Source organism: Theropithecus gelada, chromosome 6, assembly GCF_003255815.1.
Source record: "Theropithecus gelada isolate Dixy chromosome 6, Tgel_1.0, whole genome shotgun sequence".
Lineage (NCBI taxonomy): Eukaryota > Metazoa > Chordata > Mammalia > Primates > Cercopithecidae > Theropithecus > Theropithecus gelada.
Genome location: NC_037673.1, coordinates 158,324,187 through 158,396,275, shown reverse-complemented (window position 1 = coordinate 158,396,275; position 72,089 = coordinate 158,324,187).

Below are 72,089 nucleotides of genomic sequence, written 5' to 3'. Positions count from 1 at the left end.
CAGGAGATCGAGAGCATCCTGGCTAACATGGTGAAACCCCGTGTCTACTAAGAAAAAAAAAAAAAAAAAAAAATTAGCCGGGCATGGAAAAGAAAAGAAAAAGAGAAAGAAAGAAAGAAAGAAAGAAAGAAAAGAAAGAAAAGAAAGAAAAGAAAGAAAAGAAAGAAAAGAAAGAAAAGAAAGGAAGAAAGGAAGAAAGAGAGAGAGAAAGAGAGAGAGAAAGAGAGAGAGAAAGAGAGAGAGAAAGAAAGAAAGAAAGGAAGGAAGGAGAGAAGGAAGGAAAGGAAGGAAGAAAGAGAGAAAGAAAGAAGCAAGCAACAGTTCTTGCTGGAAAATAAACAGTTGTTGCTGGAAAAGAAAGAAAGAAAGAGAGAGAGAGAAAGGAAGGAAGGAAGAAAGAAAGAAGGAAAGAAAGGAAGGAAGGAGGGAGGGAGGGAGGGAGGAAGGAAGGAAGGTAGAAAGGAAGGAAGGAAAGGAAGTTTTAAAATTCAAATCAAATAAAATGGAATGCAAAACCAATTGAATGAAAAACAATGACTAAGAAACTAAAGGAGACTAACCTATGTTTGTCATGTTTTACATGTTTATTAACAACTGGAATAGGTATTGCTGAAGCAAAAAACAATTTACAAAACATCAGAAAGGAATACTGAAAAAGAAGTCATGTAGTTTGGATTCAGTAAATTCTGAAATGAAAAGCAACTTTTACTAGACAAAGAAAGAATCAGGGAATGCTATCACAGAGGCTCATTTTTATACCATATTTTTTGTTTTATTTATTTTTTAGAATATTCTAGCAGGCAAGTTCACTCTATTATGTATCAAGTGAATCATATCAATGTTCTTAAATTCAGATTAAACACAAAAATCAACTATGATTGCAGTGAAAACAAAATGTCTATATAGACCAATTTTAGTTAAAAGTTTGTTTATACTTTTTCTAAACTATCAAAGTGAAATAAAGTCAAAACTTAGAAACAGTGACTGAAAATTAAGAACTAGAATGATGTTCTGTTCTTTTCCTTCATTATTACCTCTGTGAACTATGTTAAAACACTATAGTTACTTTTTGTATGACCTTGGGAGACTTGATACCTCTAGGAAAACTAGCTATTTCACAGATTGAACAGTCCTAAGTCAGTCTGACAGCCATATGTTTAAATTATGATTTCAGTGCCTGGAGAAATTTTTGTCAGGCTCCCAAACAAGTCAATGAATTCAGTAAAATTGCCCTGTGGCTTTGGAGGAACATGGTTGGGGAAGGTTAGTCAAGGTTCAGAAAGCCTTTGTCAAAGTCTTAAAGAGGGCTCAAATACAAGCCCTGTTTTCAGATAGAAGGGCATCTGCTTCCCACATATATGCTCATGGAAGGCCCCATTAATTCCAAAAACAAACAAACAAACATTACAAGATGGGACCGTTTCTTATGTTTCCTAAAATCAACGTGTAATTTGCTCTGAAAAGTATATAAAAACAAAAGAAAATTAAAAAAAAAAAAGGATGAACTAATATCTCCCTTGATAAGAGCTTGTGAAGTACCAGGAAAATGTAGAGGGAAAAAGAGAACATTTTAGTTTAAAATTTTTATAACCTTTACAGTAACTCCTCTACAACAACAATTCATGAGTACAGACAGAGAATGTGGTTGTAAAATTTGAAATTGTAGTCACAAATTCTGTTCTCATTAGTCCCTTTTGAAAGATAATTTTTAGTCTAAGGTTGCTCTTCTATTAAAGTATGTTAATGCAGACATAAAAAATAAATATAGTTCTCAGAGTTCAGCATGTCAGATGTCAAGGAAAACTAAAATTTTACATAACAGTTTAATAAACATGACTCCTAGAAAATATAAGTAGTTATTTCTTAATCACAGTTTTATTTGAAGACCCCTCAGTAACTGTCGTTTGTACTCATCATTGTTTTTATCTAGTTTCCAAATCTAAATCCAAATTTGAGATTTCTTCATTGAGCGGCACACTATATTAAAAGGACATGCCAATTCAGGTAAACTTTTTCCTGCCCATCTGAAGAATTCATACCTATATACATGTGTACACGACCTTGGAGTTTCCAAGATTTATTGTATACAAAATCTTTAAAAAGACACTAAATAATCTAATCAGATTATTTTTAGAACTAGTTAAATCAATCCAGAAGTTCTCTGAAGGAGTTAATGTGAGCAAAACCATCAAATCAAGGCATAGAAATTTTACCGGATATAAAAATATACATGAAGCTATAGTAAATAAAACTCAATAATTCTGGCACAGAAAGACTTGTACAGCTATAATTACAATGAAGAACTCAGGAAAAGACCCATACATAATCAAGAAATTGTATATGAAAAGGAAGTTTTCCAAAGCAGTGTAATTTTTTATTTAATGCATGGAACAGGATTATAGACATTATAATAAAATAAAACAAAAATACAAGTAAACAAACACATTAAAATTAAATTCACACCCCCAACTAGAAATAAAAATGATTTACTGGTGAAAGAAGGAACCTACAAATATCCTATGCATTAATGAAATCAATTTGAAAAAATCAAGCAATGTGCACAAAAATGAGAACACAGGACAAAATAATAGGCCAACAAGGAAATTTCACCAGTGGCCAATAAACATGAGAGGAGATACTCAATTGCAATTGCGATCATAGAAACGCAAACTAAAACAACTTGATGTCACAGTTATCAGACTAATGAAAACTTTTAAAAAAGTGATACTATTCAGTATTTATTTGAGTTGTTGGTAATAAAAACGGCAATCTGTTAGTGGCTATCAAATTATCAATATATTGTATACAAATTTTAAATCAGTATCCTAGTTCTAGAAATCCATTCTACAGATATTTGAATGCAAGTGTGCAGGGTATAAGCATATGGAAGTTTAGTGTAGGACTAATGCAAGTGCCTTTAAAATTAGAGATATAATAAATGAGAATAGGAAAATAGTTGAATAAATTTTGGTATGTTCACATCATGAAATTATATGAACATTTAAATAATGAGGTATATCTTTATCCACTGACACAAAAAGATATTATCATTGTATAGCTGATTCAATGAGCAAAGATCTAAATAGTATTATTCCTATTTTACAAAATATATAGAATATACAAGATAAAGTATAGGTCTAAAATGCATATGCAATGATATGCATTTCATATACATAAAACTATTGACAGGAAGTATCTCTTTTCATTTTATGCTTTACATATGGTATGATTTTTTGTGAGTGTGTGTGTGTGTGTGTGTGTGTGTATATATATATATATATATAGTGAAAATTTTTCAGGAAATAGTAGCAAAAGAAAAAGAAAATAATGACATTTAGATTTCTAGATATAGAAGACATAAATCAATGCCACCTAGAGTTCGCTTAAAATTCCAAAGTCTGAACTCTAGGTTTACAAAGACAGGTTTGTTATAATTATCACCCAAGAAGAGCTGAGTTCTCAAAATTGTTGCGATTTCATTCACTTCTAGAAGTTGAGAAGGAAGTGAAAGCACAGTGCTAGAAACTCATACTCACTTTCTTTGTCTTCCTAATTATATAGTCACCCAAGAGTAACACTTCTCTTCAGAAATAAGATAGTTCAGAATCTTAGACATTTTTCCAAATAATATGCTTAGAGGTCTACTGCCAATTCAACAACAAATGATTGGAGATGGAAACTGTCAGTCAACTAAAGAGATATGTTTAAGTAAGAAAAAGTGTCTAATGCACATCATAAATACCAATTCACTTTTGCAATGTTACCTGTATGGAGACTTACTCCTCCTCCTCCTCCTTCTTCTTCTTCTTTCATCTTCATCTTTGTCTTCTCCTGCTTCTGCTTCTTTTCTTGTTGTTGTTTCAGGGAGAAATCGTTTTGTGTTTCTACATACCATACAGAACATATGTTTGAGTACGTTAGTAGCATATTTATGGAAACCAGAGTACTTTTTCTACTTCTCTGTCTCTACATTTTGGAACTCTTCACTAGTTGTGTAATTCTCATAGCCTCATTGTTAAGTGAACCCCTCTTATCACCTGTGTCGAAGGATGTTTACATTTGGCTCTATAGTTTTGTACAACAGTTATGTAAGTAAACAGCTCCAAAATTCCATCAAGGATGCTCTTTCTCTCATTTGCAAATACTTTGTCTCACATAGCCTCAGCAAGGAGAGTAACTTTTAAACTGGAGAATACATTTAAATGTCTCAAGTTCCTTTGTTCTCACCCTTACATAATGTAACACATCCATTCACTGTTTCTGGAGACATAAATGGTTAACTTCATGGTCAAGAAAAAAGTATCTCTTCTTTATATCATTCTAAAAAGAAATACAATAATTTTTCTGTATATGAATATACATTTTGGACATCCATTAATATATTCTATGAGTTGAGAGCATAGGTTTCTGTCTAATGAACAAAAAATCAAGTCGTCAATAATGTTTTTTCAAGATTTTATTGAAATGCTTCTAAGTTTAGAACTTTGATCATTTCATTTTCCTGTTGAACCCCAGTGGATAAAGTTAGCATATCTTGTTTCTCACTCAGCTTAAATATGCTTGCCTTTCAGAAGAGTAGGTAGTGAAGATTAACTTGATAGCCCTGTAGTATGGTACAGTAAAGTGGACACTTTTTCTACATCTCTTGAGACCAAACGAGGGCAGAGGATGGAGATAGGGGCTAAACTAAATTTCCAGGCTTGGGTGGGCAGAAAGATGGCAGAGAGATTTTCATTCAACACAAACACAATGAAGGAAAAGTCCGGGTGGAGTTATAACAGCCCAGTTTCAGGCAGACGTGGCTCAGCTAAGTATTGAGCTGAGACAAGCTACTTAACCAACTAATATCTGATGTTTCACCTGAAAAGCAGGTATAATAGCCATCTCAAATGTTTTCTTATGAGGTCTAAATTATATAACTTAACTAAAGTGCTTAGCACAGTTTCTGGCACACGATAAATATTCCATAAAACATTTTAGACCTTAACTGATAATGTATATTCTTTTAAATTATAATTAAAAACCTCTCTGAGACTCAGTTTCTAAATGTATAGATTGAAGTTAATACTTTGTATTTGTCTTAAGGTTAGAAATCAGTAATTCGAGGAAAGCATCACTGTAGGTGCCATTACTGCAGACGCAGTTAGAATGCACGATTACTCCCAGGCTACCTGAATCTCTATGTACATAAACATAATATGCTAATGTTGCAGTTTGTGAATTATGTGTAACTCTCTTTCTTTCTCTATTTCTTCTTTCAATACCAATGATTAGGTCTATTATTGCAGAAATTAAACAAGAACATATTTCCCTATATATCAGTTCATACCTTTATTATGGATAAAGTAAAAAGTTTTTACTGAACAATTTCAAATACTTGATAGCTCAAGTAGTGGTGCTTAGGTATCTAGTGAAATACAACTTCCCGTCTCGAGTCCTGACTCTAACTATAAATTGTGACTGCATTCCAAACTAAGAGAAGCACATTTCTAGCTCCAAAGTATTGAAGCCATGCTGATTAGGAGCATTTTGATTATTATTATTATTTTTTTATTATTATACTTTAAGTTCTAGGGTACATGTGCACAACGCGAAAGTTTGTTACATATGTATACATGTGTCATGTTGTTGTGCTGCACCCATTAACTCGTCATTTACATTAGGTATATCTCCTAATGCTATACCTCCCCTCTCCCCGCTCCCCACAACAGGCCCTGGTGTGTGATTCTCCCCTTCCTGTGTCCAAGTGATCTCATTGTTCAATTCCCACCTATGAGTGAGAACATGCGGTGTTTGGTTTTCTGTTCTTGCGACAGTTTGCTGAGAATGATGGTTTCCAGCTGCATCCATGTCCCTGCAGAGGACACGAACTCATCCTTTTTTATGGCTGCACAGTATTCCGTACCATTAATAATTATTCACATGAGAGGATTTTTCTGACTGCAATCATGTTTTAATTTCTCCTGCTGGGTTTAATATTTGTAAATGCTTCAAAGGTTAACCAGGCTTCCTTTCTCATCGGGAAGTATTACTTGACTATCTCCTGTCTGCTTTACTTAGGATATCAGCCTGAGAAACAGTGGCAGCACTTAAACTATTTATGAGGCTGTGATCACTAGGATGGGGTGGGGCTGGGAATATGTTTTTGGAGATGCAGAATCTGGGTTTTCTTAGTAGTACAAGACTGTTAGTTCCATGAGGGCCAGGAGTATTCAGAGAAAACAGATGGTTTTTAAAAGTCATACAGAAGATTGAATCTTGAAGTGCAAAATAGATTCTGGGCTGAAGTGTAAAAATTAGACGGACTTATTGGGAGACAATTCTCTGTGTGTATCTTGCATTTCTGCACATCCTCTGAACATAGACTTTGCCTACCTTTCTTCCAGATTACCTTTTCAAGTCTTTCTCTGTAATAAACAGCCTTGGAAGATAGAGGTAGTGTCTCTCTCCTGAAGAAAGACCAGATTTGCTCTTTCCATAGCCATGGAAGACAGAGACAGTGTTTCTCTCTGCAAGGGGCAGGTATGCTCACTTCTCATAGTAAAAGAAGTGGGTTTCCTAAATTGAGGATTTTTCTCCTGTAATGCACCCAATTTCTTCTGTAGATGTCATTTGACCCTCTTCACGTTGCCCTGTGGGAATTGGGGTAAAGGTCACTGATATAAACATGATGTCATGCTGTTTGCTGTCCCATGAATAATAAAGCCCTTTGTCTCTGATCCAGAAGTCTTACATCTTCTTCCAGCAGTTACGAAACTGCAGGAAGAGAAAGTGTTAGCTTGCAAGTGGGGTAAAGTATTAGACATTGCATAGTTCTTGATACAATGTAGGAAGATAAAGTGATAAGAAGATAAAATAACTCAATAAGGGAAAAGTAAAAAATAGCCTGAGAATTCCTTTCTTCCTGTTTAACAAAGACACACTTAGCGTTACCTCATTTATTCATATAGTGAGCACCCTCTCTGTGACAGATATTATTGCAGTTACCAGGAATACAGTTCTGACTATGACTGACAATTTCCATCTTCTCTTGGTACTGAGCAGAAACAGGAACAAATATGTGAATGTGTGTGTGTGTGTGTGTGTTTGTATAAATTCCAGATGGTTATATATACTATGAAGCTAAATAAAAAGGGTAGTGAAATAAGCTAACACTTCTTTAATTATAATAGTCAGGGAAAGGCTTTATGAAGTGATAACATTTGGTATAAGGTCTTCAATGTAGAATTTTTGGGAAATGACATGTCAGATGACAAGGAAAAGGAGAGAGAGTGAAAAGGAGGGAGAGGGAGGGGAAAAGAAGAAAGAGGGAGAAGAGGAAAGGAAAGAGAGCAAAAGACAAAACAGCAATAGAAAAGACCTTAGGATTGAATACGTTTGGTTTTCTTTTCCAGAAAGAGAAAGAAAAGCAGTATGGCTGGGACATAATGGTTGAGAAAAAATGGATACTTAATGAATTTATCCATTTGTACTGGCACAAAATCATACTGAAAATTATAGACCACAGTAAGGTAATCAAATGGGGTAGCTGCTTTCTCTTTAACTTTACGAATTGGTTCACTTTCCTCATTATTTTTAAAAGTCTTAAAGTTTATTGATGCCATGAGTATTCTGAAAGTAAGGAATACATTTGCACTGGCAAATACAGGTGTATGGATTTCTAGAACAGAATGAGAAAAAAATACCTGTACTTAGAAACTTCCGAAATAGATCTAAATATTATTATAACTAATTACACTGTTCTTATTACTACTAAAACATAGATACTTCTGATACTAATAAAATAAAATAGAAATATAAGGAAAAACAGAAGGAGAAGGCAGAAGACAAGAAAAACAAACAAACAAAAAAACCCAACAAATTATTGAGAGACTCATCCTCCAAGAACTAAGCTCAACGCTTTACATACTTTTTCTAAACTTCAAAGGTGCTCAGTAAAATGCTGTGATGCTCCTTTCAGAGACAGAAATGCATGCTCACAGAAGAGAAATCCTTTGCTTGGGATTTCCCAGCTAGCCAATGCCTGGGCCAGGAGTTGAACCTTGGAATTACCCAGCTTCTGAGCCAGGGTATTTGTGCAATATGCAGCCCATATTGTAATGAAGCATCATTATGCTGCAGATGTTCCTTCACTTATGAAGCAGACGGCTTTGTCATCAGTTGATAGAGAATTGTAGTATTTCAAAGATTGTTAGGTTCAGTCACGGGACAAAATGATTGATGGTTTTTATCTGCATTGTTTGAAAAGTGTCGCTCCATACATTGGCTGAAATACAGCACATAACATTTCTTTTTTCTTTTAGTGGGTGCTGTCAGACAACAGATGTATCATGTCTACACAATACGATGGGTAGAAGTGCCTAAATCAATCATGTAGCATGAGGATATAGCTGACCCACGCTTTATTCCAGGTGCTTCTAGACTTTGGTCTTTTGGAAGGAAAAGGATGAGTGTCTGGAAAATATCTCCAAAGAAAAAAGGATTGTTATTATTATCCCAAAGGAAATGTTTCATAAATGCACAAAATCAAACGGAACACATAAAATTATCTGAAAAAGTAGGCTTTGATCTAATAGAATATCAAATACATAGGGATCTGAAATTTACTTCTTGGGAAATTGGAAACCAATTTGTTGTTGGTTTGCCAACCAACATGTTGACATGTTGTTACACTGGGAAAATATAACTAAAAGAGATCAGCTAAACAAGTGTTTCCATAACTGTGTTATAAAGAATGCACGTTTCTAGAGATAGTAACATTTTATGAAAATCAGTTGTCATAGTTTGAAAACCATCTAGCAAAATTTGTTTGTTTATTATAAGAATTGATATTCTTTCTTAGTAATAGAACCCCATTTAGTTAGTTGGGGAAGGATTATAATCTTATGCTATTCCTCAGCCTATACTGTATTTCTCAGTCTATACTTCACGGGGGAAGCCAATGAAATGTAAGTCTAATTTTGGATTCTACTATGAGAAAAGTCCTGTAAAGCGTTCTAAGTGAGCTTGGAGGGGCATCCATTTTGCCATTTCCCTGTTTTATTTTTCTGCTTGGAAATTCTGTGTAACGATGGAACTCCATCAGCCCACAGTTTTGTGACATTGGGTTGCTTTCAGGATAAAATCCACAAATTAGCATAACAAAACTTATAAATGAAGCTTCATTTTACTTTGTGATGCTACCATATGAGCCCTGGTGTACTGACATCGTCATTAGATGTTTGGTAGGAAAATAAAACAGTAATGGTTTAAGCCATTGTAGCCAGGTCTCTGCTACTTAACAGTAACTGGACATAATTCCAGATACATTTGCATATTCCACATTTTTCTTAAAGGTTTTGCAGTTACATTTGATGATTAAAAATCCTGAAAAGTGTGGTCATAAATAACACCTACATAAATAAAATAACTATTAAGAAGTTGTCATGTTCTAGAGATTGCCCTAGATGCTGAGGATGTGGGAAGATGAAGAGTGATTGATTCTGACTATGTTATGGAAGGCTTTTCAGAAGATGCTCAATTAAGTTTTGAGGGGTGAACAGAAGTTTCTTAAATAGAGGGAAAAATGGAAATATAATACAGGTTGAAAGTGTAATAAAGGAAAAGAGATATAAATATCATGTTTCCCAAGAACTTCTGCATGTTTCATACATTTGAACAGAAGTGAATTTGTCTCAGCGGGTGGATATGTTGTCCTGGGACAGAGTTACATATTTAGAGAGGTAGACAAAGGCCAAATTGTGAAAGGCTTTTTTTGGCAATCTAAGGAACACAGGCACTGTATGCTAGGCAACATGGTATTATTAAGCAGTTGTAGGCAAAGATAAACAGGATTATATTTGTGTTCTTGAATGACCTCCCGGCATCAACATGGAGGATGGATAAGGGACGTTGTTTGTGGGATTCAATAAACAAATATAAGAAATCCCAAACTACTACAGCAGTAACTTCTCTGACTGATTAATAAAAAGTTTCTGGTGTTTATTCATGCAACAATGCCCATTCCATGAACATATCCAATATCAAAGGAAATTAAGAACATTCACTGTTATACCAAAAGAAAGCCCATTATTTTAGGAAATAATTTCCATGAATTAAAAATTTTAAGATACCCTCCCATTTTCCAATTTTATTTAAGAACAACCCTTACATACCTGCACAAAGATGCAGACACTTCTTTCATTTAATCGGATCTTCCCACTAACAGCAGCTTCCATGCTGAAGATGGTTTTTGTTTCTCTGCCACTTTGCAGACCTCTTAGTACCTCAGAATAAGAGCATAGTCTATTCCTTTTTTTTTTTTCTTTTTCTTTTTAGATGAGATCTTACTCTGTCACACAGGTTGGAGTGCAATGGCACGATCTCGGCTCATTGCAACATCCGCCTCCCAGGTTCAAGCCATTCTCCTGCCTCAGCCTCCTGAGTAGCTGGGCATATAGGCTCTCGCCACCATGCCTGGCTCATGTTTGTATTTTTAGTAGAGACAGGGTTTCACCATGTTGACCAGGATGGTCTCAATCTCGTGACCTTGTGATCCACCCGCCTTGGCCTCCCAAAGTGCTGGAATTACAGGCATGAGCCACCGCACCCGGCCAAGATCATAGTCTATTCTAGGTAGTCAAGAAGTTGGCATTTTCCCAGGGCCCACCCTTCCTAGCATTTAGAAGCTGGTTAGGGACAGCACACAGTGACATTTATCACTATGGCTACTCAGGCATTGGGACTGAAGCCAAGGTCACTTCCATCAAAGTCGTACCATTTACACTAAAGTGCCAGTGGTTATGCATCAGTGAAAATCTGCACAGCCTTGATTTCAAAGGAAGTAATCATTTTTGGGGAAACAATAACAGCCTTAGGATCCTTTAGCATGTCTAATTTTTTTTTAATAGTCCATATCTCTCTTCATTAGCTCCTGGCCCAACTTCCTACCACACTAAATTCCGAGGAGACTGTGAGCTTTTGAACAATCCCCCATCTTCACTGTGGAACATTTACTTTGCAATCTTTTAAGAAGCGCCGTAAAATACTTCTGAGTGTGGTTCCAAGCTGAGGAATTAGATTTTATCAGGGTCTTCCTGTTGGGATGGTTGGAGGTAAACTGTCTTTTTCATTGTAATGGTGGTTGTTGCTATCATTTATATCCTGGCCACAATTCTCATCACCTCTATTCTGCCAAGTAAATTTCTGAGAGAAATCAGTCAGCGTAGAAGGAATTAGTATTCAAGCACATCCATGTGGTTTTGACCACCATCTATATTTTTTTAGAAAGACCCTTGTCTCTGAAATTATTTCTCTAGGAATATTGTTTTCTTTCAAGCCCATGAAATGCCTCATTTCATGCTAAATAATATATCCAAGAACCACCACTCACAAGAATTTTTGGCAGAAAGCATCACCGTCTTCATCCGACCATGGCAGACACTGAGTACACAGACTGGAGGGAAAAATCGAGTGATGGTTTTGCTTACCCGGTGAGCTTAATAAATACATATTTTAATTAGAAAATAACAAATGGGTATTTAGAAATATATTACTCTAAAATAGGCTGCTTATAGAAAAATATTTTTTTCTTATTTTTATTTGTACTTCAACTTGTTTCCAAAGAGAATTTGTAGTGGCTAGTGGTGCATATTACTACTACTATTATTCTATGAAAAGTTCTGATGGTCTCTTAGTACTGAATATAAACTTAACTTTACTCCAATTAAATTCAACTTGTTATTTTCCAAACAGCAATAGGATCAGTAAGAAAAGAGGCAGAAATAGATAGCTTATTAGTTAGGAAGATGGGTCAGGAAGCTCAGTCATTGTTTTGCACATATGGAGATAAAAACACTGGAATAAAAATCATGGAACTGAATCATTAAAACATTACCAAACAAAACTTTTTGAGAATTAAAGGCATTCCCTCATGTCTAGGAAACATACTGACTACCAGTTTGTAAAAGTAATGCAAATTATAAAAATACCACAGATTCTGAAATAAATCAGTGTATGGAATGATGATTTTTAGAGAGCATTTAATGTAATGCCTATGCTTCACAGATGAGGAAACAAAAATACCAGAGAAGTCAAGTAACATTTTCAGTGTCACACAGTAAGAGAAGATAAGTAGGGCTTTCTGAACCCTACTTCAAAATGTACTAGGTGATGTACTCTAAGGCAACTTATTCTAGGAGAAAGACCCATTTTAGGATTCCATTTTTCTCCCTTCTGCAAAGTCAAGAGGTGACCATGTGAACCAGGACACACTTTCTGATTTTTTTTTTTTTTTGTAGAAAGTAAAATTATGATTTAAAAAAATTGTTTAGTTATTTTTTATTGTCAGAATAGGTTTTGGGGGAGCAAGTAGTGCTTGGTTACATGAATAAGTTCTTTAGTGGTGATTTCTGAGATTTTGGTGCATTCATCACTCAAGCAGTGTACGTGATACCCAATGTGTAGTCTTTTATATCTGGCCATGATTTTGAAAAAAAGAGTTCTAACAAAAAAACAGCAAAAGAAACATTTGAACCAGTGTCCAAGATCAAAGAATAAAAAGTTCTCTGTTTAGTAACTAAATGTAACATAATTCAAACCAGAATTTTTAAACCAGATAGAAGAATTTAGGTAGTTACTTCTCTTAAGGAAGAGAGACATGAGCACACATTTTTTTTTCAAGTAGTAAAAAAGGCCTTTATTATATTCTGCTAAGACTTTACTGGTTAAAAGATTAAAGAATCTTCTTTAGGTTTCTAGAAATACTTAGTAACCCAGTTCCGTAAGATCCCATTATATCACAGCAGGGTATGTGTTTCAGAACTCTTGGATATAAAAGTTTAGCTTAGAGAAAAAGAAAAGCCAATCTACTGGAGGGAAAGTATTGACTTTTTAAGAAAAAGAAGTTTCACCTTTAGTGATTAAATTAATCAAATGGATATTTTTCACTTTCCTTCCATAAAACACATTTTTAGAGACCATTCAAACATAAGTTGCTCTCAGAATCATACTAATTGGCTCTCTGGTAATTCAAGAGATGACTTCTTGATGAAGAAGATAATGATAAGCTCACAAGGGAATATAAAAAGAAGCAGTCCTACTCATATTTTTTAAAGATATAAATAAGAAGTAGCACTTTAGAACAGAAGCTTGAGAAAGGTTCCTTAAAGAGATAGTAACGCTAATATACAATGTCACTTGTCTTTAGGGTAAAAATGAGGGAAACATCTAGAATTAAAACCTTGTAAACGGAGGAAGAATCTTAAATGATTAGACCCTAGAATGAGGCTGCATGCTCCATCTAGCTCCCTAGTTATGGTTTGCCCAAAATATAACGTTTCTGTAATTGCTTATATTCCATCCATCTATGTGGAAAAGAAAGGCCATTTTTGACTGCTATGCTGCAAAAGACATTTTTTAAATTTATAGAGCATAGAAGTAGCAACATTTCTGGAATCCATGAGCCTAAAAACCTCAGTTGGTTGCCTTGTCTGCCTACTTTTTTTTTTTTTTTTTTTTTTTTTTCCATAGGACCTCAATTTATTTGGATATTGACCTGCAAATGGCTCAGAAAAGAAAATGGAGGCTGACAATTGTGATCGGTCTCACACCCTTTGGTAGCTGGGGATTAGGAATGAATGTATGACTCAATACTGAAGAGAGACATGCAGGAAAATCTATCTATGTGGCTTTACCCACAAGAAACATGCAATAGTAGGAACATCCTTCTTTTTCACTTACAATGGGCATATGCCAATATGATACCAAGAAACTGATGAACACATCTTGCAAACATAAGTAACAACTGCCAATATCCTAAAGGAGAACAGAGGACAAAAGGACTCAGCATCTGGGTTCATGATAATATTGCTGATTTGCTATATGAACTCTAAAATCAAGCTGAAGCTTGTGTCCAAATTTCTGTAGGTATCTTGAATATCTTTGCATCTTACAGGCAAAGCACTTACTGCTTTTGATTCTGATCTTTTTTTTTTTTTCAAGGATGTTTGGATAGCAAAAGAGTTTGAAAGATACAGATAGTGTCTCATTCTGGAACCAACGGCTGCATTGTTTACTGTTCAGTGTGGTAAAGATAATGTTTACTTCCCAAAAAAAACTTTAGGCAAGATTACCTTCCATTGAAGAAGACTTGTTTTCTAAGCTTCGAGTTTCTCTCCTATAATGCAACCAACTTCATGTAAGGGCATTGTCTGAATCAGTGTTCAGTTAAAATCAACAAAAAAACTGATCTAGCAGAGTAAAAACTTAGTGTCTTCACCATTATTGGCACTGGGTTTCCTGTTGTATGTGGTAATACATTTCCTCAGACCCTCTTTGAATGGCATGTTCTATTATTTATGGATAAAAACATTTTATCTGAATATCATCACAATACTATTTATTTTTTGAAGAAAAGAGAAGATAATCTCTAGGTATATATTTCATGTTAAGAGTCAGAAGCAGTATGTACTGAAACTGTAAGAGGTGGACACTTCTGAGATTTTAGAAAACTATTTTATACATTTGTCTCAATGTTCTCTTGTTGAAGGGGGGCAGTAAATCTGCCCTAAGTAAGGACTATGCCTTGCATATAATACATGTGGTCACTTGGTATTTTATTTCTTTAAAACTCATAAAATTTTATATGAATACTCTCAAAAAAGCAGCTTACAAGTGCTTATATAACTAACATTTATATCACAACATTTTAACTCTAATACCAGGTATTACAATTGACAGATTTCTTGAATACTACAATAAACACTTTTTAAATTTAATTAGTATTCTGAGGCTAGAACTGCAAAGAGATGAAGTCTTAGGCACAGCTGTAGAATTTTTTTTTTTTAGATGACTCAAATAATGTGACCCAAAAATAAAAAAGAAAGAGCTAGAATTTTTCCTTCTTCTTTTCTTCTTTATTTTTTGGTTGGTATTCTAAGAAGGCACAGTATGGACTATCTTTAATGAATCTTTTGTGAAGTAATCATCAATAAACAAAAATACTGTTAAAACATGTTTACCAGTTTTTGTTTTTTTGTTTGTTTTAATCTTTAGCATGTGGAGGAAAACACATGGAAACTAGAATGTGAGGTGGTGACAGGGAGGAAGGTGGGAGAGCTACGTGAGGTGTGGGCTGGTGGGATTGATGGTGACCAGGGATGCAGGGCAATTAGGGAGGGTTAGAGATCCATATAGATAAGCTGACCAGAAGCTGAGTGACCAACAGTGGGAGTGCTGGGAGGAGATGGGCAAAGACAGAAAGGAGGCCTTCACAGTTATATTTTGGTTATACTGAGCAAGTAAGTAACTGCATTTAGAATAAAATGGAACCTCTCAAAGCAAGAGAAGTTATTAATAGACAAAGAAAATATAATAATGAAAATAAGCATGAGGTATTGGATTGAAATTGGAGGTTTCACTATGGGCTCATGATTTTATAATATACATATTCAACAAACATTTATAGTTGTATATGCATTCATATACATATATATCCAAGCTCTGTCCACTGAAAGGGCCTAGAAGCAAAGATACCCCTATAACAATGAGCATGTAAAGGGTCATAATCTTAGTTTCTAAATGCTGTCCTCACTAAAAGGAGCCGGAGCTTCTTGGAGAAATGACTGATTCCAGGACAACGGCAGGAAAAGCATGATTGCACAATCTATTGCACCTGACATTAAGGCAATGTTCAATGAATGTTGGGGACATGTCAAAAGTATATAGAAGCCAGTTTGAATGGGATGATTTGGGCATTAAAATAAATAATGGCAACAATGTATTGCAACCCTAATGAATAAAATAGAAGCTCATCATTTTATACTGCCATCATAAATGAGTTATTAGAATCATTACATATTATATTTAGTCTATTATATATATGAAAATAAACAAATGTAGAGATATAATTTCTATTTACAATGGAATGCCAATGGATTTTAAAGGAATAATGGGAATAAGAGAATTGCTACTTGGCAGCCATCAGAGATAATGGTTGGTTAAAGCAGGTACTGTCAGCGGATATGAAAGCCATTTAGTGGTGGTTTGCTGAGGAATAAATTTATGGCATGATTGTGAAATACTGCCCTACAATATACTAATAATTCAAATGGAAAAATGGTGATTGTAAGGTGTAAGAACTCAGTAGACCCTGTGTCTCCAAATGGTTAAAGCTAAAATCGCCAGGGGAAGCATTGGTCTATATCATGTGTCTTCTGAGATGATGCACCAAGAAATATGCCACATCATTTCCGTGGAACTCACTCCTGCCAAAAATGCATGACCTTACTCAGGACATGAAGAAGCATTAGATGGATCCATGTTGAGGGTCATCCTCCAGAATGTAGGGCGTGTCCCCTTTAAACTTGTCAATGACACGTAAGATAGAAAGACACTGAGGAGCTCATTCAGGATGAAAGAATCTGTTGCAACAATTAATTAATGTAACTTGCTTTTCTGGATAGAGCCAAAACCAGCAAGATAAAGCTCTCATTATTAAATCTGTTGACAAAATTTGAATGGGAACTTAGGTTCAAATGGTAATACTGTACCAATTTTTATTTTCTGATCTGGAGGGTTATAAAATAGTTATTGAAGAAAGTGTTATTTGTGGAACATACATACTGTACCGTTTGGGGTGAGGGAACAATGTGTCTACATTTTATTCATGAAAAGTTCACAAAAAATGAAATATATGTCTATATATTTTCAGAGAAAAAAACAGATTGGAAAATGCAGCAAATGTAGTAACCATTGAAAGTAATACTATCATTTTCATTTAAATTTAAGTTGCATACTCAATGCATCATTCATTAGTCCAACAAATGCTGAGATTCTCCCTGGCTTGCTCCACTGTTTCAGATGCAGTGTTTACAGAGGAGAACAAGTCAAACAAGGACACTTCCCACAAATATCTGCTCTCTAGTGGAATTCACATAACTATGCTGAAGTCTGTGATCCTTTTCCTGAAGTAATTAATTCATTAGAACACTATTTTCATGTATGTTATTTGCAGATATTCCAGTGTCCTTGTGAAAGAAAGCAAAGGATTCTGAGAAAGAAATGATAATATTCAGCAACAACAACAACAAAAACATATTCACTGAGGCCTCTTCTTTATTGCATGCATATTCTATTTCCACATTTCTGTGGTCCTGAGTTCAGGAAGTATTGCATATTACCAAAATCATGAATAGAGACTTTAAAAAACCTATTCCATATACCTTCACAAGTGTGATCTCATTTGCCAGAACTGACAGCAGTCTTATAGTTACTGCTTTCTCAGATAATAAATAGTGCATTGTTTTGTTCCATCTCACAGTTTTTTTAAATTTCAAAGTTCAGTAGCGTATTGAATAAATGGATAAAGACCAAAACCCTTATAAATTGTGATGGTGGCCCCCAATGGAAACATCATTTTTGAAGTGCTTAAATGAGAACAATAAAGAGGGTGGTATCCACAATACATTAACACGTTCTTTATAAGTTTTATTTTTTTAATAATAAAGCTTTTTAGTTGACTTCATTTTATTTTTTGCATTATAATATATATGCCAGATATGTAGATTTCCAAAACCACAAACACAAATATTAGAACTTCTAAGAATATTTTCAGTTCCACTGAGGACTTATATTTTCTTTTGTTTTATGAAGTTGCAATACATTTTGGTAACTGGGAATTGACAAAGGGCTAATAATAGTTATCTTGGTTCTACTGTTTATACATAATCTGCTTTATTTCTGCATGCATTTTAGATATTTGGAATATCTGTATATATGAAAGGTATAATTTAACCTGGAATATATTTGTTGAATGACTAAACAATCTTGAGTGCAATGACATTATACCCATTAAACATAAAACAAATGAAATGCAGTCCCTCAACAGAAAACTAATTCTAGTAATAAATAAATAATAATTCAATAAATAATAAATTGATATATCCATGCACAGGGAGTATAGAACTTTTTAAAAGTATATCTGCCTCCCATTAAGGAAGTACCATGGATAGCTTTCTGAGGAAGACTTTGAAGGTTGAAAAGAAGCTTGTCAGAACAAATATTTTAAAAATGAAAATTCTCAAAAGATACTACACCATGGTAAAAATAATAGAATGTGATAATATATTCACTACTGCCTCAGTACAGTGTGTGTGTGTGTGTGTGCGCGCGCGCACGCTTGCACACGAGAGAGAGAGAGAAAGAGAAAGAGAAAAGAAAGAAAGAGAGATAAGTAGGGATTGCTGATAAAGTCAAGAATGGAGAAGGTTATGGGGATCAGATCAAGAGGAACTTCAAATGTTTGAATTTCATTCTAGAAAATAGCAGAAAATGGAGAGCTGGTGAGGAGTTTTGGATGGAAGAATCATATGGTCATAAAAAAGAAAATGAAAGAAAGTATTAGCAACTGGATACTATAGAGAATAAAATGTTTTTGGATAATAGGAAATTTATAGGTTGTTGTTATACAATGACTATTTTGCACATAAAATTATATTTGGTTTATAGTTGCTATCAATAGGTTAGGATCCCATTTTTTGTGAGATCATTTTTGCTACTTCAGAGGGCAGGCACCTGAACAGTGATGGGGGGAGACAATATATTCTACTGTTCATAGGTTTGGGATGCTATCATCTGGATAGAAACTTCACTGTCACCATGTTTCTGGACCTGTGCAAAATAATCTCTTCCCGCATTTGACACATTCCTCAAAGGCAGCATATAGGGTGTGAAGGTGTATGTGTGTATGTATTTATTGTACTTAGATTTTGTCCATTCCTAGTCCATTCTCTGCATGGTGGCCAAAGTGACTTTGCAAAAACTCAAATCAGATTATATAGTTCTTCTACTTAGCAATCTCCAGTAAATCTCTATTGCATGTAGAATAAAATTTGAATTTATTTGCATGACCTACAGGGCTATATACAATCTATACATTGCTTACTTCTCCAATCTCATTTCAAACCCTCCCCATGTCACTCACTAATTTCCAAACATTTTGGCCTTTTGTCAGTTTCTAGAATAACCTGTGCTCTCCACTGACATATGGGCCTTTGAACTTACTGATTCTTCTATAACAAAATATCCTTCCCGTTAGCAGGGTAGCTCTTTTGTATACTTCACACAATAGACTTACTGTCACTGAATTCAGGAAAGCATTCCATATGGTTTAACCTAATACCACATTGTTCTGCTCTCCATGGCCACAGTGAGACTAACTGCTGAAGCAAGGTAGAAACAGTTGGCACAATGGGATGCCCACCGGGTTTGGACTCAAATCTGTAGTGCAAATTCCAGTTGTACAACACACAAGCTGTGAATGCTTGGATAAATTTCTTTAATCTCTTAGCCTCATTCATTCTATTTTACATTCCCAGATGAATTCATTTATTCAGGCACTACCCTAGACACTGGGGATTAAGCGGTGAACAAGACAGACAATTCCCCTGCATTTATGATGCTTTGATTAATGTTGATGGATGCAGATTATCGATGTACATTACAATTTCAAGAAGTGATGAGTGATATGACTAGCATGAAGCTTCTTTTCCATAGTTTGATCAAGAGAGATCTTTCTTAGAAAATGGGACATTAGCAAAGTGGAAAATAGTATTTTCCACTTTATGCTATTGTGCAAGCTGAAATTAGTGACAGAAAGAACATCAAAAAGTATCAGCCTAGGAATAATATTGCCATGATCCAGGATAACACTTCTAGACCCTGAAACCTATTTTATGTGGTTGCTGTTCTGGGAAGTAAGTGAGGTGTAGGGTGTGGTGCAGCATAGTGCAAGACGCCTAATAAGTATTCGATAAATGTTTCCTTCCCTACTGTTCATATCTCCTATTCTACTCTGGGACATTAATGAGAACTGGGAAATACATAAAATCACAATGGTGGTGACCAGTATTGTTACTTTTTGCCATCTCATATTCTCTCACATTCTGTCTCTGTGCGTATAAATGTGTCAAGTTCTATGTCTCACCGAAATATAACACGCTAGGAAAAAGTTATTTCTTTACAAATTCTTGATCACATTTCTCAATAGCACTATCATAGGTATTTATAACAATTAGAATTTCCCAGTAATTAATGGAAAGCAAAACAGTACAAAGGGGATTTAATTTAGTTCAACCTGACTGAGAGTTTCTGATTCATCATTTGATTTGATAGCTGGGTTACCTTTGTTTAAATCACCTCATCGTTTGAGAATTGGTTTCCTTGCTTTTAAGATAGAAAAATAATTTAAATCATAAAGTTAACATGTAGAGTATGCTTACCATCTCCCAGTTATTGTGTTTAGCATATTGCATTTGCTAATACATCTATTCCTCACAGCTACCCTCTGGTACATTGGTACTATTATTGTTCTCATTGTACGGATGTGGACCCTGATGTGCAGAAACTTAAGTCAATTGCCCAAGGTCACATTGATGGTAAGTGTCAGAACCAATATTTGAAATCATCCTACGTAATACATGAGTAAAAATTAATGTTTGTTGTTGTAAGCTGTTGATATTTTGGAGTTGTTTGTTACCAAGACATATCTTCGTTTATTTTTGACTGGAGCTTTTAATACATTTATGCATTATGACCTTAAAGAGGAAGCTACAATGCAAACATTTTCCCAGTGTATTTTATTTAACATATTTAATGTAATAATTTCTATGTATAGATAGTATTTTAGAAACTTTATAAGTAGTAACTTTAATTCTTATATCATTACTCTGAGGTAAGTACTATTAATGTTTCCACGTAACAGCTAAGGAAATGGAGGCACAGTGGATAAGCAACTTGTCCAAGATCAAATAGTTATTATGTGGCAGAACAAGGACTTTAAACTGAGGAACTTGAGTATGTGCTCTTGACCCTCATGTTATAATGCCTTCCTTGTACTTGATAACATATTCCATAAGTCGTGGATCAATTACTTTTGGGATTCATGCAGCAATCTCTGAATGTTAGAAATATGGATCTCTTCAGTCGAAGAGGATCTCAGACAAAGTGAGTCTCTGGAACACTATTGTGAGTTATATAGATATCCTTTGGACTCTATTTATTCTTTCCTTGAGTGAGGAGGATACTGTATGCATCTTATTCTTCAAAATGAATCTTGATTATGATTTGCAGTCTGTCCAATGTATTGGGTGTTGTGTAGTCAAAACATTTAGATGACTTAAATTTTGAATGAAAGCTATTGATATTTTGTTGGAATACAGGTACAGCTTTTAACTCTTGTTTCTGAAACTATTCCATTAACATTCAATAAATTTGTATGGCATTAAGATACAGAAATCAAATTTACTTTTCCTAAGCTTACTTACTTTGAAAGTTTACCATTATTGGTTTGTTTTTAGAACACAATCTATTGGCAAATTGTGTGTATTAGCAGTTTTACTATGACACACTGAATAGGGAAACTTTACATTTTTGCGATTCTGAACAAATAATTCGAAACTTTATGCAATTTATGAAAGGTAAAGGAAAGCACTGTGCTTTAGCAAGACAAGACATGCATTTTAAAAATAGTCTTAATTCTGATTTTTATCCCACAGGGTCGTTCTATAGTTTTCATATACTTGATGGGAAATTGAGTTAGTATCATAGGATTGATGATGAAAAAGAAGCATTATTGGGATCCTGTCCCATATTGCACTCTACACCAAAGCAAGTATATAAGAAAAGGGAAACATGTTTGCCCTCCATGAAACACCTTTCAACATCATTTCACATGGCTTTTCCTTAACGAGTATTTGTCAAATATCTCAGGAGAAAGAAGACTAAGTGTGACTCTGAAAGTATGAACATATTTTTAAAAGTTTTAAACCACAAGTTTCTCCAAAAATAATAATTACTGACTTTGCAGAAAAGCCAATGATAGTGGTATGGAACACTCTTAGACTCAGAATTACTTAACAGATTTAACCGTATTGGTTCTTTACTGAGAATCATATGAGCTTGCTCATCCCACTCTACCACCCCACTGCAAATACACCTGCTGCCCATTCTGCTATTATGATAAATAGTTTCTACAGATATCTAAGTGCTATTTCTATACTTAGGTGTGAAACCAACATCTTTAGATTGGGTTTGATTCTAGACCTAAGGGCATCAGTGCCATCTGCTGAATTATTGCTTATGCTTCCTGTATCTCTCCTAGATTAAAATTTAGGAACTTTGAAACCTGGAATAAGATCATGGGGTACTTCAGTGTTCCATAAAACTCAAAGGTATGATAAATCACTGACATCTTTTCAGTTGTACTCTTAAGCTATTAAAAGTCTTATTTAACAGTCATTTCATTGAATTTTGCATTTTGTATGGTATTTTTACATGGTATTCTCAGACTATTTATAAATAACTCTAAGTTATATGTAAGTAAACAATATGCCAAGGAATCTTGTAAGAAATCACTTATTTTTATTTTGTTGTTATTTTGCCTGTTTTTAAGTCACGGTTGCTTTTTCGAATAATAGATACAACATATACTCAAAACCTCAAATAGTGAAAAGTTTACAATCCTAAAATATGGGAGGAAAATGTAATGATAATCTCACTTTTCAACTACGTCTGACATTAATATTTTCTGACTGTCTTTAGTTTTGTTGTCAATAGGAAAATAAATAACTATTCACACAAATAATCTCTTTTCCTTTTCATAAATGCCTTAAAATAATGAGTCCTTTTGGAAATATAGAAATGATTTAGTAAACAAGGTGCTAATCTGGCTCTAAAGTTAATCCGATATCTCATAAACTAGATGAAATTAGATTTGGGGTTTGTAGCAATTTGACAATATATTTTATTTATTTAATATTTTTATAATGTCTCTGACTTTTCAGCACACTATTAGAACTGCAGTCTTTCAAACATGTTAGTGACTATCATTTGAATGACAGATTGATAATTTTTCAAGTATATGAATTTATTTGATTAAGAAGTGTTTCCATTTAACTTTTCTTTCAAATGGTATTTTCAATTCAGTTTCACAGATAAAGTCCAACTGCATGCCAGGGCAGATACAAATTATTGGGTATAAAACATTGTCTTCTTTTCTATAAGCCTGTAATATTGTAGATGGGGCAAGATATATGTAGACAAAGCGGTAAAATAATATGAAATTGCTTAGATTCAGTGAAAAATAAATAAGCAAAACACAAACCTGGTTGCTCCCTTTATCTACAGCATTGCCTGCTGTGTATTGCTGAGATTAGGAATGAAAATTTTCTTGTTTGGAGTCAGTGATAATCTCAAAAGAAGAGCCATTATTCACATAATTTGTAATTCTATAGCTCCGTATGTCACACTTGATTCCTACGTGGGGAAAAAAAAATAGGAAAAGAAAATATAATTTTGCAATACAGATGTTGGTTACTATTAAAGGTCTGAAGCTGAATTTAAGACAAGTGGATGAAAATGAAGGAAAGATGCAGGTACATTACAGTTAAGAACCCACCTACATGTACACCACTGCATATTCTGGGCTTATTGTCAGTATAGGTGCTCAAAAATGTCTGCTGAATGAGTTAATGAGTGAGGTTTGTAATTTATTTGAACACTTAAAAAAAAATGGATATACAACATTCATGTATATTATTTGTATTGAGCTGATGAAATTTTACCCTAAAGTGTGTGTTCCTAAAGAATATGAGTGTTCTCCATGCCTACAGACATAGCTAAAGGTCAACCCAAGAGTCAATGACTATTTACCTGAAGGTTTCAGAACTTGCATTTTTTTTAAGTGAAAAGATGACTTAAATGCTGTTTCGTATTATGGATATATATTTTTTTCCAGTTTTAACTAAATAGTTTTAAACAAAATAATTTTTCCCAAGAAAGTCACCATGTGGGGAGGAAGCGGGTGGGATGAATTCAGCAACTCAACCAAATTGAGGCCTCCTAAAATATGTGCTAATATTTCTTGAGGACAACTTTTCCAGCTCTAATTCTTTTTGTCACAGCAGACTTAAAGGATTTTTAAAATTTTAAAATGTATTATTACAATCTCTAAATAACTCGAATAATCCCCTTTGTTATTGCTATCACATGCTATTTCTGCTATGGTTAAATTAATTTTTAAGCATGAGAAGAAAAAATACAAAATTATAATGTTAAGTTCATATAGTTAAGAAAATCTGCATAAAATTTTCTTTTTAATAATTTTTCCCTGAAGTGGATTTTTAAATATCATTTTATCTAAAAGTTTTTTCATACTACATACACTTCACCTTACAATTTCCTTATGTTTGACCAAGACCATGTTAGTAATCAAGAGATTCTTTTAAAAAAGATGAGTTTTGTTGAAAAAAAGGAAAGCTAAATTCTGAATTGAAAATAATATCGAATAGTAAACAGTTGCTAGTAAATGATGTCAGAATTCTGTACTGCATTTAACTGTTCCTATAACTTAGGGAATGGCACTTCCTCCCTCTGAACTTCAGTTTCCTGATCAATAATTTTATTGAACTAGAAATGATCTATAAATATTTTCTATCTTTTACGTCCAATAGCCCTAACAGTTCACTTAAACCAAATAACTTTCCTGACTTTAAATCGCATTACATCAATTTTAGCTCTTGCCACCCTTTCCCACCCTCCAAACTTTAAGTCAGAATTAATTACTCCCACAGCACACTGATAATACCTCTGTAATAGCACGTATGGTCGCCTGCCTTGTTTAGCAAGTTGTTTGCATCACAGCAGCTACTTAGGACCACAGAGACTGTGTACTGTAGGCACAGTTTCATGAATTACCATGGAGAGAGCAACACTATGAAAGATCCCTGTGGGAAGCTGGCTAAGTACAGTCACACACAGCCTGAATTTTCAAGTAGTTTTCTACCGTAGAGCGTAAGTTGCTGGAGGATAAAAAGATTCTTCTATTTATCTTGAAGATAACACAAAGACTAGAAAAATGTTTTCTGCATAGTGGGCTTTCACTCAATAAGTACATATGTACATGATGAATAAATAAATGAGTGATAAGTGAAATGCATAATCTTTTATTTGACAATTAATTCCTACTCAAATTTAAAGTGGCTAACAAACTCATGCATCAGGTTTGATTGCTGAAATAGATAATGTGTTTTTGAAAACAAGTTTTATGAATTTGTGCCCTCTTCCAGTAAATGTATGCAGTTAAACACAGATGGGAGGGTGAGAAAGAAAAGAAAAAAGAAAAGAAAAGAAAAAGAAAAAGAAAAGAAAGGAGAGAAAGGGAAAGAAAGAAAGAAAGGAAGGAAGGGAGGGAGGGAGGGAAGGAAAGAAAGAGAAAGAAAGAAAGAGAAAGAAAGAAAGAAGGAAGGAAAGAAAGAAAAAGAAAGAAAGAGAGAGAGAAAGAAAGAAGGAAAGAAAGAAAAAGAAAGAGAGAAAGAAAGAAAGAGAAAGAAAAGAAAGTCATGAAATCTGAAACAGCAATGCTGTTGTTTTTCTCAGAATGTCATTTACTGTTGTTTGATTTTCTCTTTCCTGTTTTGGATGTTTTTGGTGAAAGACTGATTGAAACTGGGTAATACTCTATTGTAATTTCCTTTGTAGTCTTTCAAAGTGTAAAAAAAATTCCTGTTACTGAGAAAATATTTTGAAAGGAAGAATATCCTTTAAGCTAAAACACATCTTGCAAAAATGAAATTTTGAGACTTTGGGAGCTGATACCCAAATCAATGATAAATTATTCAGTTTAAAATTAATGCAGCCAACTTAATTTTAAAATAATTGCCTAAATCTGGAAATAGAATATTATAAGTATTCAGACAGGTATTCTGGGTTGTTGCTGCTATTAGAGTCCTTGATCATGGTAATTTTCTAAAATAAATCTAAGCTGTATATAGCTGAATTTATCTATTGATAAAAAAAATCTTGCACTAATAGCGTTCACTCAACATATGTCTATGTATTCCTACTCTGTATAAGGCAGTGCTCTAGGTGCTAGTTAGTACCAGTGAAACAGTAGCCCCAAATCTCTGCCCTCACGCAGCTTTCATCCTAGTAGAAGGCAATCAAACAAATGATATAAAAATTATATTCCACGTTGTAAAGTGTTAAGTGCTAGAAAGAAAAATAAAGCCAGATGTGGGGATAGAAACTGCAGATAATGAGGTGAGATTTTAAATAAAGTGATCACATCTAAGTCCTTCCCGAGAAGATGACATTCCTGAGAAGATGACATCTGAGCAACATCTTGGGGTAAGTGAGGAAGTCCTGTGGGAGGCTTGGCGTGGTGGCTCACGCCTGCAGTTCCAGCACTTTGGGAGGCAGAGGCAGGCAGATAACTTGAAGTCCGTAGTTCAAGATCAACCTGGCCAACATGTCGAAACACTGTCTGTACCAAAAATGCAAAAAATTAGCCAGTCGTGGTGACAGGCGCCTGTAATCCCTACTTGGGAAGCTGAGGCACAGAATTTCTTGAACCCGGGAGGCAGAGGTTCCAGTGAGCCAAAATTGCCAGTGTATCGTATCAGCCTGAGTGACAGAGCAAGACTGTCAAAAAAAAAAAAAAAAGAAAGAAAGAAAGAAAGAGGAAGGAAGGGAGGGAGGGAGGGAGGGAGAGAGAGAGAGAGAGAGAGAGAGAGACAAAGAAAGAAGGAAAGAAAGAAAGAAAGAAAGAAAGAAAGAAAGAAAGAAGGAAGGAAGGAAGGAAGGAAGGAAGGAAGGAAGGAAGGAAGGAAGGAAGGAAGGAAGGAAGGAAGGAAGGAAGGAAAGAAAGAAAGAAAGAAAGAAAGAAAGAAAGAAAGAAAGAAAGAAAGAAAGAGAAAGAAAGAAAGAAAGATTGATTTCTGTTGAGGTTTGAGGGGTGTTCCAGGTAGAGGAACAGCATGGGCAATGTTCTAATACACATTGAGGAATGAGAGACTCAGATGTTTTCAAATAAGGAATTTAAAAATATTTCTCAAGATTCTCACACATTACATAAATATGAATGACGTATATATCCTTATGTCTCCAAATGTTGTATTGGAATGCCACAGGAACACAGAACATTTACTTTCTAATTACACCCATCAATTAAGCAACAAAGCTGGAATTCAGCCCACAGACCCTAGGTTGGAGACAAAGTCTTATAAATTTGAATAGGACCAACAAGTTTTTGCTTTTAAAACTCCCTCCATTCATATGCATAAAATAAAATCTCACGGTATTTGACCTACATAGAATCCAACCACAGACATCAGATTTGATTCTGTATTTTTTCTTGACGCTGTTCCAAATGTAGTATCTCTGCTTGAAAAACAAGGCAGACTGTCGTGATGTTATCCCTATAATACAAGCAAACAAAAAATCCATTAAGTCTGAGTTGTCAAGATAACTTAGCCAAGTCCTTGCCTTGGCAGTTGTTATGCTCTCTATAAAATGAACAAACCTAGGTTTTTGTTCACTCCTGTCTCTTTTCATTATAACATCTGGTAAAGAATGAACTATATATGTCTAATCCAAGTTAGTAAATATCCCTAAAGAGGCTCCAGGTTCCCAGATCACCCTGTTCTGTTATGACGAGATTTAGAGCCTCCTTACACCCTCTCAGGGAAACCCCCTTTCTTGGTAATTTTGGACTGCATCCCCCTCTTACTTTTCCCTTAGTCCCTTCAGACTCTGATTCTTCAGGTAAGCATTGAAATCTACCCTTTGAAAAGTCATTCACAATGAAATGATGAAGAAGTGCTTCAAATAGTATCTCTTCTAAGGACTTACATGGTTTAAAGAGGTCAAAACTCAAAGTTGGAATTAAAATTTCTTGGATATTAGGGAACAGTTTCAGGAGAAGTTTGCAGCGTAGAAGGTTTATTCTAGCCAGCTATGAGGCAAGCTAGCTTCACCACCTGTTATATTTTCTACCCTAGACTCTTAACAAAAGCCAACTCTCTGGACAAAAGCAACACAAATTCACATATTTACAGTTAGACAGGAGGAAAAAGTTTAAGAAGTCTATTGTATGGCATGGTGACTATAGTTAATACCAATATATTGTATTATTGAAAAATGTTAGCAGAATAGATGTGAAGTGTTCTCACCATAAAAGTGATTAACTGTGTGAAATACATATGCTAATTAGCTAGATTTCATCATTCCACACTGTATATATACTTCAAAACATCATGCTGTTCATGTAACTACATAAAATTTTATATGTCAATTTTAAAAATAAACAAATTTGAGGGGAAAAAAGCAACACAATTTATTTCTCAATCGCATGCTGTTTCGTATGCTTTATATCATAGACAGATAAAAAAAGGAATGAGGATATTAGAATCTCTTAGGAAAGACATGGATAAATATATTTGGACCAGCCATATGATATAATATTTTAAAAACATTTAAAATTAAACTTTACAATAACTTATGTTAACAAGAGAAAATGTCCAACATATAAGGATAAGTGAAGAACCGTGATATAATGTGGTATGTCTTTGTAAATACTTATGTATCTGGATAGGAACAAATACATGGGAATGTACCAACAGATACAAACAGATACATAAAGGAAATAAAACAAAATGTTAACCCCAGCAGTGGAATTATGGGTAACTTTTTGAGGTAATTCTTTATACTCTTCTTTATTTTCCAAAATTAGGTAGTTCACAATTTTAATTTTCCAATTAAAGACAAAGATCTTTTGAAATGACATGTTGTGTTATCCACATCATTGCTTTGCTTTTGCCCTCAACAGAGAACAAAATGTGTGGGTTAAATAGGAGCATCTCTTAAATGCATAAATCCCTCAAAGGGGAACAGGAAAATTTTACTATTACATAGTTTCTTTCCAGCCTCTATGACATCAATCAGAGAGATACACGAGGAGTTGAAGTCAAGAAGCAGGGGCTACTGTGCATACACTCATCACCAAGGGCATAATTCAAAGGACACTCAGCCTGGTGAACATGGCACACAGATGTCCTGTTTTCTTAGACTGTTTGCAACATTTAAATGCACTTGGCAGTCTAAGCACATAGTTTCTTTCTGAAGGAGATTTTCTGCTGAAGGTTATGTCGTGTTTTCCACTAAAACATAAATCCGTTGGCTGTTTGTTAAGCCTCCTGTACAATGAAATCAAAGCAATCGTCAATGGATATGGTTCACTGGAAAATGTAACCTGGCTTCCCCACCCCAAGAGAAATAGATTAAGTAATGCCAGAGGTTTTGCACGTGCTCTCTACAGACAACATCTCCCTTTGTAGAGAAAAATTTTACTGCAATGCTTCCCATTGCACCTGCCAACTCCCTCTCTTATCCTGAAAACATAAATTCCCATTACACATAGAAGAATGAGTAATGTCTCTAAAGTGCCCAGAATATGTTTGTAATAATTGATATTTCACCCTCCGGTGCCAGGGCTGCATGGATGGAGTGCTTTATGTTGAAGGCTCAGGAATGTGCTTTTGTCCCTTTGGTATTCTGCCCAGACGAAGTATGCCCACAATCAGCACAGTCTAATGCAATCCAAACACTTTAGAGGAGGCATCCTACAAAACACAGGAGTGCCAGAGGCTTGCATAATGTATCCAAGATATCAAAGTTTTCTTTAGAGAGATGACAATGTAATACAGCAAACACCTATTTAGGGGGAGAACAAAACCCTCAGTTTTTCTATGGACGTCAAGTATGTATTAATAGGTGTTGCCTGGCATCGAATTTAGATTCTTAAGCTTATCACACCTCTAAACTTCCTTTGTTTAAATCAATTATTAACATTTATTATTATAAAACGCTTCTGCTTTTTACCCAAGCTATCTCCATGACTGTATTTTAAAACAGAAATAAGTTTGATTACTAATTTTTTAAACAAAATACTTCCATATAGCCTTTCCATTATCTTTGGCAAAACAATTGTAAAATAGACATATTTTCATTTAGGTAGTTTTACCCTGATTAATCATATCACCTTCGTGACAAAAGAGAACGAAGGAGAGATATGAAAGTAAAAATGAAAGAATAATTCTTAAATAATATGAAGGCTGGTATGTTAAAAAATTGAATCTTGGCCGGGCATGGTGGCTCCCGCCTGTAATCCCAACACTTTGGGAGGCCGAGGTGGGTGGATCATGAGGTCAGGAGATGAAGTGCATCCTGGCAAACATGGTGAAACCCTATCTCTACTGAAAATACAAAAAAATAGCTGGGTGAGGTGGCATGTGCCTGTAATCCCAGCTACTAGGGAGGCTGACGCAGGAGAATCACTCGAACCTGGGAGGTGGAGGTTGTAGTGAGCCGAGATCGCGCCACTGCACTACTCAGCCTGGCAACAGAGCAAGACTCTGTTTCAAAAAAAAAAAAAGAAATTCAAGTGCCTTTCAAGTACTGGGAGTTTATTAGGGAGTAATATTTTTATAATCACATGACTTTCTTCTATTATTGTATGAATCTAATTTTATTATTGTGAATAATTTTATTTAGTGATTTAACCTTTTCTTGGATATTCTTGACTTCAAAAAATAAATTATATGCATTTAAGAACATAAACTAATATCTACTTTTGGGTAACTATAAAAATGCACAGTTGGTGACCAACTAGTTATTGTACATTATTGTTTAATTAATTATTTGAAAAATTACCAGCATTTTTCTACTACCTATGCTTCTTATTTTACCCATTCCTTCCTATCCTCACACCTTCACACTAGAATAGTTTTGCCAAATCCAGAAAGAATAATCGATGGAAGCCATACTCTAATATAGCATCAATTGAAAATTAAAGTGCCTGTATTTCATCATTTATAGATATCTCCAATTGCTACGCTTGGAAAGTGAGAAAGCATTCAGCTGGCAAAGAAAGTGAATAAAAACAAGATCAAGAATAAACATGACTTAATTAAAATCATAATGAGATATCATCTTACCCCAGTCAGAATGTCCCTTATTAAAGAAAAAAATGAAAACAAAAACAGATGTGGGCGAGGATGCAGAGAATGGAGAACTCTTACACACCATTGTTTGGAGTGTAAAGTAGTACAACATTTAAGGAAAACAGTATGAAGATTTCTCAAAGAACTAAAAGAACTACCCTTTGATCCAACAATCTACTAATGGGTATTTACCCAAAGGAAAATAAATCATTGTATCAAAAATATACCTTTACGCATTTGTGTATTTCAGACTATTCACAATAGAAAAGTAATGCAATTAGCCTAAGTTTCCATAAACAAGAGATTGGATAAAAAAAATGTGATATATATATGTATACACACACACACACACACACACACACACAATGAAATACGGTTCAGCCTTAAAACAATAAAATCATATCTTCTACAGCAACATGAATGGAACTGGAAGTCATTATCTTAAGTGAAACAAATCATACACAGAAAGAGAAATACTGCAATTTCTTACATAGATGGGAATTAAATATTGTGTACACATGAACATAGAGAGTGGAATGTCAGGCAATGGATACTTGAAAGGATGGGGGGTGGGAGGGGGGTAGATGATGAGAAATTATGTTATTTGTACAATGTATGTTATTTGAGTGTTGAATACCCTAAAGGTCGAGATATTATCACTTTGTATCTATGCATTCAACAAAATTACACTTGTCCCTCATAAATGTATACAATATTTTTAAAAAGAAAAAAATACATATGACTTTTTATGTGTTTATTATGGTTATTTGTCTCATAATGAAACATGATATACTTTATTTCTACCACTGAGACTCTTCCCAGTTTTCTAATTTCAAGAACCTGCCTCTTTGCAAGTGTTTCCAAATAGTGCCATGTAGAAGTAAAACCATTTGGGAATGTAGGTGATTTATCTGAACATAGTTGAAACCACTTTCTTGAGTCCTACTTTCAACATCAATCCCTACCCCGGTTCTAGTATTAATGTTGTCTCTGGTGAATGTTAGTATAGTATATCACTCATGTCCCTCAACACCAAGATGTCTCTGCTGCCAGCTCTAATCTCATCTAATGCTTGTGCCATTCTCAGTGAGTCTTCCCAGGTTACTTGTCTCTGCCTGAGGACATGCTCAACTAATTTACCAGTCCAGACATGTATGCTATGCTATGCAATCTAATTCTTGAATTTCTAGCCTCTGAGAGAGGGCGTTGCCCATTACACGATGCTAAACTGGGAAGCACAACAGCTAGATAAATAGAGATGTGTTATCAGAGATAGGATGGGCATTGATTTGTAATCATGGAATATGATTTGAAACACTATGGCTTATATTTTATACCAAAAAAAAAGTCCTCTGTGAGAGACTGACTATTGCAATGGGAGAATTCGAGAACAAGTGTTATATGATATTAGGATTGGTTTTTATCCACCATGAATTTCAAGAATTAGATGTTTAATTATTAATATTTTCAAAACCACTATGAGATACCATCTCACACTAGTCAAAATGGCTATGACTAAAAAGTCAAAGAACAGCAGATACTGGGGAGGCTGTGGAGAAAAGGGACATATTTGTTGGTAGGAATGTAAGTTAGTTCAGCCACTGTGGAAAGCAATGTGGAGATTTTTCAAAGAACTAAGAACAGAGCTATCATCCCACCAGCAATCCTGCTACTGGGTATATATTCAAAGCAAAATAGATTATTATATCAAAGAGACATGTGCATTCATTTGTTCATTGCCATGCTATTCACAATGGCAAACACATGGAATCAACCTAGGGGCCCATCAGTGATGGATTGGATAAAGAAAATGTGATGCATATACTCCATGGAATACTATGCATCCATAAAAAGAGAATGAAATCATGTCTTCTGCAGCAACATGAATGGAGCTGGAGGCCATAATCCTAAGAGAATTACCACAGGAACAGAAAAACAACCGCTACATGTTCTAACTTACAGTAGCACAACATTGAGCATGCACAGACATAAACATGAGAAAAATAGACACTGTGGTCTATTAGAGGCAGGAAGGGAGAGGGGCAAGGGTGAAAAAAAGACCTATTAGGTACTATGCTCACTACCTGAGTGCAATATACCCAGGTTAAAAAACAAAAAACAAAAAACACCTGTATCCCTTTTATCTTAAATAAAAGTTGATAATAAAATGATTTCGAGAAGGATATAAAATATCTTGACAAATGATTACCTTTTTGCATTTGCACCATTGACCCTTGTGAAATAGCAATGCTATTGACACTAGGCCAGCGGTGCAAACCACTATAGGAACTTGCATTCTGTAGAGTTCAACCAGAAGTCTGGTTTTTACTTAAGTCTATATTTTATAAAATTTGATGCATAAAGCTAGTATTACCTGAAATATTACTCCTCTTATAAGTAATTTAAAATTTTAATAGTATTTATTTTGAGTTACTCTAACTACCATAACTGATGATAGCTTTGGGCTTTTACCTTCTTTTATTTACTCTTTCAATCATTTTCTTTATTCACTGTACAAATGACAAAGTAAGTGAAGTTTCCACTCTGAGAATCCTACCAGTCTCGTGGCAGAAACAGACATTAATCAAATAATCATAGAAAATATATGGTTGAAAATTTTGATGAGTCGTATGAATACTAATAATTAACATTTACTGAGGACTTGTTCTGTGCCAGAAACTGGTATAAATACTTGAACAGTATTAACTCCTTTAACCCTTACCATCACCCTATGAAAGTATTCTATATTATTATACCAATCTTACAAGTAAAGTAATTGAGGCTATGGGAGATTGAATAATGTGGTCTAAGAACGCAAAGTCCCAAGTGGCAGAGCAGACATTGACTATAGGAACTTGAACTTTAGAGCTATCTAATAGTATCATGTCATCTTTCCTTGCATGTCAAAAAAAAAAAAAAAAAAGCATGCTATGACACTGCATTAGTCAGCTTTTACTACAGTATGCTGAATTAACAAACATATGCAATATTTTAGTGGCTTATAATAATAAAGGCTTATTTATTTATTGCTCATGTTAACATCCTATGTGGGTCCAGCTGCAATTCTGCAATTTTTCTTCCTGGATCCAGGCTAAAAGAGCATCTCCTACCTTAGCTATCCCACCCTTAAAGGTTTGTGTATATGACATCATCACTTCCACTAGCATTTTATTGTACAAAGCAAGGCTAAAGGTAAAATTGGCCAACAATGGAGTAGGAAATACATTCCATCTATAGGAAAAGACACCAGAGAGTTCTCCTACCTGAATGAGCTCAAGAAACAGGTCATATTTTAAGCAAATAAAACGGTATGCTCCATAATAGACATATGAAAGGGGTCCCTGGCCTGACCAGGGAGTCAAGGAAAGCCTGAGGTAGCACTAGCTCAGTAGGGTTTTCAGAGATGGTATTTAGTTAACTAAAAACTGTGGTCCAAGGAAAACATAGCATGTAGTAGGAACAGCAGGTACAAACGTCATGTGATACAAGTGAGCCTGGTCTTGGAGAATTGAAAGGAACCACCTGAAATAAAGACAGAGAAAGGGAGACTGTCCTGAGACAAATCTACAGGAGTCAGCAGGGGTGAGATTATTCAGACCCCTGTAGGCCTCTTCAAGAATTTGGATATTTTTCCTAATGGGGAGCCACTAAATTAATTTAAGCAAAGGGAGTATGATCATCACACCTTGGTAATTTTGGCTGTTTTACCAAAAAAAAAAAAAAAAAAAAATCATTCTAAATAAGATTCTCTAACTTAGATATCTCCCCAACACCCAGATCCACTTAATAGTATTGTTTTAACTGTTTTAGAAGAGACAATTTAGTTACATTTTCTATTGCAGAGTTCACTATCAGAACCACCCAAATATAGCGATTCAGAGCAGAGGCAGTAACTTCCTCCTTCTCTCTCACAAGGAATACTTTCTACCCTTCCTCTTTAGTTAAGGCTCAGGTCACAGCAATCCTGTACTCCCCTCTTACCTTCCTGATGGGATGAAAAGAGAGCCAACAGTGACATGGCGAGTCTATGCTGAGACCCTTTTCCCTAAATAGTAAGGAATGAAGCTCAGCAAGGTAAGGAATTGTAGTAAGGAATTGCAGCAATTTGGGATTGGATATATGTGCAAATTACTCTAAGTGGAGCATTCCATTTGGAAAAGGTGCAGCAGGCACTTCAGATATTTTTAGCAGAAATAAATTCCACCACCTTTTTGTCGTAGCTACCATCATTATACTCTGATGTAAACTCAGGTCTTCCTTTGACATCCTATGTAGAATTGTGCCAACTCCAAAACGGTGGACACCATATACTAGCTAGGATTTCTGCCACTGGTAACGTAGAGCAGTCTTCCCAATTGTTGCCATCAACTTCCAGATGTTGGTCATTAAGAGAAAACCAATGAAAGGAAAAGCACCCACCATATGTTTCACTAGTCCAATACCTGGAAAAGCTATTAATTTATACTTACATCTGCTGCAGAAAGTTGTATTTGTTAGGATAATGCCGTTTCCGTAACTGGTAAGCATCCAGGGGGGGATTGCAAATTTCACTCCATACTAAGTGATCAAAAGTGGTTCAGTGTGGCAGATCACCATCCAAATGGTCATTCAGGAAACCATCATCATTTCAGCTTTTGTGTCTGTTATTCTCTGGAGTCCTCTCAGTCAACCACTAGATGAGGAAAAGGCATGGAAGAATTCACAATGCAAGGATTTTATGGAGCAGGTATGGAAGGGGTGCATATCAGCTTTGGCTCACAATCCACATCCAAGGAGCTACAACCCAGCCATATGGTCAAATCAAAATAACAGAACCACTGAGAAACAGAGTATAACAGTGACTACAGTAAATAGAAGAAACAGACTTGGAGAACAAAACCTAACCAGTGTTTACCATTACTTTGTCTCTATTAAATCTTAAAATTGAGGGATAAAATAGTAAATTTTATGTTGTATACACACTATCAAAATAAAAAAAATGTGGTGGAATAACATCTTTAGAAACAATGAATTTCTGGATCATTAAAATGTATTAAAAAGTTTAGGTAGTAACTAAAATTCTTAGTTACTAAGAATTTTAGGTAGTTAGGATTCAGTTAATCAAAAGTTCAACTTTTCCACTTTCTCACCACAATATTGACAATCAACCTTACACTGAATTTTCTCTGAACTATGATCCCAAATACCTTTCCTTGAGACTCACTTAAGGTTATACTAATTGTTAGTGGCTCATGGTTTTTCCCCAACATCTATGTATGTATGAATAGATGTGTGTATGAATGTATATATGTACGAATGTATGTAAGTATGCATCTATCTATCTATCTATCTATCTATCTATCTATCTATCTATCTATCTATCTATCTATCTATCTATCTATCATCTGTCTATCGAGACAGGTCTCACTCTGCTGCCCAGGTTGCAGTGCAGAGGCCCAATCTTGGCTCACTGCAGCCTTGACTTCCTGGGTTCGGGTGATCCTCCCACGTCAGCCTCCTGAGTAACTGGAACTACAGGCACGCGCCACCACGCCAGACTAATTTTTTGTATTTTTTTATAGGGACGGGGTTTCACCATGTTGCCCAGGTGCATTCAAACTCCTGGGCTCAAGCAGTCTACCCACCTTTACCTTCCAAAGCACTGGGATTACAGGTATGAGCCACCACACCCAGCCCATTTATTTATTTTTCCAACAACTATTTATTAAGTGCCCATTATGTTTGGGCACTATATCAGACAATGAGAAAATAGAGATAAACAAATCAGCAAATCCTTGACATTGTGAAGTTTATATTCTATAGGAGCAAATGATATTACACAAGAAAAAACAGACAGTTAATTAACAAATGTATAATAAGATTTGTTACGAAGAGCACAGCCTGGAGTGAAGTTTTACAATTAGGGAAACAACCATGGTCTACATGGTCGGTAGCAGTTAATTGTAAGAAAGAAAGTGGATTGAACAAAGCATTTCAGGCATGGCTGGTACAAAGACTCTAATAAGGAAAAGGAGAACAATTGAAAAACATGATAAGGAAGAGAGAAAAGAGACATAGACTAATACTGGGGAAATAGATATGGCCAATTAAGCATGGGCTTAAGAAATTAAAGGATTTTAGACTTGTTCCTGAAAACAGTGTGGAGCAGGACATAAGTTATAATTTGGAAAAAATGACACCGGTTGTTCTTTATCTAACACACAGAAGAATATCAGCCAGCAGGCTGTTACTTTACGAAATTAAATGCTAAAATTTCACTAGCAAAGACGGAAAGAAGAAAAGTAGGGGGAGAAAAAGAAAGGGGTAATAGACTTATGATTAGAGAAAATTGGCTGGGCGCGGTGGCTCAAGCCTGTAATCCCAGCACTTTGGGAGGCCGAGACGGGCGGATCACGAGGTCAGGAGATCAAGACCATCCTGGCTAACACGGTGAAACCCCGTCTCTATTAAGAAATACAAAAAAAAAAAACTAGCCGGGCGAGGTGGCGGGCGCCTGTAGTCCCAGCTACTCGGGAGGCTGAGGCCGGAGAATGGCATGAACCCGGGAGGCGGAGCTTGCAGTGAGCTGAGATCCGGCCACTGCACTCCAGCCTGGGCGACAGAGCGAGACTCCGTCTCAAAAAAAAAAAAAAAAAAGAGAAAATTACATAGGAAGCAGACATCGAAAAGCAGAAGAAACAGGTGAATCATTACAATATAAAGGCCTCCATGCCTGCTTCACCTCTCCTCTCTTTAACGCTTGGGATCTTTTCTCCAGTGCTAATTTGCTTTTAGAGACCAACTATTAGACTTTTATCTTTTCATTTCTTCTTCTGTTCCCCATTACAATATGCAAATGAATAACTCCGTTTTCTATGGATCTAAGGTCTCCAATCTAGTGCTCCCAAAAGTCACTTACTCAATCCACTTTATTATGTCCAGCATGTACCAGAAATTGTGCTAGGTCCTGGAGACAAGTATTGAAGAAGACAGACAGAATTTCTCCACTCACAGATTGTATGTTCTAATAGGTCTCCAGGAGGCATGATGTACTAGGATAATTTTTTTATCCAGCGGAATGTTATGCTTTTCTACATTTTATTCTTGGCCACGCTCATGGCATTTGAAATGTACAAAGTATACATGGATAAGATTCAACAAATGGGGCAGGCCACAGTGGCTCACACCTGTAATCCCAGCACTTGGGGAGGCTGAGATGGGCAGATCACGACGTCAGGAGTTCAAGATTAGCCTGGCCAATATGGTGAAACCCTATCTCTAATAAAAATATAAAAATTGGCTAGGCATGGTGGCATGTGCCTGTAGTCCCAGCTACTCAGGAGGCTGAGGCAGGAGAATTGCTTGAACCTGGGAGGTGGAGGCTGAGGCAGGAGAATTGCTTGACCCTGGGAGGTGGAAGTTGCAGTGAGCCGAGATCACGCCAGTGCACTCCAACTTGGGCAATAGAGCAAGACTCTGTCTCAGAAAAAAAAAAAAAAAAAAAAAAAAAAAAAAAAAAATCACCAAATGCTTTGGGCATGTTGACTATGGTGGCAAGTTGCAGGGGTTTGTATGCTTGAACTGGTCAGAAAGAAAATTCATTCTGTCGACCAGAAATACCATACAAAACTACTAAATCTTAACTCTATGGAATTTTAAAAACACAACTGCCATTTTGAATAAAAATTCAGACTTTGTCTTCTTGGGTTAAAGCACTGAGTTGTCAGACTCATCTATTTCTCCTCACTGTTTAACTTACTTCCTCTATCCTCAAACTCTTCACCCTCAGACGCATTCTCCATTTATATTTTCAGTCCACAATGAAGTTTCTTACATCTACTGTAGTCTTCATCTCATCATCAAATTCTTGAGACAGTAGTCTATATTTCCACTATCTAATTATCACTATTCTCTAGTTCATCTAGTACAATCTGACTTATTCCTCCTCAAAAGCTAATGTAAATGGCTCAGGTCAGCAAGGGTCCATAATTACAAACCCTGGGCAATTTTAGTCCTGATGTTTTATTTTTCATTCTCCAAGTGAAAAAAGAAAATTGTCAATGCTGAGTATATTTCAAGATATCATGGTGGGGCATTGGAAAATTTTTTAATTAGTAATAATTGCACTTTGGATAAACTTCATTGGCTGTGACACTGTCCTGTGCAAAGCTTAACTCTCATTTGACTTGCTCTCTCTGCTGTGTTTGACAAAGTTGATCATTTCCTATTTTTGAGCATCTGAAACACTAATTCTCTTCCTTAGTGACACTGCACTAATATTTTAGAAACATTGATTCTGTCCCTTTAGTAGCTCTTTTGTCCTGTATAATTTTAAGACATTTATTCTTGTTAGTGTTCCATTTGGTATATTATATTCTTTCCTTTTATACTCTCCCTAGTTGATATTTTTGAATATGATTTATATTCTATGTATTTGCTTTTGAATCTCAAATTTCTTATCTACTTTTTTTTAAAAATAAACATATGTACATATTTTGGGGGTACATGTGATAATTTAATTTATTCATAGAACTCATAAGTATCAAATCAGTATTATTTAGATATCATTACCTTAAATACGCCTTTTCTGTATGCTAGAAACACTCAAACTATTCTCTTCTACCTATTTCAAAATTTATGATAGATTATTGTAAACTATAGTCATCCTACTGATCTGTCAAACATTAGGTGATTTGCTTTTCACATTGACTCTAAAATTTTTTTCACCAGTTTCAACTTCCCCACAAAAGTTCCAAATTCATACACACACCATATCTTTTGATCACTGAAAACATAATACAGTTCAAACTGCTCCCAGTTGGCTCTGTATAATGTTCACAGATTCACCATCTACTAATAAACCCATTGAAAAAGACTCAGCTCTGCATTCTCTAGCAACCACATCTAATTGGTCGATAAGCATCATTGATTTTATCTCCTGAATATCACCAAGTCTCTTCACTGCTTTCCAGGGACTCAGCATTATCAGCACCTCTTCATCTTTCCCGGGATAGTTCCAACAACCTCTAATTTGCCTCTGCCTTCGGTGTCTTGTTCTTTCTCTCACAATAAATTCCAAGCTATTTGACATAGAGACACTTTACTATCTGGCCAAATCTATCTCTTCTTTCTCTTCTCCAGTCACGAGCTTACGCAGTTACTGTTTGTTTTCAAATAAGAGTTTCTGTATTAATACTGAGAGAAATGTCATTTCTCTAGGCAGACACTCTTGCTTGTCTCTCGTGGCGATTACTCATTTTTTCCTTTCAACACCCATAGCTCTGCAAATATTCTTCTTTTATGTTACTTTTCGCAATTCAATAGGTTGTTTTCCTGTCTATTTCTTACCTTGTAATTTGGAGTTGTGGAAAAACATTTTATTCGTATTTGCATCCCCACTACCTTAGCACAGCCTAGGATTAGCGTGCATATTTAATATCTGAGACTAAAAAATATAAACTAATTAATTAATTAATTAAAACTATTAGAGTTGTATTGATGGTCTGGGGTCTAACATTTCATGATACAAATTTTAAGACCATTTTGATTAGTGGCTAGCCTACATAAGTTGCAAATTATAAAAGTAAATTTGAAAGCAACTTCAAAATAAGAAATACATTCTCAATGAAGTCTAGATTTCAGTATTCCAAGCACTATCAATGCCTTTTCTATTATTTAGAAATTCCTTCTTCGTACTTTATAGAAATAGTCTAGTTACCAGATAAGGTCGTTAGCCTCACGCTAGGGATAATTATTGAAGATGAAATAATAGCATCTTTCACTTTTACCAAAAGTAAACACAAACTTTTATAAAAGCAATTTGACAATATATTTTGATGGTCTTTAAAAAGTTCACGACAGTTTATTCAAAAATTTATTTCTAGGTATCTATCCTAAGAATCTAATGAGAGTGCATAGAAATATTCAGGTAAAATGATATTTACTACTTTGTTACTGTGTCTTCAAGTCTGATGGTAGGAGATCTCCAGGTAAGTATATAAAGATGTGTTGCATTCATAAGAGAGATCATTATACAGTCATTTAAACTGATGTTTTCTAAGGGAGTAAGTAATATAAATAAGCAACCAGAAAAAGAGATATCTATAAAAATAAGCAAAGTGTGAACCTACATCTCTTTTTAAAATTTTTATATGCTATTGGAATTATGTAAATAAAATCACACTGGAAGAAAATATACAAGTATATATAATGAAATATAGAGATAAACATATATTGATTTTATAGTTTCAAAAAATAGCCAATAAGGAAATGTTTGCTCTGTATCTATTTTGTGCCTGTTCACTTTCCCACGAACTCCTCAGAAAGGCTGTCAGTTTACAACCCTGCTGAAAGATTAGTATGTTACATGACTCTGAGCCATACATTGCCCTAGATGTAGCCTACAGAGGGTGGCTGGCTACTTACTGTTTGAACAGAAAATAGAAGCTTAGTAAAAAAAGATATTTTAGTTTGCATTTTTAAAATAGGATATTAAAGGTGTTAGTCAGTGAAACTTTGGAACAAAGTACAATTACTATATTTTAAAAAGAGGCAGTCAGGTGCAGTGGCTCATGCCTGTAATCCCAGAATTTTGGGAGGCCGAAGCGGGTGGATCGCTTGAGCTCAGGAGTTCAAGACCAGCTTGAGCAACATGGCGGAACCCTGTCTCCACTAAAAATACAAACATTAGCCGGGCTTGGTGGTGCATGCCTGTAATCCCAACTACTTGGGAAATTGATGCAGGAGAATTGCTTGAACTCAGGAGGCAGACTCCACAGTGAGCCAAGATCACAACACTGCACTCCAACCTGGGTGATAGAGTGAGACCTTGTCTCAAATAAATTGATAAAGAAAGAGGCAAAAGAACACAAGGAGGGAGAAGGAATCTCTAGCCATGATTTATTCAGAGCATGAAGAAGCAGAATTAGTAATGTGTCAGTGTGAGAGAAGATGATTGGGCATGAGTAGAGAGAGAACTGGCTCTGTTTCTGATTCCCAGCTGAGTAGTGGTCTGTGTACCTCAATCCCCATGAAATACACCTCTCATTATAGTAAATTCTCTCCTTCTATTTATTTGAGATTACTTGAGTGTTTCACTATTCCTTGCAACAAAATAACCCTAAAATAAGACTGTAATAGTTCATATAGGCAGGATATAGGAGTATGATCATTTAAACATTCAGTGAGTCCTTATTTCTATTAATTTTAACTTATTAATTTTTAACTGTTATTAATTTCACTTGTCACATAGGACCTTTGCCCTTCCTTATAGCACTTAGGATTTGATCTTGAAATACAACTACTTTTATTCTGTCACCCCCAGTAAAATTCAAGGTCAATACTATTCTTTACTGTTCTTGATTTCATTCATTTATTTATTCAGTCAATACATAATCATTGAGGGACTACTATTTTCCAGGGCCAAACACATTGCTAGGCTCTGGGGATATAATAATCGACAAGACAGTCATTGTCCCTGATCACATGAGACTTACAGTCCACTGAACGGAAGTAAATTCCAGGCATTGACATTAGATAAGGGATAAATTAAATGTTGTTCACTTAGTTGGGAAAGTTAGATATTTAATTAGTTCAAAGTTGGTTTCATAATATTTTATCTAAAATGAATTCCTAGGAAGAAATTCTGTCTCAATTGGATCTTTTTCTTCTTTTTCAGAGGCAAGGTCTCACTTTGCTGCTCAGTGTGGACTGGCCTCAAGGGATGCTCCTACCTCAGTCTCCCAAATAGCTAGGACTGCAGGTGTGGGCTGCTATGACTGGCTTCAACTGGATCTTTATGCTTTTTGAAAAAAGTATTTTGCCACACTCATTTTCCTTTTCTTCACTGTTAATGAATTTTCATTTTGCTTTACATGAGAACCAGAGAAATACAGTGTCTGAAACTTTACCAACTACTGTTTACAGTATGTATTTTAAGCTCACAGGACCAGGCACACATTGCTGTCCCCTACAGCAGTTTCATATAAATGTTTATAAGATGTAGATAACCTAGGATTGTATTTTTAATTTGGTTTTAGCATTGCAATGATGGTCATTTTAAAAATTTTTACTTGAGCATCCTCCAAATTTTGAAAAGTTTTTAACTCAAGCCTCCTTCAAATTTAAGAGAAAGGCTTGACAAATATAAAAAGTGATTCACATCTCTAGGAGATTGGTTAGATACTGTGGTATATTTGAACTATAGCCTTCTATAAAGCAATTAAAAACAGTAAGGTAGAGCTGTATACAATGGCACAAAAGGCGTTCAAGATATGTTATTATGTTTATATATAGAGAGAGACACAGGAAAAGAGAAAGAATTATTTATTTGTATGTGTGTAGTGAACATGAAAAATTGTCCGCTTATCATCCATACCTTTCTTTCCCCTTCTTGATCATCCAAATTGTCTTGAAGAATTCATATTTCTTCATGTATCACATGCCTCCATAGAAAGTAGTCTCACCCAAAATTCTCCAAACCCATCTTCCTTGACAGTGATGGGTTCAGGAAAGTGCCCCAGGATAGGCCTATGTGTTATAAAAAGAAGTTTCTTGGGGACCTTCTAGGAAAGTTATTTCCCTTCTCCTCTCTTTCTCAGGATGTCACTGTATGGGAATGTAAGACACAGGACTGCTGAAGCCATCCTGCTAATAGCTCAATTCACAGGGGAGGCAGAGCTTAACAGAAAATCACCAGGAGACGTTGCCCAAGGCACTGAATTAGTATATCCTTGAAGCCTACTTTTATCTAAACTTTTAGGTAAAATGAGCTGATGAATTTTCTTAGTGCACAAGTTGGCTTCTTTAATATATTTAGCTTGTTGTAGCCAAAGTCTTTCTGAGGATTTGTATGTGGATATATATGTATGAGCACATCAATTTATTAAAGGAAGATTGGAAGAATACACTTGAATTAAGAAAGAAAACATGGAAAAAGTGGGATTGGGATAAAATAAGAGAGCTTTTTACTTTTTATTCAATATACTTCTTTCTGAACACTTAGTAGAGATGTATTATTTTGTGTTTAAATGTAAAAAAATAGAAGTATTCGAAAAAAGGTTTTTTCAATAGTATACCCTTTTGCTATTTCCTTAGAAAACTACATTGTCATATCTTAATTTCTAGCAAAATCACTGGTGAACCCACCAGAGAGTTCATTGATAAGTATTTTATTAAGAAGTTTCAAAAGTTTTCAGCATAGTGTATTGGAAAAGAAACACCCATTGTCAGGAGACTTGCCTCAGGTAAAGCATAGAACAATTCTAGACCTCATTGCCATCATCTGTAGAGATGCGAGAATGAATCCAAACATTTATTCTACTGAAACCCCAGCCTTCTCTGAATTTTGCGACTCTAACTTATATCCACAGATAAAAGACTTTATGTTGAATACTAGTCGAAAGCAAGGAAAAAGACTGGATGAATTGGTGAACTGCTATATCTTGTGGCAGCTGAAAAATGACTAGTTAAGGCACCTTTATCTAATCACCTTCGCTTCACTAATTCCTTTTTTCTCAGGTTTATGTTTTGCAATTGCCATTAAAACAGACTGTTCAAAAGGAACTGAATGGTTTGGCCATTAATTTATTTTTCTGTTGTTTTGGATTTTCATCTCTATAATGATATTTTCTTTCATCAGCTCAAAAGTATGTTCACTTTATTCCTAAACTTTAACCCATTTTTTTCCTATTTTATTCCAAGGTCTTCAGTAAAAGAAAGAGTCATGGAATTGACAAATTTAACCCTGTGGTAATCAATAAACAGTTACTTTCTTATCATGTTTTTACTCAGGATAAGTTCAGTTAAAAATATTAATAAACAAATCAACATATTCTAATTATATTTTATCCTCATATGTCATTTTGTCATACACAAATACATGCACTTGCAGTTGGTTAATTATCAAATAATTTCAGACTCTAATGTAATTAACTTCTTTCTTGGCCATTTATTCTTAATTTATATACAAATAATTGTTGCTAACTATTTTTTACAAGATGGTATTTTATAATCTTCAAATGACTATTTGATATACATTTTCTTAGAAATTAAAAATTCTCTAAAAAATGTTCCAGAGAAATATAGTCTCCAATGTACAGATGATGAACCGAGAGTCTTAAGATGTTAATTATTTTTCCTAATTAGTTACCTAATTATATGGACAGTCAGTCCCAGATTCTATAATAAAATGAGATTCACTCAGTACTCTGGTTGATTTTCCCTCACTTTGGCCTTATAATTCCTAAAGGACTATTCAATTTATTTTCTGGCAGAACAAATATGAAGTTAAAATATGTCCAGACATTTCCAAGTATTATTAAAATGTGCTCCAGGTGAGAAAATATAACTCTTCCAGTTTCCAATATTTCTGAATCCACAATTACCACCTGTCTCTCATGTCAGTGGTGTTGCCAAGGCAGTACAATGATAGGAACAGAATATAATATCTGGATTCCACCAAAGTTTCCAGCTAATACACACTTGTCACATGCAATGGTGAAAGAGATTGATAGAAAGATACCATAGATGTAGGGAAATGAACAGATGTTCTTTCATGTGGGTGAGATAACAACCTGGCTCACACAAAGTACACATAGATCAGGGGAACACTGCATCTCTGTCTGCAGGGAAAACTGCCCAGATCCGTAAGTGCCCAATATGGTCCCCACTTGCCAAAGATACTGCAAGATTCGTGTAAAGCTTCTGTCTTCTTCAAGAAGCTTGGTCTTGTCATTATCATGTTGATTGGCATCGGATAAAAGAGGATTACACTCTCCTGGAGCTTCACAGTGTTTTTTTAAGACACAGAAATGCTCACTGGGGCAAATTATGGAGAACCACTAGTATAACTATGAATCATGAATTTCCGGGTGAATCATGAATTTCTAAAGCATTGCATCCTCAGTAGGCTGCGGTCTTCCCTCTGCATATTAAACAGATTTATATCTCTTGGCTGTCACTACTACTAGAAACGTATAACAATGCAGTTAGGACTTTCAAAGTAGGTATGAAATTTAAGGACTGTACTGTGTACTACTCTATTTCCTAAGTCAGTAAAAATAGCCATCTGTCTTTTTACTAAGTCAGTAAAAATAGCCACCTGACAGGCAACTAAGGAAATAGTTTGTGCTAGTCTCTCTCTTAAATAGAAATTTCACTTAACCAGCTTCCAATTTGCAGTGTTGGGCAAGGTATCTGTGCCTATGACTACATAAATCTATGTTCACCTACAAAGACTCCTCAAAATACAGATTCTCAATCTCTGTTTGCTCTCTTGGTTTTGATGGGTGTCAGTAGGAGTAGACTTTTAAACACCATGTTCTATGTGGAGGAAATTCCTAAATAGTAATGCTATGTGCAATGCTAATTCTTTTGAAAGGTTAAAAAAAGCTCAATGTGCCTTATATAACATGATCTATTTATACTCTGTCACTAAGGAGAGTCAGCTGCATTTATGTTCAGGGCGAACAGAACAATTCATTTGCACCTTATCATCCAATTGATGACTACCGGTTTACCTAACTGACAGACAGAACAGGGTTAGGCAATGATAATTTGTCCAATGCATTAAAATGTTTAGAACTGAAACTCTCAAACATATTTAACATAATAAATCATTGTTTAGCCCCAGAATGTCTGAGTTTTCCTCAAGTATCAATTACAATATAAAGTTCCACCACAGGATATTATATAGTTACTAAGAAACTATTGCAGAATCATCTCAATCCCAAATTAGATGCTTTCAAACCCTCTTCATTATTTCTAGCACCTGGTAGTCACTAGTAATACCCATGTGAATTTTTTAACCAATAAGATATTCTTTTACAACAAAGCACATTTTTAAATTGAGAGCATAATATAAAACTTGGGGTGGTGCTGGGGGTTGAGGGATAGATTCTGGATGACATAGCTTCTGAAAACAAAATATGACTTCAAAAGACTATTAAATATGGTTCCTTTCTTTATGTGTTGAAACCACAAAAATATATCAAATGCTACTATGTTTACAGTCCTCTCTTCTCTTGACTTCTATTTAATCACTGTATCTGTATTTCCTACTTCTTTTGTGTTTAGCGTACAATTTCTTTGTTTTAATGTTCCTCATAATAGATAGCTTATTGTATGCTGCACTGTGCAATAATGCCCTTTACATGCTGCATTTCAAAAAATTCTTCACAATCACATCCTGCAGTAGACTGTTGTAGTACCCACTCACAGATGTGACAACTGAGGTTTGGAAAGTTAAGTAACTTTCTAAGTCATTGACAGAACTAAAAATAAATTACGTTAGAGTTAGACTTTATTGCAATGCTTCCCAATTTCCCTTTTTTGAATTCAAATAGAAACAAGGAAGCCGCTACTACCTATGTGGAAAACATGGTTCTCCCCCACCTACCTGCAGTGGAAATCCTGGGATGCTGAAGGGCATTTTGAGCAGGTTTTCCTCCTTAGTCAAACATTTATTACACAAAAGAATGCTCTTTGAAGATTTGCTATTAAATCCTTTGAGTCCCTTTTTGTGTTGTTTCATAGCTCACTAATGGGCTTCAGTTTAATTCTGTTTTATTTATTCTTGGCTTATTTTATTACAGTAAAAGATGCCATTTATAACCTCACAAATTACATCCCTTTATATTCGTGAAGTGTAGGAGTTTTCCTTTTCCTTTTGTTTTTGCAAGTCTTACAAAGCAAGGTGTAATGAAAAACGGCCTGCCATTCAAGAAACAAATACAAAGAGAAAGGTACTCTGAAGAATGGAAACATATATAAATGCAAAATAGATGCAAGTGAAATGCATCTATACCCATATGTTTTTAATATATTAAATTATACACAATTTTAAATTCTTCAAATCCGTAACTCAGAGATGACAAATGGTTTCAAATATACTATATTTTTCCAGCATGGAATGATGCTCAGGTTTATGCTTTCCTTAGTTTCCAATGGTATTTTTTCTCTAAACATGATCATACCGCTATGTTGTCGTAATACATAGTTTGATCTCCACTAGTCAAAGTAAGGGGTAAAATTAATTAGACAAGAATTAAACACTGTCATGTGCTTTAAGTCAGAGTTAACTTAAATATGACCCAGAGATGTCAGATTAAAATAATAGATGTGCTAAAATAAATATAATAATCACATTTTTAAACAATCTGAAAAATTACAGGCTTGTAAAGCTGCCAAGACAAAAATTTGGCTCTAGATCTTCTCATCCTTCCATAGCTCATGCAGTTGTAAGCCATTCTCTATAGTATAAACATTATTTTAACTGCAATGAGCCCAATACAGAAATTATATGAAAAGGGGTGTGAAGAGTCAGGATATAAAGTATCTGCATAGATTTGCATCACTTACACATTCAAAAAAATTTTACTCGCTCACCAGCCAAATTTAGTTTAAGAGACTATTGCTTTTGGATTCAGCTTCCAGTTTCTAACTGCAACATTTGCTTAGGAGACCCCCTGTATCATTTACTCTTATAAGTACTTTTGTTTCTTTTTCTGCATGCATGTCACAATCAAATGCCCTAATTTTGGGGAAAATATTTGCTTAGTGTCTACTTTCTTCCACTAAACTAGTATGTTCCACAAGCGCAACATCACTGTCAACTTTTCCCCTTTATTTCCCAGTGCCCTGTTCAGTACACAACATATAGTAGGTGTTCAACAAATATTTTTAAATGAATAAATGAATACGTGAGACATGTCATCAGCTTTCTCAGAAGAAGCAAAAAGCAGATCATCCAACTGCTTAATTTAAGTCCTTTTATTTCAATGAGTTGCTGGTTCCTTGATGAGTCTAGCTCATTCTCATGACTGGAAATAACACAGCTCAGAGTAGTCTGAACTGAGCAAGGGAATTAGAGCTACTGACTCACTGTGGATGATTTTGGTTCAGAACAGATTTGACACGGTTTAGATCATGGTTAGGTTTGGCAAATTATTATTGGATTAGCATTTTTAATTGTTCTGTAAAAATGTCTTGAACTGTGATATGGTTTGGGATTCAGTAAAAGAGGAGCATTTAAGTAGTTCAGCTTTTAACTAACAGTTTTCAGATCATGTTTCCTGATTGTAAACTGCATTTCAGCATGCTTCTTTGAGCAAACTTACATGCATATATATAAGAAAAACATATATATATAAAATCTTATGTTTTAAAAATTAATATTTATTTAAATGCACTATTCTGGGGCTTAATGTCTATTTTTTTGGATTACAGTATTGTCAAAATAATGTAGGAGGCAGAACTGGGAGAACTCATTGTATACATCAAGTTATTTCTGCCTAGCGCTCTCATAAGTTACATGAAGGAAAAGATGGTTGACTCAATTAGATGTAATTTCCTTTATGCTTTAAAATTCTGGGGAAAGTAATCTGTGTGGCCTATACTCATATTTGTGAAAATACAGATTTCATTAAAGTATGCCAAGCAATAATACCTATATATTTGAGATTATAAGCCCAAATAAACTTACACATATAAACAATATAGCAAATCCTGCATTGTTAGATTTATTCCATCTAGCTACATTCCTTATGTTTTCTAAGCAGTTTTGTTATCCAAATTAATTCCTGACTTATAGATTCAGAGAAATATCTCTGTATGAATTTCTGATGTCTAATTTTACTTACAATCCTTGAGCCAAAACTTAGAATTGCCTCACTGGGAAATTTCCATTCCTTTCCTAACTCTCAGCCCCATCTAAATGGATACCTATTTGTGCATTTCGTCCTTTAAAAGTGGGCAAAGATGATGAACTGTGATTGAGTAATGTGCTCAACTAATTAATACACGTGTTTTAGTCCCTCATTCCATTTGTTTCACTGTTTTCATTCAAAGCCATCTTCTTGAAGTTCTGTGGATTGACCAATTTCCTAGCTTCTTTTTTTTTCTTACCAGTAAATGTCTTTTCTAATTCAAAAATGCAAATTTATAAGTATACTTGCCTGCTTTTTAGCATTTTGCCATTTTTCAAACTGTGCCTGAACTTAGCCATAAATATATGCTTTAGCATACATGAATCTCAGAAACCTCATCACCAGCCCAGGTCACAACCAGCCCACTGTGATCTCACTGCTTCCGAACTTACAGCATAACACTCTCAGTAATTAATCATTCATGCTTGTGACATTTCCCATAATGTATATTTAACATTTCATAGTTTTATAATTTGCCAGTGTATCCATGCCCTAGCCATCTCAATTAAATTGCAAGTCTCTTGAGTCAGATTTCACGTCAGTCCTGCAGAATGAATCGTAAACAAAGAAAATGTGTGTTGAGTCATTATTTAATTGATTGATTGTATCCATGTAGATTGAAATAAGTCAAACAGTATATACAATAAAAGGTTAAAAATGTCTTTCCACAGATCAAGTTTTCTTGAGTATGTTAGTGTTTAGAATTAATTGTGAGAGTTTACAAAGTGTCCACAGATTTCTTTACCTTTGTCTACAAAATCAAGAACAAGAACAAAGTATAAAATGACATGTGATAGACAGTGTCCTTTACTCCATTAACTGACTTGCTATGCTTGCAGTCCCAATTTTCCTACATATAAGAAGATGCATTTCCTAAAATATTGTCCAGTGAACTTAATAGTGTAAATTCAATAATGGGACGAAGGGTCAAATAAGTTTGAGAAAACCTAGTATAAACAACATTAAATAGGTTTCTTTTCTGTAAAAATCCACTGAGCTTTTAATATCTTTGTGTCTATTGTGATATCCAAAGGGATGGGACAAAAAGTATGGTATACTGCTTAACCTAAGTCTGTGTAATTCTGTTTTTTTGTTTGTTTGTTTTTTGTTTTTTTGGGGGGGGGTTTGGTTTTTGTTTTGTTTTGTTTTGTTTTTTGCATCTTCTGAAATCTGTATTCCATGGTGTTACTGTTGAAAACTCTGAAGTAGAAATTCCAGGCATATCTAATGTAATGTATAATGTTTGGAAATGGATTATCAGTTGCATTGGACCATTTCTTATGCTGAGGGCAAGAGTCCAATATTAACTTGAGTTTGATCGTTCATTTGTTTAGTGCTTAGTTTAACAGCATAGGAAAGATTCTTCGATTTTTCTGTTTCTTATATTGCCATTTCCTCACATTGTGTTAATGATGTTTATGTACTATGCTACCATAAGATTGCTTTTCTAAAATTAATTTCATTTACCAACTGGCTTTTAGGAATCTTTATTGTCTTGTTTTCTTCCACTGCATAGTGATATCCTCTGCAGATTGCATAAGCATGTCCATTTGTATTGGATAATAGTCTTAAAGACAGCAGATGTATATCAAAATTCTACCCCCAGTCATTAGCTAAGTGATGTAATTTGCCACTTTTCTTTCTAAATTTGTTTCCCCTCCATACAAAGTTGTATGAAGATCTTAAAAGTATATAAAAGTTGTTAGTAAATCACAAAATAATTTGCATATGCGTACTGTTATTTTATGTAATCTTAGTAATTAATTTCTTCTATGTTTCGTATTTTATTTAATAAGAAACTGTTAATAGCAGTTAAGTCTGGTGAGTAAAACGGAGGGTGCTAAAAACAAAAGAAAACTTCTACATTATACTTCTATGTATCCTTGTAAATTTTATTTTTACTCTAAAAATATTTTTCCAAAAATGTATTTTTAAAAATATTATCTCAAACCTAATTCCATCATGGTATCAGTTTATTTCAGGTAACACAAGCCTAAAGCCATACATTTAAAAAACATGGAAGTTGCAAGAGCAGAACTAAGTATTGATCAATATGTTGAAGCCTCTTCAGTTGTTTACAACTCTATGCTAAAAAGAGTGAGCTAGTCCCATATCCAAAAGTAATGTACAAATGATCTGCCAAGGCATATTCCTCATCCTTGTACATCCTTCATGAGGGAAGGCAGTGTCCTCTCTATTATTTCTTTTATGGATTTGACAAAAACATTTATCATGCCTTTTGTTTGTATTATGAGAGTATCATTTTTTAAAGGAAGTTCTCTTATATCTCACATTCAGATGCTAATCATTTGTGCCCTTCTTTGCTTTTGAAAACAGATCAAATGAAAGTCCATTAGCAAATTATTTTCTTTAGACTCTAGGGAAAACTTGAATAACACTTTCAGAGACTTGTGGATCTTCCAGGAGAAATAGTTACAAAGGTAGCACTGTTCATGGAACAGTAAATTAGTCAAAATTTAATTTTCTACTGAATATTTTTAAGATAAGTGACATCTTCTTTTGTTTACTAAGAGACAGATTGTATTTCTCATAGTAGTAATAAACTTTTTCTACATGTTTGTTTTCACTGCTTTAGAGAACTATAGAAATAAAATCTTCCTTATTGCTCACGTGAAAAAATTGGCTTATGTTTTGTCCAGGTTAACAAGAAGAAAATTGATAGGAAGGTTTGTCCAAGTGTATGAGCATTTTTATGTATGAAAGGGCAATAGTGGTCAAAATATATGTAGCTCTGGATGAACGTTTGTGCATGTTCCCTTTAAGCACTAAAATTGGGAATCTCAAGATGACCAGGATGCTTGAACTTCCTCTATTTTATTTCTTTATTTTATTTTATTTTATTTTGAGACAGAATCTCACTCTGATGCCCAGGCTGGATTGCAGTGGCACAATCTTGGCTCACTGCAACCTCTGCCTCCCGGGTTCAAGCAATTCTCCTGCCTCAGCATTCCAAGTAGCTGAGATTACCTGCTCCTGCCACCACACTCCACTTATTATTATTATTATTATTATTATTATTATTATTATTATTTGTATTTTTAGTGGAGATGAGGTTTCACCATGTTGGCCAGGTTCATCTCGAACTGACCTCAAGTGATCTGCCCGCCTTTGCCTCCCAAAATGCTAGGATCACACACGTGAGCCACCACGCCTGGCCATCCTCTATTTTAATAATAGTTTGTTTTTTCAACTGTCTTTGGCCTTTAACTTTTTCCACCTTTTTCATTTCTATGAGTTTCAGAAGACATTTGGTGTAAAAGTGATGAGAGCTTTATTAGACTTTATGATTTTTTTAATATACATAAGGTAAAACTCCTACAAGAATTTCTCAGAATTGGGGCTTAATTATGAGATACCAAAAGAGCAGTTATCATTTTAGGGCTTCAGAAATCTGACCTTAAGAAGAGATCTACAGAGTTCTTACCTTTACCTTGCCTTACAGAGCTCTTATGAAGAAGAGGTATAGAGTTTTTACCACTTAAAGACAGTCATTCCAAAGTCCTCCTCACCTTGGTTCAGGCTTACTACTGGACAATTGCAGTCCTTGAACACATATCTCTAATTCTTGATTTTCCTATTCTGTGTCCTCCTTTCTTCTTCCTTTGCTCCATCCCACATCCTTTCTGTAACCAACACATATGCTTCTTTCAATTAACTCAAAATAAAATTCTAAGTCCCCAACCTACTGATGGACCCTCCCATTGGCGAAGGGCATTCCAAAGTTAACCTGAAAAACTAGTTCAGGCCATAATTGGAAGTTGGGGTTGGACCTGCCTCATTATACCATTGTCCCATTGGAATTCAGGCACAGCTGACTAGCATTAACATTACACAGAGACTTTAAGGTTGACAGAACAGACTCATTCAGTCTGATAAGACGCATTTACAATCTAGTCTCTCTGCAGCCTGCTACCTGGAGGCTCTCTCTGCATAATAAGAACCTTGGTCTTCACAACCCCTTATCTTAACCTAGATATTCCCTTCTATTGATTGTAGGTCTTTAGATAAACTCTTTCAACCAACTGCCAACCAGAAAATGTTTGAATCTGCCTCTGACCTGGAAGCAATACCCCCTCCTGTTGTCCCGACTACATTTCTGACCTGACCACCTTGAGCATGTGTTCTCAGCATCTCCTAAAATTGTGTCACAGGCCACTGGTCACTCATATTTGGCACAGAATAAATCTCTTAAAATATTTTACAGTTTGACTCTTTTCATCAACATTTGCTTGTGTTACCAGTACCTACTTCCCACTGCCCAGTTCTTCCAATTCCTACCCTACTGCAGGATACAGCTAAGATTTAGAACATTTCATGCCCCTCTAGAGTTTGACCTTCTTGATCTCATTAGAATTATTTCTTATTCATGCTCCACTCAAGGGCTGCCAAGCACACCCCACATTTTTCTGATTTCATCACTTTGCTATCTTTGGCCCGTGATCCAGCCCCTTCAGTCTCTACCTTCACACATATACTTTTAATTCCTGAGAATTTCCACTCTTTTCTTCCCTGTGAAGGAATACCCTAATAGACTCTTACTCCTTCACTTCCTCTATCACAACAGACTTTATTCATAATCCCTGTGATTTCTTCATCATATTTATTCACATTTGTTTTTCAAGTTATTAAATAAGTAATATTTATTTCCACAAGGTCAGAGAATATATCAATCTTATTCACTTCTATATGATCAGCACCCAACAGTTGACACATAGTGACGATAAGTAAATGTGTATTGAATGAAGAAATATTTCCAGTTGTAAATGATATATGCCTTCTCTAAATCATATTGGATCACTCATACACATTCATTATATACTGCCTGACAGAGTAGTTTTATCATTCATAAATGTAATAAATATATTCTGAACTTATTCCTTTTGCTAAGGACTCTAAAAGTATCGATCGTCAATCAACATGGATCTCACCTTATTTATTTATTTATTTATTTATTTATTTATTGCAATCTAGTGAAGAATAAAGGTCTTGTAAATATTTCTAATACAGAATAAAAAATGGCAAACACTACAGAAGTGGTACAAATAAAGCAGTATCAGAACTAGGGAGATTTGAGAAGACGATGCTATAGCTTATACAAGTTTAAATGATAAATGAAAGAACCCATTCAGAGATAAAGACCTAATTTTCATACATGCCACCATTCTAATTAAATTGGAAAGCAGAGAATTTGTTTAACGCACCCTTATATCCCTTATACAATTGTGTCTGTCCCAATGCCTAGGATCCAACATTTTACATACCAAACATCCACAATTATCAAATAAGCATAAAATACAGATGTATTTATTCTGATTTATGACTTCAACAAGTGTTTGTTAGCATCTCACATATGCTGGGTCTTAAGAATACAATGGAAGACAAGAACTCTGCTCCCAAAAATTTTCTTGTATGTTTTCATGGGAAGACTAAGAGTTAAGTAACAATTGTAACAAAATTTTTCTTTCAACATCCTCTATACAGATGAGCTAATTTTGAGGTTGGAAAAGAGACACTAAAATCAATTATACCATATTTTGAAAGATTTATTTATTGACATACAAAGTGGTTTTATCATGTCTCTGGATACAGAAAATACGCAAATTTATCAAAACTAAATTATTTTACAAATGTAAAATAGTATATGTCAATGAATATTAAAGCAAAGTGATAACCTTTATATTAAAAGCTAACATAAGCAGAATATGTCTGCTTTGTCATTGCAGATTTATTTGTATCTGTCTCTAACATTTTGACTCACAGGTCATTCTATGATCTGACAGTGGAAGAACAGATTAAAATATATGATTTAACTCTCCCAAAACAAACAAAAAATTAGATCCTTCTAAACTTCATAGCAGTAATTATAGATCTTTTATAAATTTAAAAAAAATCTCATTTTAAGCTGAAAACATGTCCTTGAACAGGAGGAATTCTCTAAAATTTCAATTCAGAAGATATTTACAAATATCCCATACTTGATTACAAAACATATTACAATTTTAGGTAACTATCGCAGAATTTTCCCAGAGTTCTTTACACTTGTAACCAGAAAACAAGATTCATAATGTAAAATAGATGAAAACACATCAAACAGATATAAGTAGAGACATAATAATTCTGTTAGGTAACATGACGCAGGTTATTTTCATTTTTTTATTTTTGAGACAGAGTCTTGCTTTGTCACCCAGGATGTAGTGCAGTGGCATGAACTCAGCTCACTGCAGCCTGGACCTCCTGGGCCCAAGCAATGCTCCTGCCTCAGCCTCCTGAGTAGCTGGGAGCACTGGCATGAGCCACCATGCCCAGCTAATTTTTATATATTTTTGTAGAGTCAGGGATCTCACTATGTTGTCCAGGCTAGTCTGGAATTCCTGTCCTCAAGCGATTGTCCCACCTTGAACTTCCAAAGTGCTAAGATTATAAGCATAAGCCACTGCATCACCCTTTTTGTTCGTGTTTTACTGTACAAACACCACCATTAGAAAATCAATTTTAAACATAATATTATTAGATTTTCAGCTCTTTGTATAAATTCTTACTTGTATAAACTAGAAGCAGAGAGTCTAATCTTAGAATCTGATTGATTTATTATAAAGTATTACAGCAATAAGCTTTCTGATTGTGACTCACTAGCAATGTAATCCTTTTTTTTTTTTTTAAGTGAAAGAAAATTTGCAGGAGATGATGCTGAAGAGGTAATCAGGGGCTAGATTATACAGGACATTATAAACTATGACAACAATAAAACAAATACTTTTTATTTGGATTAATGGGGAGACAATGAATGCATTTAAGTGAGGTTCACATGATCAAAAGTGTTTACAAAGACCAAGTCTATCAACATCGTGAGGAATAGATTTTAGAAGCACAAGCCTAAATCAGGAAGACCAACTTGAATGATTTTGAAGGAAGCCCAGACAGTATAGTTTGTAGAGACAGAATTTAAGGAACAGTATCCACAAACTTGGTCATGGAGTTGTTAAAGGAGACAGGAAACTAAAGCAGTAAGTCAAGGATGACTCTGATGATTGGGCAACTGACTATATTGATGGAGGTGTCATTTGTGGTTAGGCAATTAGAAGAAGAAAATTAGCATTGCCTCCACAATCATCTTAAAACATTTCTGAATTGAGAATATTGTCTATTACACACACTCCTCAAATTACCATTCTTCACGTTATGTTATATAACTCATTTGTATCATATACGGTGTATACAAAAGAACCTTTAAAATAATAAAATGAAAAAGAAAATCTGTGGACTGAAACTACATTTGAGCTTATTGTGAAATTCTTTCTTTCTTTTTTTGCACATAAGGACTTTTCAAGTTCTGTCAAGTTCACAGTTGCCTTGATGTTAACAAATGTATGATCAGTCTCCATTTTTTTCTGTCTCAATCTGTATAGATTCAATATACATTCATCAAATTCTTGGTTCTTCTCTCTGAAGTCTCCAAACTACTTTTAATCAAATTCAGTGAATTTAACACTTATAGTATTGAATATTTCAGCTTCAGAAATTCCATTCAGTTCTACTTTATAACTTCTACTCATCTCTTCATTCTGTTCAACTTTTCCTTCATTTCCATACATTGCTATATATATGTACACACACATATATATCCTTTATATGTAGCAATAGCTAGCTCATATTTCTCCTGTTTCTTGACATAACAATTTTATAGGAGATGCTAGACAATTTGAGAGAGCTGTATTTTGTTCTGATTTTTTATATATCCATACACTTTATTCTTGCTGGCACTTAAGTTATTTGTGGGACATCTGAATCCTTTTGAAACTTGGTTTATGTCTTGTTGTGGTAGATCTCTTACAGCCTCTGCTCTAGGGATAGCTTAGTCCTGGTCAAAAGGCATGATAATCTGTGGTCTTTCCTTAAGGGCCAAAGCGTTTAACAAAAGCTTTCCTTCTGTGGCTGTTTCAAACTTAAATTATTCCATGTCTGAGTGAATTATTGTTTTCATTGACAGCTCCCATCTTTTTTTTGCCCCCATACTGGAGAGTTTCACTCAAGGATCCTTGAGTAGATCTATGATTTTTCTCTGCATAGCTCCATCTCCTCTGTTCCTCTGATCACTAGTATCAGCTGCCTCAGACTTATCAAACTCCAATTTCTATCTACTAAATTTAATAATTTGCTATTTTTTGCTTGGTTTTCCTATTCTTTTACTGTGATTCAGAGAGTACCTCCAGAAAGCAAGGAATTAGGCTTGCTTCATTTTTTTTTCTCTCTTTTCAGACCCTACAGTCTTATGCAGCATGTTGATCAATGTCTGAAAGCACTTGATTCTTATATTTTATCTACTTTTTCATTTTCCATTATGGGACATCATGTCTAGCTCTAGCTATTTCATCAAAGCTAGAAATGTTACACGTAACTTTAAATGACACCTAGAGTCCTGATATGGTTCAGCTGTGTCCCAGACAAATCTCATCTTGAATTCCCATGTGTTGTGGGAGGGACTCAGTGGGAGGTAATTGAATCATGGGGGCAGGTCTTTCCTGTGCTGTTCTCATGATAGTAATAAGTTTCACAAGATTTGATGGCTTCATAAGACGGAATTTCCTTGCACAAGCTCTCTGTTTTTGCCTGCTGCCATCCACGTAAGCTGTGACTTGCTCCTCCTTGCCTTCCACCATGATTGTGAGGCTTCCTCAGCCACGTGGAACTGTTAGTCCAATAAACTCTTTTTCCTGTATAAATTACCCAGTCTCAGGTATGTCTTTATCAGCAGCATGAAAACGGACTAATACAAGTCCCGATTGCTTGTTTGGTCTGGGGAGATGATGTGATTCTCTGATTATTATTTTGTTCACTAATAAATATGAATCTGGAAGATACTATCATGTGTTCACCAAAAAACGTTTCACTTGTCTCCTTCTATAATTGCAGTAAGAAATGGCCACACGACTCTCTTCTGGCTAAATAGATTATGGATAGAAGTTACGGTGACCACTTTGAGGCTTATACCATAAAATGCTGCTCCAAAGTCCTCTACCCATTTCCTGTCCCTGTCCATTGAATAAATGCAGAATAATCTAAGGACACACAAAATAGGCACACAAAATGGAAGACTGGAGAAGAACACTCATGTTGGATGAGTACAATAAACTATGTAATTCTCTGAAATTTTAGGGTTTCAGCACATCGTCTACTTGAAGGAATAATAATTATAATAATAATATCTACACATCATATTATTTTCATGACAATGCAATTAAATAAAATTGGAAAACATATTAAAATAAACATACTAAGTGCCTATTAAAGACAACTCCTATTGTTACTATTATTCTTATTAATCCTACTATAGATCTTACAATTTTTAGTAAAATCACAATATGTATTTCAAATTAAGATTAGCAGGCCAGATAGTATTTCATAAAGTAAATGCAAAAAAATGCACTGAATTATATATTCATCCATATATATATGTGTAAATATATATAGATTTTAAGCTCTTACCACATTTTTATATTGATTTCGAATGGCAAATTTATTAAATAAATGGAAATGTATTAAAAATAGGAGCTTGTAAGGCTAGTATAGATGGGTTCATTAAAACCATCATAATCTTTGCTATGCCTAATCAATGATATGTTCTGCCATTAGAGACTGGGGCCTGAATGGCTTCTCAGACTTACTATGTATACTCAATTTGATGAGAACAATCATCTAGAATCACAAGTTGAGAATTCCATGCTGTTGAAACTATCGAAAGTAATAGTGAATCGACTACGATGACCTGTGAGCAGAGAGAAATAATTATTTTTTCTTCTATCTCCAGGCTTTCTCCTTGAGGTGTATTTTCTGTTATTAGGAATTAAGTAGACCTTAAATGTCACTTGAATTCCTCATCTCAGCACTGCACTTGCATGGTTAAGCCTCTATAAGAGTTAGCAATGATCTGAGGTTGCTCTTAATAAGAGCTGTGTTTAAGTCAAATCAGGGTGAAGTGGGTGTTTATGAAGGTGGCAGTTACTTTAACATTCAGATTAAACAGGTTGCGTGGTCTCTTATGCAAGGTACAGGGTGCCATTGCTCATTGTGGTATGTTTCAGGTCCTATCTGATTCATTGCAGTTCCCCCAACAAATGAACATCTTGAACATACTGTGAAAGCATAGCTGACAAAATTACTTACTGTTGGTAATATGGTAAAGAATCATGTATTTATGAGCCAAATTATCAAAGTAAGTAGTTGATAGTGATGTTTCCCAGACTGGCATTTTATTTATTAGTGGTTTCATACTTTTAGTTAAAGAAAAAATTTTTAAAAAATTGTTGCTCAGTATTTGTTTATATCTTAGAAAAATCTGTTCATGCCAACAAGCTCAGATAACAAGTTTTTACTCTTCATACCTTAGAGAAAAGATGAACATTTTTCTATTGACTAGAGAAACACTTTCAAACTTTGGTGACCCCTGGTAAATACCTGGAAAACTGACATGTCTCTTAGGAGTCACTGAAATGGAAACATGTGAAGAGCAGGTCACAGATATGAACACTTCAAGTTAATCATGTAACTATTTCATAGGGTGCTTGGAATATACATGTAAAAATAATGATGCATTGAAGACAATGTGTGTATTTAAATTTATGTAGAACAATGAAATATACATATCACATCTATTATATATAAATTTGTGTGTGTATATAACAGTAAAACAATAAATAATATAAATAGTATAAGAATATTGTAATGGATCCTATTTGAAGGGCTTAACAAAATTATCTAGTTCGAAAATGATTTGCAGTTCTCCTGATTGTTTCTCTACCTCTCTTTTTCTTTTTCTAAAAATCTATAGAACCAGAGCAAATCAATTGTCTAGCAGCTAGGAGGTCTTCTTCACCATAGAACTATGGCTCTCTTCCTTCTGGTTTAAGGATCTTTCAATTTGGTAAGTCTTCACTGTCTAATAAACATTTAACAACTTCCTACCACGTGCAGGCCCTCTCTAGGGGCTGGGAAGACAATGGTAAAGAAAGATAGGCCGGGCATAGCGGTTCAGGCCTGTAATCCCAACACTTTGGGAGGCCAAGGAGGCAGGATAACTTGAGCCCAGGAGTTCAAGACAAGCCTGAACAATATAGTGAGACTTTACTAAAAAAAAAAATTAGCCAGGCATAGTGACACACACCGATAGTCCCAGCTACACAGGGAACTGACGTGGAAGACTGCTTGAGTCAGGGAGTTTTAGGCTGCAGTGAACTGTGATCACTCCACTGCACTCCAGCCTGGGTAACAGAATGAGACCTTGTTTCAAGAAAAAATAAAATGAAATAAAATAAATTTTTTGAAAAAACATGCAGATTTCCTGCTCTCCTGGAAGGTGTAGGCCAATGGAAGAGATGTTAGCTTAATGAAATCACCAAAATATGTAAACTAGCACATATGATAACTGCTATAAGGGGGTCTGGTATGTGGTCATGTGAGAATGTAGAATAGGCAAATTTGTCTGTATAAGGACAGTTAGAAAACACTTCTTTAGAAATGAACAATTTATTTAAAATCTACATAAAATAATTAATTTGGTAAAGAATAAAACAAAAGTTTTCTAAGCACAGCAAACATACATGTACAATTTATTTTATGGACCTGGAAATTAATTTCCTTCACATGGAATGAATTTTTTCTTAACAAAAATCAGGACCTCTACTTGTCTTATTTTTGTAAACCTAAATGGGGAAAGCAAAATGAAAATGAAGCCTCAATTCTGCTAGAAAGCATGCATATTTTTTATTAGTCAATATTGTTTGCTTTAAAGATGAAGTTAAATTTTGACGTGTAGGTTTCCCCTGGAAATAATTAATGTATTTCCTTTTTTACATCTATTTGATTTGAACTTCTCTATTTTGATGACAACAGTAATAATATTATAGTTCACAAAGTTAGCAAACAAAATAAAAATTGTCAAAAGTTTTGTTGCTTGACATTGATATACATGCATTAAAGAACAACAAGATTCTACAGCACGCATTGAGGGAATTTGAACTGGAGTATTTCATTTGCTTAACAGATCATCTTTAGCAAGTTTCAAGTCATTAATACTCTGAGATGTAGTAAAGGAAGAGAAATCACAAATCAACTTTCAAGTCACCTAAGAATAATTAACCTTCAGATAAGTTTAACACTACTCTAATGTGCTTGTTTTTAACTGCAGAGAAATCAGCTGTGTTTGCTACTAAGCAGCACCTCCTACAACACAGGAAAATCCATTATCAGTTGGCATCAATACTCCATTGTTAAATGGCAGATAGGTGAGGTAGCCACCTGCTTAGGTAGCACTTGAGGTGACTGATTGGATGACCTTGCATCATACAATAAAATTTATTTTATTTTTATGGCTCAAGTTATTTACTAAACAATCTGAGTAATTGATGAAATTCTCATTGTCAAACTATTTTGCAATCTGGACATTTTTCTTCTCCAGAAAGTGAAGCTGATGCCTGAATTTCATTCAAATTCCCTAAGATTTATTGCTTTGAACTATGAAGCCATACCTCTTCCACATATATATATATAAAATATATATATATATTTGCCATATATATGGCAATGTATTTGCCAATATATAATTGGTGACTTTTAAGCCAGTGAAAAATAATTGAGGATTGATGGCAGTATCCTTTATATCCATTGATACCCACTGGTTACAGTGACAGAAGAGTTTCTTGTCCAAGAGTAGCAAATCAAATTTGTTGTCAAGATCACAGATGGCATACACTTTTCTTACAGTCAAAACTTTGCTTGACAAAGAAACTCTTCACCACTTCAAAAGCCTCAATTGCCTTTGCAGTTTTCCGAAGGAGTTCATAAAAATTGAATTTTTGATGCTGTTAGCATGCATCATATAATATGCAACAGCATATTATAGAGGAAAACAAAAGTTTATTGCACTAAGGGACGTCAGTAGATATTTTTCGTAGTTGAATGATGAAAGAAAATGGTGTCATTGTAATTCCTCCATGCCCAGCATCAGTCTCAAAATGTCAGCAGACATATAATGGATGTCATCAGTTATTGGAGGTGTGCTTCAATTTTCTTCCTCTGCTCAAAGCCACAAACTAGATTAATTCATACGCCTAAGTCTACTAAGGTCCCACCTGTCATGGGTCCCACTGTGACAAGGCAATAAACCGTGAAGTGTAATTCAAGTCAAAGTTTTTCGATTGGAAAAAAACCCAGGTGTTAGTACATTACCAGCAAATTCCAGACTGAGACTCTATCTGTCCAAAAATGATTCACAACATCTAATGTATTTCTCAGGATAGGAAAAGGCAAAGGGCTTCTTCAGGTTTTATTACCTCAGACTTCCACTTTCAGGAAACTTGCTACAGAATAAGCTTCATTTCTTATGTGTTCATTTACATTAAGAAATCAAACTAGAGGCTGGGCATGGTGGCTCATGCCTATAATCTCAGCACTTTGAGAAGCCAAGATAGGCTGTCATAGTTTTCAGTTTAACTTTGCAGAGAAACTGATCTTGTAATCTTAAAGTTAAAATGAGCCTCTGAAGGTAAATTAATATAATCAAGGATATTTCTCAATGCAGTGGTTGCTTCCTTATTGTATTTACAACAGTGTTTTTTTCTGGACTCTGACACTTTTTTTAGTGTTAACTGGCTAAACACATTTATGATGAGCATTATAATCAAACTCATTATTTTCATTGTCAGTAATGTGCCAAGTACTGTACAATTGCTATGTCAAACTCTATTTATATCTGCTTTTTTACATATACATGTCTATTCACTGAGTGGGGAAGAAAGAGATAGAAAGAAGACGACCCCACAGTTACTGTTATCTTCACCTAAAAGTAAGGAAACTAAGGCTGTATCTACTCAAAAAACCTTAAGGCCTCTTACCCTAAAGTAGTTATTCATGTTCCCAAAAACGTGTATATTGTGATTTATACATGAATTTATATTTTCCAATTGACATCATAATTTCAGATTTAATAAATCACTGTTTCTAAATCCTTTATAGCATCTAACATTTCAAATTCAATTTGCTGTGGACACCAGACCCCTTTTTATATATGTATAAATTTTTTGTGGCTAAATTAGGAAAGTCTGTATTACAAAATTCCAAATAATTCAATTCAATAGAAAATCCACTTACTTTTTAAAAAACCAAACCAAGTTCTTAAAAACTGCATACCAGTATAGAAAAAAAATTTAATTATTTAAATAAACCTGGTTATACAATCTGTTAGTAAATTGAATTTTCTTATCACATGAATCACAGCTACTATCTATTGTTTATCAACATCCATTTTCTAATCACTGTGTGTGTGTATGCTATATATATATATATAAAAATATATATATATAGCATAATAGTTTCATTTTACATTCTCAACTATTCTATGAGGTAAATACTCTTATTTCCATTTTACAGATGAGAGAATGGAGGTTACAGATATTATGTAATTTGGCCAACACTACAAAAGTGGGTATTTTACAGAGATAAATGAGTATTTGAAGCTGGATATGACTAATTCAAAATCAGAGATCTTAAACCATTCCTTTGATCCATTAGAAAATATATCTATTAAGTTATGCTTATATTTATAGCACAAAAAGTATAGCTGGCCGGGTGTGGTGGCTTACGCCTGTAATCCCAACACTTTGGGAGGCCAAGGCAGGGGGATCACCTGAGGTCAGGAGTTCGAGATCAGCCTGCCCAACAGGGCAAAACCCCATCTCTACTAAAAATACAAAAACTTAGCTGGACTTGGTGGTGGGCGCCTGTAATCCCAGCTACGTGGGAGGCTTATGTAGGAGAATCACTTGAACTTGGGAGGCTGAGGTTGCAGTAAGCCAAGATTGCACCACTGCACTCCAGTCTGGGTGACAAGAATGAAACTCCGCCAAAACGAAAAAAAAAAAAAAAAAGCCTAGGGATGCTATAGTTAACGCTATCTTTAAAAATTAAGAATTTGCTAGTGTTTCATTTTCAATAAACTTAAAATTAAAGACTATTGGCTGGTATTGCCTGGGTTCTAGAAGATGTTTGGGGTATTGCCAACATAGGAATCGTTTCTTTTGGTTGTCTTTGCTTTACATTCTATCAGGGCCATTCATCCACTTACTCTATAGGCAACTTTTTAAAATCTATTATGTTCTTTCCTAGACCCAAAAGATTAAATGATGAATATGATAAACAGGTTTGTGCCCTCATGGAATTTGCTACCTGGATATAAAACTAAACTAATTACAAACATATTACAACAGTATTTTCTCACATGGTGTTTGAGTTTCCTAAAATATGAATGTTCAGAGAAAAGTCAATCATTCATGATTCCTACACATTTTACTATAATTAATCAGAAATTTACTAACTGGGTCTCTTAAATTAGAGGTACTTATTAACTAAAAGTCTCTTTTAAAAGTATATTCAGGCATCCTCCTAATAGTACATAGTATGCACTTGGAAATTTTGCCTCTTTACCCTGCCTAAAACAGTTATGTTGCAAATGAGCCTCTCTCAAGATCAACCTAAATAAAAGGCATATGATTTAAGAGTCCATTATTAATCAACTTTACTTGAAATCACACTTTTTTAAAAAAGAAAAACTATTTACAATTATAGGCATCATGTGCTTATTAGTCTATCATTTTCAAATTAAAAAAAAAAATCTTTTCTACTAATTACTTATAATTTATGCCAGGCAGAGGGCAGGTTTCTCTCCCTAAGGCTATCCCCAGAATACTTAACTGCATTTACCAGAATACTCTGAATGCAGTTTTCCTTTTGTGTTTCTCAGATCTTAGTATGAACTATTTGGCAAACAAATGGATTACATCTAGGCTACTATTTAAATTACTAAAAATCCGGAACAACTCATGGGATTTGCAAAGAAATCCAACTTAGCACAATACTGTATCTTAGGCATGAAGAGAGAGGCTCCAGAGGCCGGAGACATGGAAAATATAGTGATGCTGGTCAAGGGGAACAAACTTGCATTTATAAGATGAATAAATTCTGGAGACCTAATGTATTACATGGTGACGCTACTTAATAAAAATATACTTGAAGTTTGCCAAGTGAATAGATTTTCAGTATTCTCATCACAAAAAAGGTAAATATGTAAGTTGATAGATGTGTTAATTAGCTTGATTGTGGCAATCATTTTGCAGTGTATACCTGTATAAAAACATCATGTTGTATAGTTTGAACATATACAATTTTATTTATCAGTTATACCTCAATAAAACTAAGAAAGAGGAAGTGGCCTGGCTTAAAAAACAACAGGTGGTAAATTAAAAATACTTCTTTAAGGTTCATTTCCCTTTTCTATTATTTTGAGTTACTAAAATACATCATTTTGGGTGGTCAATAATATGAAAATAAAAATAACTTTACAGTAGTTATAGCAAACCAGAGTATTCAACAACGAGCCAGCATCAATGTATGGTTCGTAGTCAAGCTCAGTCTTAGGCCTCCTGACTTAAAGCTCTTTTCTTTTTGATTCATGGGTTAAGTCCAAATTTTGATTTTCAAAATTTTTGACATACTTTGTTTGAGTAGCTACAAAATACTATGAAAAATGTAATTAAATAGTAAAGCGTGTTTTATTTCTGTCATGTTTGCTTTAGAAGATAAATGCATTGCTTCTAATGTCTCAAAATTAGGAGGTAAAGAAGGGACCAAAAAAAAAAAAAAATCAAGTTTAAAAACTTCTCTTCCTTTTACTATACTCACGACTGACATTGCAAGCAAGCCTTATGAAATATGTCAGTATAGTACAGGAGGACAGTACCGATCCATTTGTGTTGGCATGAAAGCTGAAATTTCTTTGAAAATTCCTATATAAATGGATTATCGTTCTAAGATATCCTGGATGTTTTTGTCTCCCTTAACGGAGCAAACCTTAAGGAGATAATTTCACGAGAAAGGCAAAATTTATATTGGTTTTGAATCTTCCAAGTTTTCTTCACCAAAACTTAGAGTCAGAGTCCCAGAGTTGGAGATGGTATCAACAACTTTGATTCCCATCACCACGAAGTAGGACGTCCTTCTTTGATTTGTATGTGCCTGTTTCAAACCACAAAAATGTGTGGACCTTTTCTATACAAAAACTTTATACTTGGGGAGAGAGACCTCTTCTCCCTGGAGCATTCATTTCTTTAAGGTGAATACATTCAGATCCTTTGGTGTTCTTAATAGAGTATTCATTCTAGAGTTTTCCCTGTTTTAGATTCTCTAACCTGAACACATTTGAATTTGTCACTGTTAATTTTTAGTTATGGAGCCCAAAATATCTTGTATATTACTTTCTCAGGAGCTATGCAGTAGTCTCTCAATCAGAAAAAAAAAAAAAAAAAGAAAAAGAAAAAAAAGTGAAACCATTGTTTTAAAACTTACTTATCTCAGAGAATACTTGTCTTAACTTAGTTAAAAGTACATTTTCACTTACTTTTTTCTTCAATAAGAGGAAAATCTCATTTTTTTTTCTTTTACTATTCCCTAAAAAGCCTCATCTAACTATGCTTCCTGTCTACTCCTCTGAACTCATCTCTTCCACGTTAGTAACGTAGTTTGTTTATTCATTTCATTTGTATCTCTTCACCATTAAAATTCCCTGAAAGAGGGTCTTTTTTCTTCTCTTTCTCTATCTTATTTCCTTTTTCCATCCTTAGAGCTGGCTTTTTACAATGCATAGTCTCTTCACTATCCAGGATTCCCTGACCTTCCTGACCTTGGTCAATATGTGCAGGGTAAGTTTCCCCTCCATTTCTCTAGGAAACTCCCATTAATTCCATGGGTACAGGTTTTTTGTTTTGTTTTGACTTTATTTTTTTCAAATGTCCTTTCTAATCACTCTTCAGCCACCCTTTCTTGAAGGGTAAACTTTTCCCCTTGCAATCTTTGTGACCAAGCTCGGGGCTTGTTATCAGAGAAACTGGTCGAAGTCACCTGTCATTATTCTGAGATGCCTATAGAAGTTTAATATTAAAGTAGTCTACATTGTGCAGGCAAGGCAGAGCACCTTTATATTTCACACACACCCACATACATGAAATAACCTACTGTGTTTTTTTTTTCATTAGTAAACCTAAGTGTTCTCCAAACAGTATATTGAGACACACAAGTTGACATTGTAGCAACTTAATTGATCAGAAGCAATTTTAAACAAAATAGAATAGAAAGAAACATGATTGCAGCAGACATAGCAAAAGGAAATATACATATGTATATGTAAGTGTATACTGGGTTGTCATATAAAATGCATTTTAATAATGTATCACGCTGAAAAATATTTTAAAGCCACTAGTTTAGCCAGTTACTTTGGAACACCTGTACTAATTTTGCATGTCTCTTTTGCTTCTAAGATTTTATAGTTCTGATAGGGACCCAGATTCTCCCCGTAGCTCCAAAGTTAGACAACTTGGAATCTAAAACAGTAAGATGCTGAGATGCAAACATCTCAAGATGCTCTCTTTCTCGAATAGTCTAAGGTATATGTGACTCAGAAAAAACATAATCCACAATTACCCATCGTGTTATTTCCTGTGGTGAAGCATTTTCTGGAAGATTCTTGTAAACCTGGGTTAAATATATCCCTATAAGATAAACTTGAAATAGCACCATGCTTACTTCTGTACACATTAACTTCATGATAACAAAACATTTGTCCAAGTTCCCAAAAACTTGCTTTTGCCTTTGTCTTTTTCAGCTCACTCTGAGATCCACAAGAGACCAGTACTGTAAGGGGGAAGGGACTATAAACACAACAGTTTCTCACTTAAGAGTAGAAATATTCAATTCATTTGGAAGAAAAAACTCCAACTGTGGTTATGTTATTCATATGCCCATTGAATTTGCCTTTTTCTTGAATTTAATTTTATGTAGAATCCGTGTAAATATGTTATGTATATTACAAAGTGTGTAATATATGTGTAAATACATTATAAAGTCCTTTGTAATGTAATGACTTAAAGAAATAGCATCCTTCCACACCAAGCAACAAAAGTGTAGCTCTGTTCTTACCCTACTACTCAATATAATTCATGCAGCATCACACTTCAGTGTGTAACAGTTTAACACAACACCCAACACTAGAGTAGAATTTCTTCAAAAAGTGGCAGGTGAGGAACAAAGGGCAGAAACATGATGCATTTCTTACTAAAAGCTTAAGTACTTGCTTTTTGAATTAAAATAGACTATCCTGCTTGTCTCTTCATGTCAGGATAGATGCTTAATTTTTCTGTATAGTGTGGATTTAATGTAAAATGGACCCATGGAGTCCTAAATCTTTGATATTTGTTATTCATTTCTTTTGCAAAATCTCATGTCCTGGAGAGACACATTCCATTTAGAAATTTGGATTCTGCAGTTAAATTCTCTACTTTTCAGAGTGTCACACATCTTATTTTTAGTAAGTGAGGCTAATCTATGTGATTATCTCCTCCCTCCCTTTCTTCATTTTTTCTTCCCTCCTCCCCATTCCCAACCTTGGAATTTCTGCCACTTACCAGTGTGTTAAGATGCCTCTCACACTTGCAGAGCTGTTATGAGCTGCGGAAAGGAAAGAAATAGCAGGTGTAGACTGGGAGGGTGCGGTGTGAAGATTCTGTAAAGAAGATGGAGCTTACAGGAAACTCAGAAATGAGACTGGTAAATGCTAGCCCAGACTTTGCTCTACATAAAAAGTAAGTCAGTATGGAGAAAAGTCCAGTGCAGAAAAATCTCATGAAATACACATTTTCATACTACCAGCTCTCATTTGCTTAAAGGCTAAAATTCTTCTCCTTGTAATTGTATACTATTTCTGAGAGGTCCAGGGTTGATACTCACTTGTCTTCAGGAGCAGGTCATTCACTATGATATTCTGGTTCTACTCCCAAACTGTTGCTGCTGTTGCAAAGTCCCACATAAAGATCTGCAGCATTTAGTGACCATCCCACTATCCACCTTCATAAACTCAGTGAAAAATACCCCCATTCCACTTTCCTACTTCAACCCAAGCATGGAGGAAGCCCTTTGCTTCCATCCACTACCTTGTGGAAGAGTCCAGGCTCTTCTTTCTTATGATAATTAACTTAAAGCTTGAGATAATGTCAAGAAAGTTTAACACATAGATGAAGTTTCAGCTTCTCCCCAGGATCTCTACCTGGGCTGTTTCCCTGCATTGCTCCAAGCTGTCTCCACATCCCCAGGGGAAGCTCAACCCCCACTCCTGCCATGGGAAATACTGTAGGAATCTCCATGTTTTGAAGCATAATTTGGCTCATACCCATAGAGAGGAGGAAGTTTTATCTCACTACAACATGAAGCTTTCCTCCTGACTTTTCATTTTTTTTGCCACATGACTGACATGTTCTCAAGATATCTGACAATGAAAAAACTTCATCTTTCTAAGAAAAAGCTCAATCTTGTACATAGTCATTCACACAATTTTCTGGCATTACTGCTTCCACTGGAATTCTGATTTAATCCAGCTTAAATAAAAGTATCTGTGGAATGTCAAATGTACTATTTACAGGTGGCCCCAAACAAGCTAATGCCAACTCCTTTTCAATATCACTTTATCAAGCTTGGAAACATTGGGGAATCGAGATGCCCCGCAGTTTATCCAGCTGGAATCCACTAATACGGAATTTGTAGATTTTATAGAGCAGCTAGTTTGGTCTTATTCTGTCCTCAAACCATGAGAAGTATTTTTAATTTATTCTTTAAATAAAAATGTATAGAAATATTAAAAATGTGTTTCAAGAGATATGTATTCTAATAAATATACGTATTTTTTCTCAGCCCTTGTTTAAATAACCCATATCCTCATGATGTAACACCTTAGTCGTTCAGGTGGAATTTTAAGGAATAGCCACTTGACAACTTTTTTTTTTTTTTTTTTTTTTTTGAGCAGAGTCTTGCTCTGTCGCCCAGGCTGGAGTGCAGTGGTGCATTCTCGGCTCACTGTAAGCTCTGCCTCCCAGGTTCACGCCATTCTCCTGCCTCAGCCTCCCGAGTAGCTGGGACTACAGCGCCCGCTAATTTTTTTTTTTTTTTTTTTTTGTATTTTTAGTAGAGACGGGGTTTCACAGTGTTAGCCAGGATGGTCTCGATCTCCTGACCTCGTGATCTGCCCCACTTGGCTTCCCAAAGTGCTGGGATTACACGCGTGAGTCACCACGCCTGGCCTTGACAACATTTTTAAATGAGGCTGAATTTTACTTACTTAGAAATGTCAAACTTTTAATATTAAATTATTTTAAATTGAAATAATGGCCAGGCAATACATTTCAAATGAATTAATCCTAGATTCTCATTTTGATTTGTCTCAATCCAGTAAATCAATGAAATAACTCTTATGACTTACAACAAAGTTGTAGATTCTTATCAAGTGCAAATTACCTTTGCTGTGGAGAATCAAAGAAATAGCATGTAATAATGGAACCCTCCCTCAAGGAAATCCAGCAGTCACATTTTTGCCAATAAACTTATATAAACTGCCAAGAAGTAGCCAGAGTGATTGATTAAATATTGATTTAAATATTGATTTTTTTCTGTACTCTAATAAAAAAGTATAGAAAATGCTTAAGAATATTTAGAAGAAAAGTAAAAAAGGCTGACTATACGTGCTTGTACACGCACACACACATACACGCAATACACACATTTTAGTGGTAGAGAGTCCTTGTTCTTTAAGTTAGCTATTGAATACAAATTAACATAAACTCTCAACATAAATATTTGGCAATGCTATTATACTGTTAGCATGTTTCAGACTTTTCAACCAAGATATACGTGTCCAAAATATTCTTAAGGAAATCATTGCAATTATGGGCAAAGACTTAGCAACAAAAAGAATTATAGCGTCTATAATTTCCATTAGAGCAGAATATATATCTCCAATGCCTTACACTCTGTGGACAGTAAAGATATTTAATGTATATGTAAATGGATAAATAAGTGAATACTCTCAAAAAAAAAGAAATCTCTAGACTAAGTTATATTATATATGGAAGAAATACTAATGAATAAAAAAGTCATAGTAAAAAAAAATCACAGAAAAAATATAACATGTTTTAAAACACAAATAAAATATCGCAACATATGTCAATAAGACTTCTAAAAAGAGAAAACAGAGACGATAGGCTAAAGCCAATATTAAAAGAGATAATGGTTTTGATGATCCAGAATGGATGAAAACTGGAAAGAAAAGTCAATGAAAGCAAATCATATGTGCATAAAATTTAAATATTTAAAAATGAAACCGTCATTAGTAAGAGATGATATGATTTTCTACAAATAAAGTCAACAGAAGTTATAGACAAAAAAGCAAAACAAATAAGAGATTCAAGTAAAATCACTGTATGCAAGACACATATACAAAAATAAATTTGGTTCCTATGAAAGTAATGAAGAAATTAAATAATTAAGTTTCAAAATGTATTCTTTCAGATAGCACAAATATATAAGATACCCATACAGGATACATCTTACAAAGTATGCACAAAATTATTTTTAAGAAAATTATATAACTTTATTTATATGAATAAAAGTAGATATAAGCAAATTGGGAAATGTGTTCATGGAAGGA